The sequence below is a fragment of the Nansenia antarctica genome (genome assembly GCF_963989245.1).
Source record: "Nansenia antarctica genome assembly, chromosome: 1".
NCBI lineage: Eukaryota > Metazoa > Chordata > Actinopteri > Argentiniformes > Microstomatidae > Nansenia > Nansenia antarctica.
In genome coordinates this window covers 69,263,475-69,335,563 of record NC_137674.1, presented here as the reverse complement: position 1 = coordinate 69,335,563, position 72,089 = coordinate 69,263,475, and the positions used below count along the sequence as shown (strand labels likewise).

Sequence of the window (72,089 nt, the reverse complement as noted above, 5' to 3'; positions counted from 1 at the left end):
TGTCATGGGCCAATATTTAAATCAATGATGAAAAAATGTGTGATCCGCCAAGCGAGTTATAATTATCAGGTATGTTGGTTTACGTAAGCTCCCGCCCCCCTCACAATGGTCATGTAACCCCCCCCACCCTTCAGTACAGCACAGTGTCCATAATGAGCCCCCCAGCCCTGTCGATACCCAGCGTTGAGCCACTCGGGCTGGGAGTTAGGCTACGCTATGCTATGCTATGCTAAGCTAGGCTATGCTATGAATGAATGAATGAATGAATGAATGGACTTTATTGTCATTGCTACAGTACAGGTACCAAACAACGACATTTAGGAGGGGTGGCTCCCCTGGTGTTAGGAAAAAAAAAAAAAAAAAAAACAACACAAGAAGGGAAGGAGCTGGTTTACATAAATAAAGGCTATGTACACAGTCCACTGCACTATACTGTACAGATAGACGACTAGGGTTGTCATATTGCACAATAGTATTGTTTCACGTTATTTAAAGTGTCACAGTTTGCAGGCTTGAAATGTACATGTTTGTGCCTCAGCACTACACCTGATTTTTTCAGTCCAGCAGCTGCCATACAATCCGTCCAGACTGTCCGGGGCCCAGAACTTAGGTCTTTGCTGTGTTCAGGGCCTGGACGGCCCTGTGGTAGAAGCTGTTCTTCAGTCTGTTAGTCTTAGCGGCCAGGGTCCTGAACCGCCTTTTCGAGGGCAGCCTGGTAAAGTGTACGTACCCAGGGTGGGTCGGGTCCCTGGAGATCTTGGAGGCCTTCCTGAGACAGCGTTTGTTGTACAGCTCTTCCAGAGAGGGGAGGGGGGCGCCGGTGATCTTCTGTGCTGTTCTCACGACTCTCTGTAGCGCATTTCTCTCTGCTGTTGTGCAGCTGGAGAACCAGTTGCAGATGCCGTAGGTGAGGATGCTCTCCACTGCGCCGCGGTAAAAGGTCACCAGTATCTCCTGCTTGCTGTGTTCCTTCCTGAGGCATCTCAGGGTGTATAGCCGCTGTTGTGCCCTCTTGATGGTGCCTTTTGTGTTGTCCTTCCAGGTCAGGTCATCCCGCATGTGCGTCCCCAGGAATCGGATGGTTGAGACTCTCTCCACGCTCTCTCCGTCGATGAGCAGGGGCTGGATCTCGGACTTTTTCCTCCTGAAGTCTACGATGATTTCCTGGGTCTTTGACTTGTTCAGCAGCAGGTTGTTAACCTTGCACAGCTTGCTCAGTTGCTCTACCTCATCCCTGTACGCCGCCTCGTCCCCCCCCGAGATACATCCCACCACGGTGGTGTCGTCTGCAAACTTTACGATGGAGTTGCTGGGGTGGACGGGGGTGAAGTCGTAGGTGTAGAGGTTGTAGAGGATGGGGCTTAGCACGCAGCCCTGGGGGGACCCAGTGCTGAGTCTGAGGGCTGTGGAGGTGTGGGGGCCCACCCGCACCCTCTGGGGGCGGTCGGTCAGGAAGTCCTTGATCCACGCACATATAGAGTGTGATAGACCCAGGTCTAGTAGTTTGGTCACTAGCCTGTCTGGAAGGATGGTGTTGAAGGCGGAGCTGAAGTCCACGAAGAGCAGTCTCGCGTAGCTGTTTCCCCTCTCCAGGTGGGATAGAGTGGCGTGGAGAGTCGTCGCGATGGCGTCCTCTGTGGACCTGTGGGCTCTGTAGGCGAACTGGTATGGATCCAGGTTGGGCGGGAGGCGTGTGAGTATGTGGGCCCGGACTAGTTTCTCGAAGCACTTCATGATGATTGGTGTGAGTGCCACCGGGCGGTAGTCGTTTAGGCAGCTCACCGTGCTTTTCTTCGGGACTGGGATGATAGTTGAGGTTTTCAGGCAGGGTGGGACGGTGGCCTGGGACAGGGACTGGTTAAAGATGTTGGTGAAAACCCCGGCCAGCTGGTCGGCGCAGTCTCTCAGCACCCGTCCCAGGACGCCATCCGGCCCCGAGGCTTTCCTGGGGTCCACCGCCTTCAGTACGCGTCTCACTTCATGCTCTGTGAGGGTGAGGCTGCTGAGAGCTGGAGAGAGTGGTGTTTGTGTTGCGGTTACCTCCGTTCGCCCCTCGTCGAACCCGGCGTAGAAGGTGTTCAGCTTTCCCGCCAGCAGGGGGTCGTCCTCTGCGGCTGTGAGCCTGTTGGCTCTGAAGTTTGTCATCTGCTGAACCCCCTGCCACATCCGCCTGGAGTCGTTGCTCAGGAGGCATTCCTCAATCTTCTCTCTGTGGTCTGCCTTGGCCGCTTTGATTCCGCGCTTTAGGTTGGCCCTGGTGGAGCTGTACAGCGGTGTGCTCTTCCCTGCGAAGAAGGCGTTGTCCCTCTCGTTGATCAGTTTTTGGACCTTCCCAGTCATCCATGGCTTCGTGTTGGGGTAGACCCGGACCCGTTTGTCTACGGTGACTGAGTTGGTGCAGTTCACTATGTGGTTCAGAACCGACGACGTGTACTGTTCCAGGTCCTCATGCTCATATTCCTGCCATAGGGTGTCATTTAGGCAGATCTGCAGTGGAGCGGACCCTTCTGGCCAGGTTCTGACAGTCTTAGTGGTGATGGGAGCACTTTTCCCCATGGTAGTGTATGCAGGGATCAGGAGGATTGACACATGGTCAGACATGCCTAGATGAGCTAGCGGACTAGCCTTGTAAGCACGTTTGATGTTGGTGTATACCTTGTCCAGTGTTTTCTCTCCTCTTGTTGCACATTTCACATGCTGATAGAACTTGGGTAGTACTGCCTTCAGGTCGACATGATTGAAATCTCCTGCTATGATGTGAATAGCCTGTGGATCAGTGCTTTGTTGGCCACTGATGACGTCATATAGCCGCGCCAATGCTAGGCTGCCGTCCGCGCTAGGCGCTATGTACACACATGTTATGAACACCGCGTTAAACTCCCTCGGGAGGTATGTGGGTCGGCATTTAACAGTCAAGTATTCCAGGTCTGGGGAGCAGTGGCTACTTACAGTTTTCGTGTTTAAGCACCAGCTATCCTTCGTCGATATTATGATCCCACCCCCTCTTGACTTGCCGCTGCGCTGCGTTCGGTCAGCGCGATGTAGGGTCCGTCCCTCCAAGCTAACAGCTGAGTCCACAATAGTGTCATTTAGCCAGGTTTCGGTCAGAATAATCACACAGCTATCCCCCACAATGTTATTTTTAGCAACCTGTAGTCTCAGTTCATCCATCTTGTTCGTCAGGGACCTGACGTTGGAAAGGAAAATACTCGGCAAAGCAGGTTTGTCAGGGCTACGTCTTAGCCTTGCTAGCAGGTCTCCTCGGCGGCCCCGTCGTTGCCTACGGTCTCGCCGCCGGCGTTTCCGCCTCAGGGAGGGGACTGAGTACCAAGGTTCTCCCGGTACACGGGCGATCTCGTTGTATATCCTGTTTTGCTTCAGAAACTCTGCTGTAACTGTCTTGTCGTTTTGCGTGCCGACTTCTAATAAGTCGAGCCTGCTGTAGGTACTATTTACACAACTGTTCCCTATAAGTACTAAAATAAAAGTGTACATACAAATGTACTTAAAAACACAAAGAAACACCAGCGTAGAAGCCACTCCGAGCCTCGCGACTGAGTAGCGCGCCGCCATCTATGCTATGCTAGGCTACAAGCTCTGAGAGACAGGCTTTATGAATGAATGAATGGTCTTTATTGTCATTGATATAGTACAGGTACCAAACAACGAAATTTGGGAGGGGGGGCTCCCCTGGTGCTAGGAAAGGGAAAAAAAAAAAAAAAAAAAAAAAAAAGGGAAAGGAGCTGATTTACATAAATAGTCCTCTCGTCTGGTCCTTGTTGGGAGCAAGAGACCCAATGTTACCACAGAATATCATCCGTATCTAGCGTTGCAAAAAATTCCTTTAAGTTTGGGAAAATTTCGAGACAATTTAAACTAATGGTAAACTTATACCCCATATCAATCAATCACCAACGACAAGCCTCTTAGGTAACTCCTCCTATGATTCCTCCCTCCCTCTCGACTCGACTTGATCGGGTTTCGTTTCAATATTTAGAAGAGGCCTTGTATGTCTGTGGGGTCCTGTGACCAGCCCCCCCCCCCCCCACACACACACACACGGTCGTCTTGCGGTATTTCAGGATGAGGTCAGCCCCTGGTGTCTGGGCCGGGCGGAGGGCCAGCGAGGGGGGGGCAGGTGGGGGGGGGGAGGCAACTGGTCTCGGGGTGATGGCTCTGTGGCGGCCGCCCTCGTGAATCACTGGTCATGTGAGGGGGAGGGGGGGTCCCCGGGACAGGCACCAAGTTAGAAACAGCCCCCCCCCCCGCTGTAACCCTAGTAGGACAGCTGAGGAAGAGGAGGAAGGAGAGGGGAGGGGGGAGGGGAGAGGGAGGGGGGGTGAGAGGGTTACAGGGACCAGGGTTTCCGTTAGAAAAAATTGCCGCCGGACATCGTGTCCGGGAAGATTTCGATTTACCGGACAAACGTGATATATTCCGGTCATCATATTAAAATATAAAAAAAAAAAAAAAATCTAATATAGCTGTTTGTCGCGGTGATTACTGTTGTGTAGCGGCCTATATATGCCATTTAATGTCTATTTCTCATCCGATACGATTAGATGCGAGCTATATAATATATAATAATATAACATGATTCGCATGCGCGCTATGCCATTATGTCCAGCGCTGAACGGGCGCCTCACTGGGAACTGAACAGACAGCATCGATCAATGAACAGACTCCACATTACGTTAACTGAAGTTTGTTAAATTGTTTGGGATTAATGTGAGTTTTCTATTTTCTCTTTCCAGTTTTACCCTTTTTTTAATCAATAAAACAACGTCATTTCTATAACCAGGTCTCGCTGGTTGGGAAGGCATTTCGTTTAGCTGCCTGTCAAATCATACTTAATCGGACTCGGGAGTATGTCAATGAGGAGAACATAACTGTTTATTGAGAAACAATAGGCAGGCTGGGATACGTATATAAAGAAATACCACAATGTCTAGATGTATAACATTTTATTGAACAGTGCAAGCATGTAGGCTTCTGGCGTGACATCGTACCCCTAACGTTCTTAGGGCTTGTTTGAAAAGCTTAGACTGAAAGTTAGTGCCCTGGTCAGATTGTATAACAAGAGGAAGACCGAATGTGGAAAAAAACGTTGTTAAAGCTTTCACCACTGAGCTGGCTGATATGTTACGCAACGGAACAGCTTCGGGAAAACGAGTAGCAGCGCACATAATAGTGAGCAAATACTGACTTCCACTTTTAGTCCTAGGCAAAGGTCCAACACAATCAATTATTACACGTTCAAATGGCTCCCCTATAGCAGGAATGGGATGCAATGGTGCGGGTGGAATGGATTGATTAGGCTTACCCGCCATCTGACAAGTATGGCAACAGCGGCAGTGCTTGGCAACATCCGCCTTCAGTCCGGGCCAAAAGAAATGTTTCAATATCAGCTGATAAGTTTTAGTTATACCTAAATGTCCTGACCACTGGCTCTCATGTGCTACAGATAACACCTGTTGTCTATAACCCACAGGCACAACCACTTGTTTTACAGTATTCCACTCACAACCATTTGCATTAGGAGGAGACCATTTACGCATTAATATCCCATCGTTAAGGAAATAAACTACGTTGCCCCCTATTTCAGATTCCTCACTAGCTGCATGTAAAAAACATTTTTTTAATGACTGATCAGCTACTTGAGCGACACGCAATCGCTCGCCGGTTACAGGCAGAGATAGGCTGTCAGCGGATGGTATGGTAGGACTCGGGGAGGATGGTAACTCTACCACTTTCTCCCTGGGAGAAGCTGAAACAATCGGGTTCTCATCCCTTTCAGAAAAGGCTTGCATAATCACACTATCACAGAGAGAAACATCGCTATCCTCCTCTCTGCCTCGACTCGATTGTGCACGAGTTATAGCGCACACCGGAAACAACCGCTGTTTCGCATAGGCAGCCTACACATTAGGAGTCATCATCATGCCGGTGTCAAATCATATCATAATAAAATAAATACATAGCCTATATATTCGTCTTTTTTAAAATAGAAGGAATCAGAATGTGAACTTTAGCGAATTGTATTCAAATTGTGCTTAGAGGGAATTATTTTCACCGGACATTTATGTCCGACGAGTTTTCAATTTGTCGGACTTCAACAACTTTTACCGGACAAAGTCCGGGAATTACCGGTTAACGGAAACCCTGACAGGGACACTGTGTGCATGCGGGCGGGTGTGTGTTTGTGCGTGTGTATGTGTTTGTGCGTGTGTGTGTGTATTGGCGCTTTTCCACTACAGGGCTGACCCGGGTTTATTATCATTTCTCCATTGCCAACCGAGCTGGGCCGAAGCGAGCCGAACCGGGCCGTTTTAGCTACCCTTTGCGACCAGGAACTACAGGAGCGAAAGGTACTTTTTTGCCAGGCTGCATGTGATGTGTGACGCTGCACACCGTTGATTGGTCAATGGAAATCGTCATCCCATGTTCATAGATTTCATCGCTAACCGCCATTTTTAAATACCACAACAGATTTCGCTCTCGGAAAATGTCACTTACTGTTTCTGTAATAACTTATTAATAAAGATTTGAAAAAATATGATAACCATCGTATTATCTTAGTTTAATGTCATTTCAATGCATCATAGAACTTTTATTTACAACAAGCATAACAAAAAAATCGCTATTATGGCGATGTGCTGTGCCTGTGCTGTTCCTCAGTCCAGCGCGCTTCATCATCCCCCTTCTAAAACTGCCATCTCCCCTTTCCATCCCTTATGTAATTTTATCAATGAACATTGTATTACTGTTATTTCAACATTTAAGCCTCTTTCACACATAGTTCCCTGTAACTTCAATGGAATCCCAAGCTGTGCCGTCCAGCCATTTTCGCCGTTCACTCATGAGTCAAATGCCGGTAGATTCGCGTCTTGCTCCCTTTAACACATGTCGGCGTTTCCCTGGTTGCAAGATCGAAACTACTAGAACTGAAAGCGGCAGGTAACAGGCACGTAACATCCATATCCTGTACATATAAATAAATATATTTGACTACCAGCAAGACACCGGAGCACTCGTATCTATCACAAACGCAGAGATTGTATGAGCCCCGCGTCAGTCAGCCTTTCCGTAGAAATACATCGCTCTGTTATATATCTAACGTTACATGTTTTAAGGCTGATCTGTGCATGATAGTGCTGCATTATGTTGATCTATTTATATCGATCTATTCTTGCCAATTCCTTATTACCAGTGGAAAGGGGGAAGGCTAAAACACTTTGAATGGAATAGATAGGACTTTCCGTTCAATGGAGGAAGCATGATACTTCGCTTTTCCCCCGTTGATGTATTAAACAATGTAAGCAATCTAATCAGAGCAGTTGTTATTATGTAATATTATTGATGGATGTGCCCTTTTTGATGGAGAGCAGTGAGCGGATGACTGGATGTGAGCATGTATTTGACTAATGCCGATAGATTCGCGTCTTGCTCCGAAACCGGATTTTACAGCGTTCCTTCAAACTATCGTAATTCATGAACTATATGCCCAATCTAAAAAATTCAAACAGTTTCTGAAAGCAGAGAAGTTGCACTTTTTGGACAATTGAACTTTTTTAGGCTTATTACGGTAGTTCACCAACAAAAAAAAGCACAGTGCTCAACGTGTCAGGAGAAATAAAAATAGAATCGGGGCTTTAACACGTCGGCATTTCCCTGGTTGCGAGATCTAAACTAGTCTACTAGAACTGAAAGCGGCAAGTAACAGGCACTTAACGTTACATGTTTTAAGGCTGATCTGTGCACGATAGTGCTGCATTTTGACATAATTGTGACATTTTCACATTTCCCCCCCGCTGAGCTGTATAGCGGGGGGAATCTTATGACACATAACTCCTCCTACAGTCCCAGGTCGTTCCTGGTCTCTTGTGTTTAGTGGAGAACGTATCCTATATGGAACTTTTCAAAAGCGTGCCGAGGCGAGCCGTGCCGAGCCAAACCGGTCTGGTCAATGGAAAAGCGCCATATGTGTGTGTATGTGTCTGTATGTGTGTATGCATGTGTGTATGTATGCATGTATGTGTGTATGTATGTGTATATCAGTATATGCATGTGTGTGTGTATGCATGTGTGTGTATGTGTGTGTGTTTGTGCATGTGTGTGTATATACAGTATGTATGTGTGTGTGTGTGTGTGTGTGTGTGTGTTTAGGTGCACAGTTATTTGAGGTGGAGGTTAATGGAAGTTTTCAAGGAGGCCAGGGGGCCGTTTAGAAAACAGGGATGAGAGGGCCTTCAACTTGGAGAGAAACAAGAGTCCAGTCCCTTTCAAAACAAACCTTGTGCAGAGCATTGAACGGTTTACCAGGTCGTTCCTCTCCCTGGACGTGTAATTACAACCTGAAAAGACGGACAATCGAGAATTACATCCAACAAAGAAGCAACAACCTAACGTACCAAGGCCCGAAAAGACCTTCGAACGGACCTTACGAAACAAATCGTCGCAAATGTTTGATAACCAAATAATGAGAAGGAACAACCTTAACAACCTCCTAATCACGTCTCTTTTCTCTCTTCTACAACATTTCTAATCATCGACTTCTTTCTTTCACAGTGAATCAACCTGGCCTTGATCAGCAGATTGGCCCGGCGAGATAAAGGGAGAGAGAGAGAGAGATGGGGGGATAGTTTCCCGTTGCCTTGGCAAGGTACAAGGCACTTGTTGAGGAATATATTACCACGGTGTCTAGGAGAGACGAGAGGCAAGCATTCTGCAGTTAGAAGTCATGGAGGCCATTCATTCAGCCGCCATAGAATCTTCCTCCGTTAATTAAGCATCTCGTCATATCTTGTACTAATTAGGAATCGTTTTAGCCTCTTTCAGCGTCCAGCTGGAGAGGGAAGGACGGTTTCCCTTCCCTTTTTTTTTTTTTACTTTGTCTCGTCGCATTTTTCACCACCTTCCAAGACTTTAATTGAATGCTCATATAATGGTCCTGCCTTTCTAGGTGGGGAGGGGGGTGAGGGGGTTTGAGGGAGGGTGAGGGCGGGGGGTGGGCTTAGTGATGAATAGACCCACACTGACAGGTCCTCAGGCAGACGGTTCATAAATTGGCTCGTTAAGATCAGAGGGATCATTATGTTACATATTCCTCTTTATTTAGAACAGGTGCAGATAGAAACACCACGAAGCAGGAAACACATCACATCCCGCTGATGTTTGTACACAGACAGACAGACAGACAGTCAGACAGACAGGCAGACAAGCAGGCAGACAGACAGAAAGACAGACAGACAGAGACAGACTAGCAGGCAGGCAGACAGACAGACAGAAAGACAGGCAGACAAGCAGGCAGACAGACAGACAGAAAGATAGACAGAAAGACAGGCAGGCAGACAGACAGACAGACAGATAGATAGGTCGAGGCAGACAGACATAGAGATAGACAGATAGATAGATATAGACAGACAGATAGATAGACAGATAGATAGAGATAGTTAGACAGACAGAGAGACAGACAGACTGATAGCTAGAGATAGAGATAGACAGACAGACAGATAGATAGTGTGTTCCAGCCTGTGAATAACAGTCAGATGGCTTGGTTATTCTCCTAGATGTGGTGAGCCACTGAACAATGTCAAGAGAGAAGGAGGAGGGGGAGGGAGGGAGGACAAAGGAGAGATGTTCCGAGTACAGGAAGGAAGAAGAGGATGACACAAAAGGTTGTTTGGTCAGGACAGGAGAGAGAGAGGAAGGAGAGAGAGGAAGTAGAGAGAGAGGATGGTGGGAGGTAGAGGAAGGAGAGAGAGAGGACGGAGAAAGGTAGAGGAAGGAGAGAGAGAGGAAGGAGAAAGAGAGGAAGGAGAGAGAGAGGACGGAGAAAGGTAGAGGAAGGAGAGAGAGAGGAAGGAGAGGTAGAGGAAGGAGAGAGGTAGAGGAAGGAGAGGTAGAGGAAGGAGAGAGGTAGAGGAAGGAGAGAGAGAGGAAGGAGAAAGAGAGGAAGGAGAGGTAGAGAAGGAGGGAGAGGTAGAGGAAGGAGAGAGAGAGGAAGGAGAGGTAGAGGAAGGAGAGGTAGGGGAGGAAGCAGAGGTAGAGGAAGGAGAGAGAGAGGAAGGAGAGGTAGAGGAAGGAGAGGTAGAGGAAGGAGAGAGAGGAAGGAGAGAGAGGAAGGAGAGGTAGAGGAAGGAGAGAGAGAGGAAGGAGGTAGAGGAAGGAGAGATAGAGGAAGGAGAGAGAGGAAGGAGAGAGAGAAGGAGAAGTCAATACACCAGTAATCCCCCTATGTCCACAAACCCCAAACAAACAGCCACTAGCCTTCAAAGCCTAAATTTCTATGAAAGATTTTTTATTTTTATTATTCGATTCAAATCCATTAATAATCTGTGTCTCAGGGTAAACATGTACTACTGCTGTAGTGACATCCCAAGCGGTTATTTCGTTCAGTGCCGAGGGTAAAGAAAGTCGCCCAAAAATGTCCACATTCTAGGGTGCCAAGGGTGACTTCATTCACCCAAAACATATAAGCATAAATGATGATGCTTCATCGTGCAGCCAATCAAAGTGTTGTTGCTAGGTAGACACCACATAACACTTGGAACACTCAAGGTGGGGAGTGTTCTGGAACTCTTTGGCAGTGGATTACATTCACTAGGCGTTGTGACATACTTCCGAATCAAATGAATACGGCTTCGAGACTTCCGGTCCCTTCGTCAGCCACTTAGCTAGTAGTCCGGGTAATATGTGAAAAAATAGTTCACTTATTCATAAAAGCACAACACTTGGTACACTTGTACAGTTTGGAGTCCTGAAAATGTTCAGACGTGGAGCCCTCGCAAAAACTCCTTCTGGTGGCCGTGGCGGCCATTTTCCTTTCCGCCATAGCTGAATTGTGTATTTTGCTTCATATCTCCTGAACCAAACATGATAACACCAAACAGATGATGTCTACCCCTATGTTTTGAAGGTCAGGGATTACAATGATACCATATACAACATCATTAAGTGTTCAGGTGGCCATGGCAGCCATTTTCCTTTCCGCCATAGCCGAATTATGTATTTCACTTCATATCTCCTTAACCAAACATGATAACACTGAACAGGTGATGTCTACCCCAATGTTTTGAAGGTCAAGGATTACAATGATACCATATACATCATTAAGTGTTCAGGTGAATAGTTAGTGGTGAAATCAGTGACGTTGTGAGAATAATTAAAATGAAATCACAGTACCAAGCACACGAGCAAAATAATGCAACAGGGAAGGGAGATGGAGGAGCAGTTGGACTGATGCAAAACCAGGATTCCCTTTGTCGCTCGTCACCCCTTCACAGAAGACAGCAACAACCTTCTGAAGCTGGACTCAAGGGAATTAGCAGACCAATCTGTTGTGGATGCTGTTCATGTTGCAGAGAGGATGGGCCAAGAGCAGTACAAACTCTTCATTGCTGAGAGGATGCAGGGTGCAAAACCCTTTACCGACCCTATAAAGAGGAACAAGCTTCCTCTTTTTAAAACGGCCCCAATAACGCAGTCCAGGACAAAACTCAAAGAAAAATCACTAAGAAATGACTGTTCACTGCTTTCCAGACTCTACATCGTCTGTCAGACCAGTGATGGGAATCTTGAAAATTTCTTCAGACATGAAAATCAGGCTTACCCTCCATCACTCTCCATTCATGGTGAACTACGCTTGGGAAACAAGGCTGATCTGTTAAGTTGCTTAGAAAGGACTATATGCTGCAGTACCCCAGACAGTGCCACACAAAACAGTGGCCCAGTCAGCAACAGTGCCCCGGAAAGTGTCCCAGGAAACCGTGCCCCAGACTGCACTTCCAGAAACAGTGCCCCAGACAGTGAGGTCCAAATACTAGATGGGTCAGCAGTCATCAACATGTTGAAACCAGGCATAGCTAAAACCTTCAATGAGTTTTCCAGCAAGATCTTTATGCCTTATATAAAAGGGAAACTTGAAAGTGTCAACAGAGTGGATGTGGTGTGGGACTGCTATGAAGCAAACAGCTTAAAGTCCCAGACAAGACAGAAGTGGGGAACGGGCACAAGAACAAGAGTGGATGGAAAAAACAAGATACCAACCAACTGGAAAGGCTTCCTGGGAGTGGTTGAAAATAAAACCAAAGTATTTCACTTCCTGGCCAGGAACCTTGTGGAAATGTCAACGACCAAACAAGTTGTTTCCATGTACGGACCCAATGTTCTGTCAACCGACCCACTGCTAGACACACATTATCTTTCCCCTTGCACACATGAGTAGGCAGATACAACAATGCTACTCCATGTGGCGGATGCTACAAGAAAGGGATATAGAAAGATCATCCTGCGCACTGTGGACACAGATGTTGTGGTCTTAGCCATTGCACATGTGTCAGAGCTTCAGGTACATACCCATCCATGAGATTTCCAGGTCCCTGGGTCCAGAGAAAGCAAAGGCTCTTCCTATGTTCCACGCTTTTACTGGCTGTGACACAGTGTCTGCATTTGCAACCAGGGGCAAGAAGGCAGCATGGGACACCTGGAATGCCTATGACATGGCAACAGAGGCCTTCATGGCTCTGTCACAGGCTCCAAACATCATACCGGAGGAAGTTATGTCGACTGTGGAGCGCTTCACAATTCTCCTCTACAGTCGCACCAGCAGCCAACTAAACATCAACACGTCTTGAGTTATTCACCAAGAAAGGAAGGGGAATGTAGCAAATCCCCCCAACAAAGGATGCATTGGTGCAGCACCTAAAAAGAGCAGTGTACCAAGGGGGACACTGTTGGGGACAAGCTCTTGTGGTTGCACCTAAGATGCCATCACCAACAGACTGGGGTTGGATGGATCCAAGTGGCTGGAAGTCTTTGTGGTCAACTCTTCCACAGGCAAGCCAGTCCATCCTGGAACTTTTGAGTTGTGGCTGCAAGAAAGGCTGCCGGGGGCATTGCAAGTGCAGAAAAGCCTCCTTAAAGTGCACTGCTCTGTGTCAGTGTGGAGGAGACTGTGGAGACAGTGAAGAATAGGTGTCAGTGTGTGGTGGCAACTTTATTTTTTATTAAACTTCCTTAAACTTGTTCCCTTGTCCCAGTGTGTCTGCTTCTGTGATCCCTGGCACATTATGAGGTCTGATGTCACCACTAACTATTCACCTGAACACGTTATGATGTTGTATATGGTATCATTGTAATCCTTGACCTTCACCTGTTCAGTGTTATCATGTTTGGTTAAGGAGATATGAAGTGAAATACATAATTCGGCTATGGTGGAAAGGAAAATGGCCGCCATGGCCACCTGAACACTTTATGATGTTGTATATGGTATCATTGTAATCCTTGGCCTTCAAAATATAGGGGTAGACATCATCTGTTTGGTGTTATCATGTTTGGTTCATGGCCATGTCTCCAAAAACTGTAGAAAAAGAGCTACTTGCAATATTTGCAAGCGGAGCCATCCCTCTCCGCTTCATGAAGAACATGTGCATGGAGAAAGACCAGAAGCACGTCCACCAAAGGAAAGTACTTCCACTGCCTTATGCAGCATGGGAGTGGACAACAGTGATCGCACTTCAATGATTGTTCCGGTGTGGCTCTCTTGTGCAGCAAAAAACAGCCCTGAAACCTTAGTGTATGCATTACTGGACACACAGAGCAGTAATAAATTTATTGACCAAGAGGTCTGTGAAAAGATACAAGCAGACACAGAACCAATCAAATTGAAGTTGTCAACAATGACTGACAGGGGTTCAATAGTGAACTGTCAAAGAGTGGTTCGGCTGAAAGTGAGAGGGTACATGTCACAAGAATGCATCAAGCTACCACCCGCGTACACTCAAGAATACATACCATTGGAGCAAAATAGTATACCCACTCGTGAAACTGCGAAAGAGTGGACGCACCTTCTCAGCATAGCAGAATATATGCCAGATCTGTTGAACTGTCCTGTAGGACTCCTAATTGGCTATGACTGTGCAAGGGCCCTGAAACCAAAACAAGTGATATCAGGGGAAGACTACGATCCATACGCAGTCCAGACGGATTTAGGCTGGAGCATAGTAGGATCAAAAACACCTCGCACAAGCTCAAGGGATGCGACAGGGTTCTGCCATCGTATTTCTGTAAAAGAACTTCCGCCCATCACACCTGCCTCTGTGATTAAGGCATTGGAAACAGATTTCCTGGACACGAACCCCAAAGAAAAGAGCATATCCCAAGAAGATATTCAGTTCCTACAGCTCCTGAATGGGAAAGTTCAACACAACAAGGAAGGACATTTGGAAATGCCCCTACCCTTCAGAGAGCGTCCTCAGCTTCCAAACAACAAGCAGGTCATTATAGCCAAAAATCAAAGCAAAAAGAAAGAAATCTTGAGCTCCTTCTATTCCGAGGAGGACAAAGACCAGGCAGAAGGCAAGAACAACGTGGGGAAGAAGAAGAGGGACCGGATGAAGAATGCAGAAAAGGAGGAGAAAGCCAGTGAGGCTGGACCCAGCCTGGCCGCCTCATTAATGAATGAATGAATGAATGAATGGACTTTATTTGTCATTGCTACAGTACAGGTACCAAACAACGACATTTAGGAGGGGTGGCTCCCCTGGTGTTTAGGAAAGGGATTTTTTTTTTTTTTTTAGAAAAAGCATAAAATCACAAGAAGGTAAGGAGCTGGTTTACATAAATAAAGGCTATGTACACAATCCACTGTACTATACTGCACAGATAGTCAACTAGGGTTGTCATATTGCACAAAAGTATTTTTTAACGTTATTTTAAAGTGTCACAGTTTGCAGGCTTGAAATGTACATGTTTGTGCCTCAGCACTAGCTGCCATACAATCCGTCCGGACTGTCCTGGGCCCAGAACTTAGGCCTTTGCTGTGTTCAGGGCCTTGACGGCCCTGTGGTAGAAGCAGTTCTTCAGTCTGTTTGTCTTAGCGGCCGGGGTCCTGTACCTCCTATTCGAGGGCAGCCTGATAAAGTGTTCGTGCCCAGGGTGGGTCGGGTCCCTGGAGATCTTGGAGGCCTTCCTGAGATAGCGTGTGTTGTACAGCTCTTCCAGAGAGGGGAGGGGGGCGCCGGTGATCTTCTGTGCTGTTCTCACGACTCTCTGTAGCGCGTTTCTCTCCGCTGTTGTGCAGCTGTGGAACCAGTTGCAGATGCCGTAGGTGAGGATGCTCTCCACTGCGCCGTGGTAGAAGGCCACCAGTATCTCCTGCTTGTTGTGTTCTTTCCTGAGGCATCTCAGGGTGTATAGCCGCTGTTGTGCCCTCTTGATGGTGCCTTTTGTGTTGTCCTTCCAGGCCAGGTCATCCCGCATGTGATGTCCCAGGAATCGGAGGGTTGAGACTCTCTCCACGCTCTCTCCGTCGATGAGCAGGGGCTGGATCTCTGACTTTTTCCTCCTGAAGTCTACGATGAATTCCTGGGTCTTTGACTTGTTTAGCAGCAGGTTGTTAACCTTGCACAGCTTGCTCAGTTGCTCTACCTCATCCCTGTACGCCGAGGTAGAGCAACTGTGAAGAGTTAGACTCTGCTGAAGGCCCTGTGGTCCAGGCCCTGAGACAGGCCGGAGAGGAGGGCGAGGATGACTTCCTGGTCCCCAAGAAGAAGATGAAACTGAAGGAGGAGAAGAAGACGGTGACCGTCGTCGAGGAGACAGCAGAAACCGTCGTCAAGGAGACAGCCGAGACCGTCAGAGAACTTCCTGCCAACTGAATATGTCCAAAATGTGACTGCACATAAGAAAAGAAATCACAGTGCTTCATGATTCTCTTATCACTGTGTCAACAATGTTCCCTGAAATGAGTGGAAGCTAGCCAGAATTGTTGAGACAAGTGAAGATGATGATGGTCTGGTGCGAAAGGTTAAAATCCAAATAGGCCAAAGTAACTTACGAAAGAAAGGTGAACGCTTGACGCAACCATCTTTTCTTGAGCGTCCAGTTAAAAAATTAGTGGTACTAGTGTAGAGTTCCTAAACTATCATTGAAATAGTAACAAAACGGAAGCCGTAAACATTTAGAAATAATGGGTTGGTTATTTGAAAGTTAATTTCCATCTTATAGGAAAATTACAGGATTTATTGATAAGGTGAAACATTTGGTTAAGAAAATCTTTGTAATTTTGGTGGCAGTGTAACTGTCATAGTAAATAATCAATTTTCTTATTTTCTTAAATGTAAAAAGATAACATATAGAAATGTATATGTTATTATATGTAAGGAAATAGTTATTGTTGTACAATTATTGTTTTATTTTGTTTATCTAAACTTTGTAATTGTGAGGTGTTGACGACACCTGCTGTTCATGTACTGAGGTCACGTGATTAAACTAGATGCGCATAGATTATCAGAAGCTGAACGTGAAAGGGTTTGCGTCACTGTCTGAAGATAAGTCTGATGTTTAAGTATTAGTGAAGTCTGTATTTAACTATTCTAGCTACTCCTGAGGTTCTGAATAGAAGGCGCACACGGTATGTGGTTGTTTTGTTTGTTACTGTTTGACTGTGCATTTTGATTTGCCGTTTTCTCAAGTGATTTCTCACGTGTATGTGATGTCGGAATGTATTGCTAGCTAGAGAGGTGGCTAGTATGTTGAGTGGGTAGCCGACTCGACGTAGCCTTATTTTGGTTTCATTGTGTAATTAATACTTTATTTCACATTGCAGTTTTTCACAGTGTTAGTGTGTACGGTGTCTGCTGTGGTGGGTTGACATAATTCACCCACGGAACTATGGGTTGGGAGTATTGTTCCGCACGGAGAGTTAAGTGTGTGGTACTCAAGTTTGTGACTTCTTGAAGCATGTGGTAGAGACTTGTTCATGTCTGTAAATAAACGTTTAGCTGTGACATTCGATACACCGCCTCCGACTCCCGTCTGACCCCGACGTCAGTCCTGTTGAAGTATCCGAGACTGAACCGAACATGGCAAATAACGCCGTTATTCTCAAATTGCCGGAGTTTTGGGAGACGTCCGCGGCAGCATGGTTCGCACAGACGGAGGCGCAGTTCGCCCTCCGTGGGATTGCAGATGACGCCGCGCGCTACTACCATGTCGTCTCGGCGCTGGGGAGCTCCACTGCAGCCAGAACGGTGGGCTTCATTACAGCTCCCCCTGCCCTGAATAAATATACAGCGTTTAAGGCTGTCCTCCTCAAGACCTTCGAACTGTCACGGTCAGAACGAGCCCGACGTCTGTTCGCAATTCAGGGGCTGGGAGACAGCAAGCCTTCCCAGCACATGGACATGATGCTGAACCTGCTAGGTACGGAAGAACCGAATTTTCTATTTATTGAGCTGTTTCTTCGGCACATGCCTGCACATGTACAGACAGCGCTCGCTAATACGACGATTACTGAACCCCGTGAGTTAGCAGAAGAGGCTGACCGCTTCTTCCTAGCTACCCAGCGTTTTACCCCTGAAGTGCTAGCCCCGACACACAATTACACTCCCCCTGGCAGAGACAGGCTAGCTAACAAGGGCCCACCTACCACCGATAGCCGTACTAGCCCAGGCATGTGCTATTTTCACTCACGCTTTGGCGCGAAAGCGAAGGGGTGCCGCTCCTCTTGCAACTACAGCTCGGCGGGAAACGGCAAAGCCTGCGCTCTGTAGTGGCTATGAGTGTGGGCACAACAAACCAGCTACTATTCATCAGAGACACTCTCTCCGGGTGCAAATTCCTCTGTGACACCGGTGCTCAGAGGAGCGTCCTGCCTGCGACAGTGGATGACACCGCCAGGGGAGGTCATGGCCCACATTTAAAGTCCGCTAACGACACCCCCATCCGCACTTATGGCACGAAAGCTGTAGACCTATGTTTCGGGGGTCAGCGGTTTACATGGGACTTCGTCACGGCCGACATCTCTTTCCCCCTCCTCGGTGCAGATTTCCTATGCGCTCACGGACTGCTCGTGGACGTCAAGAACAACCGCCTGGTGGACGCACTGACATTCTCCTCACTTGCATGTGTCCGCGGTGAGGCGACATACGGCGGGCTCTCCAGCTCACTCTCAGAGGGTGACAACTATCAGCACCTGCTCAGCGAGTTCCCCAGCTTGACACAGCCCACATTTTCCGCCACCACTACCAAACATGGGGTGGAGCACCACATAGAGACCAAGGGCGCCCCCATCTACGCTAGGGCCCGGCGGCTCAACCCCGACAGGCTAGCAGTCGCTAAGTCTGAGTTCGCCAACATGGAGCGCCTTGGTATCATCCGCCGCTCAGACAGCCCATGGGCCTCACCGCTACACATCGTGCCGAAACCAGACGGAGGATGGCGACCGTGTGGCGACTACCGCCGCCTCAACGACGCTACGACACCCGACCGCTACCCAGTCCCCCACATTCAGGACTTCTCTGCGCATCTGGCGGGTAAGCTGGTTTTCTCAAAGGTGGACCTAGTGCGTGGCTACCACCAAGTCCCCGTGCACCCTTCAGACATTCCCAAAACGGCGCTGATCACGCCGTTCGGGCTATTCGAATTCCTACGCATGCCGTTTGGACTTAAGAATGCAGACAGTCCTTTCAGCGGCTAATGGATTCGACGCTCAGAGACATGCCATTCCTATTCGTCTATTTGGACGACATCCTCGTTGCCAGCTCCTCGGAGGAAGAGCACCTGGCACATCTCCGAGACCTCTTCACGAGGCTCAGCCAACATGGCCTGATCATTAACCCGGGGAAGTGTCTGTTCGGGTTACCCTCCATCTAATTCCTTGGGCATCTCATCAACAAAGATGGGGCCGCCCCCCTCCCATCGAAGGTGGAGGCCGTTTCCGCCTTCCCCCGCCCACACACAGCTCGAGCACTCCGAGAGTTTCTCGGAATGGTGACTTTTTATCACCGGTTCATCCACCGTGCAGCCCACACCATGCACCCGCTGTACGAGGCTATGAAGGACAAATCCCCCAACCAGGCCATCGACTGGATGGCCGAGAGGGAAGCCGCCTTCATTGCCACCAAGACCGCCCTAAGCCAGGCCGCCAGGTTGGCCCACCCGTCACCCAAGGCCCCTATTGCCATCACCACCGATGCGTCGGACTACGCCGTCGGCGCGGTGCACGAACAATGGGTCGCAGGCGCCTGGCAGCCGCTCGCCTTTTTCAGCCGTCAGTTGACGCCCAGAGAGCGCAAATACAGCGCGTTCGACAGGGAGCTCCTTGGCCTCTTTTTGGCAGTCCGCCACTTCCGGTTCCTGCTGGAAGGCCGTGAGTTCACGGCGTTCGTGGATCACAAACCCCTCACGTTCTCCATGTCCAAGGTGGCCGAGCCTTGGTCTGCCCGCCAGCAACGCCAGCTCTCGTACATATCTGAGTACACCACAGACATCCAACACATCCAAGTCCAACGTGGTCGCGGACTGTCTCTCCAGAGCGGTCGTCGGGGCCGTTCAACTGGGTCTCGACTATCTCCGCATGAGTGCGGACCAGGCCTCCGATCACGGGGTCCAGACCCTCAAGAACGCGGACACAGGACTACGCTTGGAGGATGTCGCAGTCGGTGACTCAGGCGCAAAACTGCTGTGCGACTTCTCTACGGGCCAGCCGTGGCCGCTAGTCCCTGTGAACTGGCGCCGGCCCGTTTTTGAGGCTGTACACAACCTCTCCCACCCCGGCAGGAAACCATCCGTGAAATTAGTTTCTGAGAAGTTCGTATGGCAGGGACTCAAGAAGGAGGTAAGGGGCTGGGTCGACACGTGCGTGGCATGTCAACGCGCCAAAGTACACCGCCATACCAGAGCCCCTTTTGAGCCCTTCACTGTTCCTGAGAGGAGGTTCGACCACGTCAACGTCGACCTTGTGGGACCACTGCCCGCCTCTCACGGCTTCACCTACCTTTTCACCATGGTGGACAGGACGACCCGCTGGCCCGAAGCCGTTCCCCTCTCCTCGACGGCGTCTTCCGACGTGGCCCGTGCGTTCATCGGCACGTGGGTCGCGCGCTTTGGGACCCCGTCTGACCTGTCCTCTGACCGTGGCTCGCAGTTTACCTCGGAACTGTGGAACGCTGTAGCTAGTGGTTTGGGGGTAAAGCTGCACCGCACTACTGCCTATCACCCCCAGGCTAACGGTTTGTGCGAGCGGTTCCACCGCTCAATGAAGGCGGCCCTACGCGCGAGTTTGACGGACGGCAACTGGGTGGACAAACTTCCTGGGTCATGCTTGGCCTCAGATGTGCCCCCAAAGAGGACCTGCAGTCCTCGTCTGCCGAACTCGTATACGGCCAAACCCTACGAGTCCCCGGGGATTTCATCCCGGATGCCACTGTCCCCTGGTCTGCAGCCAGGCAGCGCTCCTCCCTACTGGAAGCCGCTGAGGTGTTCGCACCCGTCCCCACTTCACAGCACGGTACCCCTGCTTTCCGGGTCCCCACGAGCTGCGCTCGTCAGACTTTGTCTTCATTCGCCACGACGCCCACCGCGGCCCCCTACGCCCCCCTTACGATGGCCCGTTCAAGGTCCTACAACACGGGGACAAGACCCTGGTGGTGGACGTTGGTGGTAGACACGAGACGGTCTCCATTGATAGGATCAAGTTCGCTCACGTGGACGTTTCCCGGCCATTGGAACTGGCTCAGCCCCCACGCCGTGGCCGACCCATGGCCCACCCCCCGCCCCCAGTCGCGGTGCCTTCAGCTGCGCCGGCTGCCCCTGCCCCTGCCCCGGCTGCCCCTGCGTCCCGCACCCGCCGGGGTCGGATCGTCGTCCCTCCCCGACACAGGGATTTTGACTATGGGTGAATTCTGGGGGGGCTTGTGTGGTGGGTTGACATAATTCACCCACGGAACTATGGGTTGGGAGTATTGTTCCGCACGAAGAGTTAAGTGTGTGGTACCCAAGTTTGTGACTTCTTGAAGCATGTGGTAGAGACTTGTTCATGTCTGTAAATAAACGTTTAGCTGTGACATTCGATACACCGCCTCCGACTCCCGTCTCTCGGCACTACACTGCACACAAAAAATAAAGAACATCAGTCGAATCGTGGGTTGCTTGTCTAACAGAAGAACACCTTCGGGAACAGTTATAGTGAAAAACGTAACGTCGCATGGCATGGAGTGAAAAACGTAACGTCGCATGGCATGGAGTGAAAACGTAACGTCGCATGGCATGGAGTGAAAACGTGGCCATCCATCGGAGTGAAAGAATCATCTCAACAGCCATGGACTGAGCACCGAGGCTCGCCAGCGTTCCTGCAAGGATAGAGCAAGACCTGCGTCCCTGAAAGACTCCATCGCCGCATTCCACGTGGAAGACCTGCCTACATATCCCAGCGTTCGTTGACGTGACTGTTTCAAGTGCTTCAATACCAGCGCGGAGGTGGAATGCGCCATTAGAAGAATAAAAGACTGCCATTGCCAAGGACAGCCACAAGGAGGCAATATTTCAACACCCTTGGACAATTGAGTAGCAATAAGTCATTACACCTTTGGGATACCAGGTCAGAATGTATCTTTTGAGTTTGGAAACAAAGTCTCTTCTATATTTGATGTTATACTAATAATACATGCAGAAAATGTAATTATTGCATATTGATAATTCTGTAAGTTGATCAGAGAAATGTGTAACTTGTTTGATAATTGATAGTGTGCATTTCCCTAATGGTTCTATAGTTTGCCTTGTCATTTGGGATTGAAATAATATAGTTTCAAAGTAGTTAAGCAAAAATGGAGCAGAGTATATGAGAAATGTGTGCACTAGAGCAAATAATTCTGTCTCTAGAAATTGAGAAGGCACAATTAGAGGTGAGACTAGATACCGAAATCGACGACTCAGAAATACAAACAATTGAAGATCGCATAAGGGAAATTTATGCAGATTTAGAAACAAATAAAGAAGGGCTCCAGGAGCTATATCATCTCAATCTGAATCAGAGCTGAGGCGATCAGAAAGGGAAAGACGCCCAACAGAGAAAATGCTTGAGTTCAAAAAGAATGAGATAGAAAACAAAGAAAGAAAGTTTATGCTCACATATGTAAACTTCAAAGCAGAGGTACAACTCATGAGATCTAAACTAAAGGAAGAACGCTCTAAAATTTAGTTAAGTGAAATGATCACAGCCGTAGACAAATATGAGTCAGAACTAAAACAAGTATATGAGATTTTACGTGCACTGGCCATTCCATCTCAAGATATGAAAAGGAAAATAGATAGCTGCACCTCAGTTACTACTGAAATAACTGCACTCCTTAAAAAGCGTTATACAGAAGCTGATATTAAGGAGTTTGATGCAGTGGATGCAAAAAAGGCTCTACAACAGTTTGGGTTGCTTGTCTAACAGAAGAACACCTTCGGGAACAGTTATACACACAGTTTCAGTGGTTTGATAACTGATGCTAACAAAGGTGCTGTCTACCTTACTAATTGCCCATTAATTGCCCACTGTCGATATCTCTGCCGGCTTCTGAAATTCTGTTGATAGCATTAGCGAGCGTCACCATCCATCTTGTAAACTTGTCAACAAAAAGTTCCACACGCACATGGCTACTTAAATACAGCTGGGGTGGGTGTGGCTACATACTGCCACACTAATACCCCACACCCGACTTTGCAACTAACTGTAGGTATTTAGTGAATGTAAAACTGTTGGTTATGAGTGGGTTCTTCATCGCTTCAATTATCGTCCTATGCCAAAAAACTGAAAACATTTTTTCACAACAATTGTTTGGCTCGATTGCAAGGTTTCACAATTCACATTTCATTTATAAGACAATAGTTAATGGAGTTACTTTTCATAACGACATAAAGACAATAGTTAATGGAAAAAAGACATTGATAGAAGTTTGTGTTTAATCATAATTGCTCCAAAACATAGATTTAATTTATTTTAAGGGTTTGGGCCTGTTTGATTTCTTCAGGGAGTATATATTCCAGGAGCATGCGGCAGTGTGACTGAAAGCTGCTGCACCGTGTTTTGTTTTTACTCTTGGAATGATTAGCTGATTAGTCTCAGCTGACCTTAAGGACCTTACGCGAATATAGGGTGGGAGGAGATCTGATATGTATTTTGGTCCAAGACCAAAAAAACAGGAGAAGAAATACTCTGTACCACTTTGTTCTGCGTCCGGCAAGTTGAACAGAATACTATGTTTCTTTGGCTTTCCGAGTGCGACCGATCCCGATCTGAGAATCATATCATCCCCGTATCACATGCCTACAACATCAACCAGCTGTTTTCAGTAGCATGTCATCTGTCAAATTATCAGAACAAGGCATTCAAAAACATTTTTGGGGGACTTTTATTCTGAAATATGTTTTCTTCAGACTTTTTTTCTGAAATATTTTTCCTTCAGACTTTCATTCTGAAATATTTTTTCTTCAGACTTTTATTCTGAAATATTTTTTCTTCAGACTTTTATTCTGAAATTATTTTTTTCAGACTTTTATTCTGAAATTATTTTTGTCAGACTTTTATTCAGATTTTTTTTTTCAGACTTTTATTCAGAAATACATTTTTTCAGACTTTTATTCTGAAATATTTTTGGGGCGGACTTTTATTCTGAAATATTTTTTTTCACTTTTATTCAGATTTTGTTTTCAGACTTTTATTCAGATTTTTTTTTTTAGACTGTTATTCAGATTTTTTTTTCCAGACATTTATTCTGAATTGTTTTTCGGACTTTTATTTTGAAATATTTTTCATCCTCCCAGATGAGTGTACAGTAAATAGTACAAAAATAGTTTGGGTCAATATCATGATCACAACTGCCAATGATGAGTGAACATGAGCAAAATCTGATTCTGTAATTAAAGAGTTGAATTGAAGTAAAATATGATAAACAAGGAGAAAATAGAGTACACTGCATACACAATACATTGCTATTTTCAGAAATATGTAAGTTTCTACATGAGTAATCCTGATTTGTCAAAGGGTCAGATTCACTTATATAAAGTATAATGAATGTACAGATTATACATATGTAAATAAAGAAACATTGTACAAAAAGATGGACCAGTAGTGTACTGAGCTCTCTCCTTCATAGTCAACTCGTTTATTTACACTGTAACAATTCATTCTTGTGCATTTCATTGTAGCCTACATGTGATGAAATATGAATTGGGATAGCCCTACCCCTAAACGTGAACGCGCAAAACGAAGCCGTAGGGGTGAATTGGGATTGGCCCGTAGTCTGTTGGTCAGTTAAACCCCAGGCAACACAGGGTGTGTTCATAAATTTGCTCTGAGAGCGCCGGAGCGCACACTGGGTTCAACGTCATAAAGGGACCATGTAATTTGATTGGACAAGAGGCATTCCATGAGTGCTGATCAGATTTCCAGAGCTAATTTATGAACGCAGCCACAGTGACACTGATGGTGAGGTGATCTCATATCAAAAGGCTAGCCCAGCTAGCCACCAGACTGCGCTAGCCAGCTGTGCTAAAGCCGCACCACCAGCTCGAGGGGCTAACGGGCTAAGCACCTCTGGTCTCAGCCACGCAACCACATTGTACTGCTCACAAACCGCTGCCCCCTTTCAAGTGCTTTTTAAAAAAAAAGTTAAGTCCTGGTTCTGAACCGTTTGGCCTCTCTTGTTGGCGGTTGTGGGCTAGGCTGCCTGCTAGGCTGTGAGAGCTGTGAGAGTGTCATTGGACTTACTTACTCTGAAGGCTGAACAAAAGGTAAAGGGTCGTTGCGAAGCAGGTGTCCTGCTACAGTTATTCACCAGAACTCTAAAGAGGCAGATTTTCCCTCTAATGGAACTCCCAGGGTCCCCTGTTCTATGACCATCTTGTATAGGCAGGTTAGCATTGTTCGAGACTCAAGGACAAATAACCCTTCCTTCTCTCCCTTCATTCTTCCGGTGAATGAGTTGCACAGAGAATGGATCTGGAGAAGTAGCGTTTTCACAGTTCAATATCCATTAGTTCGTCTGGTTGAAATGTGTTTCAGCAGTACAGTACAGTAAGTGGTCTGGAGGGAGGGGAGGGAGTGGGGCAATCTTGCAAAGTTTAATAACCACCTCAGAATCAGAATCAGAATTGCTTTTATTACATCAATGTATGGATACAAGGAGTAAAATTCTTGGGTACTGGTTCAATTAGGCATTGGCATTGGCAACTGCAATCTTGTCATTGCAGTAGAAATACAAAATCAATAATAGAATATGCAGGATATACACAATTATCAATAAAGAATAAGCAGGATATAGACAACAATCAATATTAGCTGTATATACAATCAGAGCGTCAATAACAGAATAGGTGATAGCAGCAGAATGCGAGTCAGCATATCAACATTCTTAATGTAAACAAAATACTGGATTTGAGAGCGAGGTTATTGGACTGGCTCTACTGGACCTTGGGGGGCACCTGTGCTAATGGTCAGGGGGGCGGAGGTCTTGGAGCCGATTCTCACCACCTGTTTTCTGTCCATCAGGAATTCTAGGATCCAGTTGCATAGGCTGGGGTTGAAGGTGTGTAGTTAGCTAGTTAGGTGTGTAGTTAGGTAGTTACATTTACATTTACATTTTTGGCATTTAGCAGATGCCTTATTCCAAAGCGACTTACAATCGATACATTTGACTAAGCAAGTGAATCATCAATTCACCAGTTGTAGCAGGAAGAGTAATCTAGCTCAGGCCAGAGGCCATTGGCAGTCATCATGATTTTTATTTAATTTTTTATATAGACACTGGAGAAACAGTACAAGGGGGGTAGTAGAAGTCTTTGGCTGAAGTTTGGGGGGTGACCATTGAGAACATTTGGGGAGGTTGAACACCAGACGGGCAGCAGCGTTCTGGATGAGCTGCAGAGGTCTGATGGTGAAGGTGGGAGCCCGGTAGGGCTGCACGATTTGGGGAAAAAAAATCTAATTGCGATTATTCTGACGGATATTGCGATTGCGATTAATTTAAAGAGGTTTTTGTAAAGTGCGGCCATATCTCCAGATAGGAAGGTCGTATCAACGTGCAGTTTGTTTGTACGTCTTCAGGGGACTTAGGAGCACAAATTGGCTCCCGTCTCTAGCACCCCCACAGCCCGAGTTACGAGTGAAAGAACTACATGAAACTTACGTTGGGTTGCTTTAAAGTCAAGCTTCAGTTTAAGATTCACTGTGTAATAGATTTAAATGTGATGGAGCATTACTAACCTGACTCAGATGGTTTGTTTCACCCAACCATCTAGGAGAGCTCCATTGGAAGCTGTTCGAAAAAGGGCAGGTACTCAAAAATACTTTGCATTGGATGAATCTGTCTATCACCTTCTATCATGGGCTAATTTCAGAGAGCATTACCACATGATACCATCAAACTGTTAACTGCTCTAATTCTAATGTAAGGATGAGAACTTAAAAGATATGAATTGGAACAACATATTTATTTTATGGGTTTTTTAAACAGCTGTGATTTTGTTTCTCTCAACAAGTGTCCAAATGTTTGAACAATTCCAATATGAAAATAAAATAGGACCTTTCTACAAACAAGGTTATTCAAGTATGGCTCAGGAGCAGCATCTAAATATTGCACATACTGCAATCAAGTTAAATAAAGTGATAATAAAAATGTCCAGTAAAGAATAATAGGTCCTTTCTGTAAACATTGAAATAGATAAAGCAGGAAAGTATACCGTTTGCAGGCAACTCTTCAACTCAAAGTCGTAATGTATGAAGCACGGTGAGACTGAGATACGGCTCGGTCGTCCTGCCCGACAGATCGGTTGTTGTTGTTGCATACTAGCCTACTCAAAAAATTTCAGCTCCGTCTCAAGTATCTTCCTACATTCCGCATACATTTCTGGGATGGCCACATGACTAAAGTACGTGCGGGATGGAATAACATTATATTTTATCCAGCGTTTGGATGAGTTTTTTTTAACCCTTCGTTGCTCCGTGTTAATAGACACCATGTCTTTGGCGAGGTAGTGCGTGATGGAATTGATTATTTTCCCTTTTCATACGGCGTAACAGCCGCAAACGACTCTAAAACACTAGGTTGCTTAACGTTAGACCGGGCTACGGGACTTTCACTTAACTCTCCGTTTCTGACCGTACACTCGTCATAGAGCTGCCTGTGATACTTTTTCAAGTGCTGATACAGGTTTGTGGTGTTGCCTCTGGATGGAGCGATTGTTCCACGACAGGTTGTGCGCAACACCTGCTGTTGTTGCACATCTGTCGTCCTAAACCCAAAATACAACAGAAGTGCTGTTTTTGAAGCGATTTATCCACACCATTAATGTTGCTAGCTATTGAAACGCAGTGGTGTGCCGTCAGGGCCAGCAAGGCCTTCTCTGCTGGCCTAAACATCATCAGAATATACATTTAATTTTTATATATTTTTTCTACAAATATGTATTAAATTATTCCCGTAGTCTATTCTCTTCATTTCATAGCTTTCCTCTTGGTTGCGCTGCTTCCAGACATTTGGAGGGCTGGCCTTTAGCTTTTATCCAATCAAATTCAGCCATAATGTGTTGCCAGGGTACCAAGAAATCTGCCCGCCTGCAGATTCAACAGTGGCGCGAGTACAGATTGTAATTTAAAGTGAGCGAGAAAAGAGCTGTGGCATACCGTGGTCAGATCTCGAGTTGGCGAGCAAATCCAAGCAAATCCGACGAAGGGGCCTTCTGGATGGCGGAGCACCTGATCAGCACCTGCACGTCTTTTGATTGGATACAAACTATTGGGAGGCGGAGCTAACACACTGAAACTTGATCTCGCTAATTTGTGTAGATCAGGGGTCTTCAACCTTTTCAGCCCAAGGACCCCTTGGACGAAAGACAACCAGAACAGGGACCCCCACATGTAATAAACATTTTTAAGTGTGTTCCTCTCCTGTAGCGGCGCATAAAGAAGCGAAGAGGCGAGTTTGTAGGGCACTCTTCTTAATAACATTTACAGCCTTTACAACAGTGTCCATAACATCGGCAAACTCAGCCATCAGTCCACTCTTTTGCCCAGTCATAGCGCGCGCGTCATCAATCACTTTGAAAATTTCAGCACTTGTTGTGCGTTCAGGAAGCTTCTTACAAAACAAGAACTCTTCACACATTTCGTCTTGGTCAACAAAGCGCACAAATGCCAAGAGCTGGGCGTCTTTGGACATGTCCACTGATTCATCCAACTGGAGTGCAAATGCCGCCGCCGTTTGTAATTTCTCAATTAACTGCACCCTCACATCCGATGCCATTTCACCAATTCGCCGAGCAATTGTTGTGTCTGACAACGGGATAGTCTTCAACTTTTCTGCATATCCATCATTCCCAAACATGGTCTTGCACATATCAGTGGCCGCAGGCAATATCAAATCTTCTGCAATTGTGTATGGTTTTTTACACTGGGCAACGCGAAGAGCAACTTGATATGAGGCTTTCAAAGCAAGCTCACCGACTTTCGCAGATTTTCTTATCATTGTCTGTTGGCCTTGGAGAGAGTGCAGACGAGCCTGAAAGTAGTCCAGTGCTCTATCTTGTAAGTGGCCATGGTTCGTCTCCAAGTGTCGTTGCAGCTTTGATGGCTTCATGCTTTCGTTTGAGAGCGTCGCCGCACAAACAACACACACCGGCAATTCCACTCCTTCGGTTTCTTTGAAAGTAAATCCAAACTTTAGGTACACTTCTGAATATTTTCGGGACTTTTCTCTTTTGCGTTTATCTGCCCCTGGGGCAGGCGCTGCTGGGGCCGAGGTGGAAGGAGTAGCCGTTGGATCTCGAGCTCGAGGTCTCGTTACTGTTACAAATGTATCCATCCTGCTTCACTAATTAATAGTAGTAACTAATAATATATTGTTTTTACTTTTATTATTGTTATGCTAAATATTGATTGCTAACGATATGCTAATTATTGACTATTACTTCAATGTAGTTCTGTTGTTCTGTTCCGCTGTTCATGTTCTGTTGTTCGCAACACCTAGCTTGCTATAACGGCTAACATTCGATTCTGCTCCATGGGAATAATTTATTTTGTAAATAGTTTTTCGTCAAAAGTAGCTTATTATTGCCTATTGATGCTTGTAGTTTACTCAATATAACTTTTGTTATATTTTTTAATTGTGACAAATTATTTTGGTGAAAATTGTAAATTATTCAGAAAAAAATTGGCGGACCCCCTGCAGTACCTCTGCGGACCCCCTAGGGGTCGCGGACCCCCGGTTGAAGACCACTGGTGTAGATGGAAGCTATTGTTCTACAAGCCGAACCCCGACGTTAGCGACGCTATCCATGTAAAAGGACTTATTGGTGGAACTGATCAACTGTACAACAGAGTCATTGAAGTCTTCTTGAGGAAAGAAAGGAGGATGGATTTTGTGTTCAAATAATCAGTTGTTTTGGTGAGTACAAAGCATTTAATGTTTTCTGCAAGAGATGTAGACATACGGAGCGACCCTGGGGTTCGTAGATAGAGTGTGTGGTGTGGTGCGGTGCACTGGCTCAGCTGTGTGAGTAAAAGTGGGGCTTCAATGCGATCTTTTAACCACTTCCTGGGCTGCTACCATGGAAAACGACACACCCCCGTGACCGTATGAACACGAGGAAGATAACCAGCCTTAAATGGAACCTCGATACGGTTCTCCTATCGAGATCGACAGACCGTAAAGTTCGGGAAATAACTGACGCTTTCGTTTTCATGCAATGAATTGAATACACCCAGACTAGGTGCCGCTATAATAACAATGGCAACGCCCGGTTATACTGCGTTTCTGTCTAAATGTATAGTTTCTAGAGCCATGGCGTGTCATAATGATGGTATTAAGAGGTGGAATAATTCAGGTAGGACATCACTGAAGGCCTAGGTGTGAAATGCACCGCCCGCCACTGTTGAAACGTCTTCACAGATTCACACGTGGGCGTTTCACGTGCAGTGTTGTTGTTGGGCGTGTGCGTTCATTGACGTTGAATCCGACGTGCTGTATAACGTATCCCAAATCGCAGGCTTTGCGATTTGCTAATCGCATCATCTCAAATCGCGATTTCGATTTAAAATCGATTAATCGTGCAGCCCTAGAGCCCGGCCAGGAGTACGTTGCAGTAATCAAGGCGGGAGATGACCGTTGACTGGGTCGAGAGTTGCGTTGCTTCTCTGGTGAGGAATGGTCGTATCCTTCTGATGTTGTAAAGGAAGAATCTGCAGGAGCGTGCTGTTGCAGCAATGTTCTCCGCACAGGATAAGTGGTTGTCCAGGATCACTCCAAGTTTCTTGGCTGTCATGGAGGTGGTTACAGTAGAGTTCTCCACTGTGATGGAGATGTCTTGGAGAGGGCAGGCTTTCCCAGGGATGAAGAGTAGCTCAGTCTTTTTTTTTTTTTTTTTTTAATTTGTTTTTCAGATTTTATCCCTTTTTCACCCAATTTGGTAGCCAATTCAACCCAACTTAGCATCCAATTATCCCCTGCCTATTGCATTGGATCCGCCGCCCGACCCCGTGGCCGGCAGTCCCAGAGGAGGGCGCCAGGCAGACTAGGCTGACTGGCTCCTCGAGCCCAGTACCGTTATTCCGGCACCCCAGGGGGCGGTGTTGCGCGACGGATCCTAGTCCAGAAATACTCCTATACCCCCCCTCGGAAGCGGCCGGCCAATATACCGCTTCCCGTGTGCCTCGGCCATTATCTGGATCTGGCGAGCCGGGATACGAACCCCGGCCCCGGTGGGCAGCATGCACTAGCGGCCAGTGTGCTCAGTCTTGTTAAGGTTGAGCTTGAGATGGTGGGCTGACATCCATGTGGAGATGTCCACGAGACATGCAGAGACACGTGTTGCCACGTGTAGGTCAGAGGGGGGAAGGACAGGAAGAGTTGAGTGTCATCTGCATAGCTGTGGTAGGAGAACCCATGTGAGGAGATTAGTGAGCCAAGAGACTTGGTATAGAGGGAGAACAGTAGGGGCCATAGGACAGAGCCCTGGGGTACCCCAGTGGTGAGGGTTCGTGGAGAAGACAGCGATTCTCTCCAGGTCACCTGGTAGGAGCGACCTGCCAGGTAGGAAGCAAACCAGGAGTGTGCGGTGCCAGAGATGGCCAGTTCTGAGAGGATGGAGAGAAGGATCTTGTGGTTGACTGTGTCGAAGACAGCAGACAGGTCCAGGAGAATGAGAACAGTGAGAGGGAGGATGCTTAAGCAGAGTAGAGGGCCTCCGTGACAGCAAGGAGAGCAGTCTCAGTGGAGTGCCCAGCCTTGAAGCCGGATTGGTGGGGGTCAAGGGTTGGTTTCTTGAGGAGAGGCTTGACTCTGGCTATTTTGAAGGCAGCCGGGACAGATCCTGTGGATAGGGAGGAATTGATTACGGTGGTAAGGTAAGGAAGGATGTCGGAGGAAATGGATTGGAGAAGAGGGGAGGGGAGGGGATGGGATGGGATCGAGAGGGCATGTGGTTGCCCGCTTGGATGTGATCAGTGTGAGATTCTCATCAGGGGAGAGAGGGGAAAAAGATGATAAGCCAGAGACCGGGTGTCGAGCAGAGAGTTTGGAAGGGGTGTTAGCAGTGTTGGTAGGAGGAGGGTAAAAGATGCTGCTGATGTCATCAACTTTTTTTTTGAAGTAGGTGACAAAGTCATCGGCAGACAGCGAGGAAGGAGGAAGGCGAGGAAGTGGGTTGAGGAGTGTGGAGAACAGTTTTCTAGGGTTAGAGGGTTTTATTTAGACTGTAAACACCGGGGATGCAACCCTAACCCTAACCCTGAAAATGCGGCTCTATCTCCCGCTGCGCACATCACCTTGTCCGGGTGTATTCAATTCATTGGATGAAAAGCGAAACTTGTGCGTTGTTTCCCGACCTTTGCTTCTGGGTCGGTCGGTCTCAATAGGAGAACCGTATTGAGTCCATTCAAGGCTGGTTATCTCTCCCATTTTCATACGTGTCAACGATAGCACCTCGGGAAGTGATCGTAAGTTTGCATCGAAGCACACACCACCCCCCCCCCCCACCGCAGGTAGCAGGTGTCTCTGCCCACAACAGGTGCATGGTCTCAGGGGCACTCTCCGTGCCTCTCAGCCTGCTTTCCATAAATTGTATTTTGACTGTAAACACTGGGAAAGCAGAGTTATTAAGCCTCAAAGAGCACCTCCCCACCCACTGCTTTTTAGTCGGTAACTGTCGAACGGAATACCGTATCGTGTCCATTTTAATTTGATTAGACCCCAAACTGCCTCCCGGTCACGAGAGTGTGTGCTTTCCACCCTAGCCCCCAGGGAAGTTATACTTTGATCTACCTATCTACCTATCTATCTCTACTGTTTCTATCATTTTTAATATTGTATCTATCTAACATCTGTATCTGTCATAGGTGGTACTACATTAGCCCAAAAACATATACAAAATCTCCATTATCCTCATCATTATCCTTAACCTTATCAAATAACTAAAATACTTAAGTGCTAATATGCTGGTTAGTGTCTGCTGTGTTGGGGAAGGAGCCATTGTGTGAACAGTGAATACATTATCCCTGGTGTATAGCTAGCCAGCCCGCCAGCCAGCCAACCAGATAACCAGCCAGCCAGCCAACCAACCAGTCAGACCCAGCCAGTTAACAACCAGCCAGCTAATCAACCAGCTAAGCAGCCAACTAACCAAACAACCAACCAACCAGCCAGCAAGCCAGTCAGCAACCAGCCAGCCAATCAACCAGCCAACCAGCCAAATAACCAACCAACCAACCAGCCAGCCAATCAACCAACCAGCCAGCCAGCCAGCCAGTCAACAACCAGCCAGCCAGCCAGCCAACCAACAGCCAGCCAGTCAACAACCAGCCAGCCAGCCAACCAAACAGCCAGTCAACAACCAGCCAGTCAACAACCAGCCAGTCAACAACCAGCCAGCCAACCAACCAGCCAGTCAACAACCAGCAAGTCAACAACCAGCAAGTCAACAACCAACCAGTCAACAACCAACCAGTCAACAACCAGCCAGCTAACCAACCAGCTAGTCAACAACCAGCCAGTGAACAACCAACCAGCCTGCAAGCCAACTATACAGCCAGCCAGCCACAGGTCCCCTCTTCAGCCACAGAGACAGGGGGGGGGGGGGATGGAGGAGGGGAGGGACACAGGTAGGGAGGGAAATAGGGAGGGAGGTGGGAGGGAAGATGGAGGGAGGGAGGTAAAGAAAAAACAGAGAGTCTGGGGCCTAACAAAGGCTTCAGCTCTGACACTGATCTGCTCTGCCCCAGCCCCTAGCCTCCAGCCCCATGGACAGGTGATCACAGATTCTAATCACTATTTCATGTCAAGAAGATCTGATCAATGACTGGGCAATATTTGAATTGTACTGTATTGTATTATTATGACTTTGTACTGTATTGTATTATTATTACTTTGTACTGTATTGTATTATTATTACTTTGTACTGTATTGTATTATTATGACTTTGCACTGCACATTGATATTGATATTGTTTGATTGGTGTGTTGTCAAGGAGTTGCTTACTCTAAAGCAGGGGTTTTCAAAGTCCAAGACAGTGAGCCTCCCCTAAGAGAATTGTGACATACACATGCCCCCCACCTCCCAGCGGTATAATAACACTTTTCTCTGACAGTAAATTCAACAGTGTTGTGCCAGCTATGAAAAACATTGTACTGAACTAAAAAAGACAACCATCGTGGAGTCCATCGTTTCAAATAAAATGTTTCAGAAGGTGTCAATTATACGCAAGCCACGGTACTGTCTGATAGTGTCTAGTTTAGGGTCTGCTGCTGTCTCTCCCGTCATTATGGCACACATTTCCTTGGCAACTGGCAGGACTATGTTTTCCCCAACAGGCTTACCTGCTTTGGCAATGCGTAATGCCACCCGATATAATGCCTCAGTAGCCTTGACATTAATTTGACTGAATTGTTGAATGACCCACTTTTCTCGTAGTAACGCTTTGAGTTTCCGTTGGAAAAACTCTGGTGGTTTGGATGCTAGCTCATTGTGCTTAGTTTCTAGATGGCGGCAACGTTTTGCGGGTCTCATGCTGTCATTAGCCAGCACCTCTTTGCAAATGAGACATTGCGGTCGTGGAATGTCGTTTGAACCTATCCAGGTAAACCCTAAATTAACAAGCTTCATCGTATTTCCTACGTTTTGGTTTGCTGCCAGAAGGCTCAGGCTGTGGCACTGCTGGTGTCAGAAACCTCTTCATTTTTAAATTTTTACTCGCTCATGCTCTTTCACACTCTCTCTCACATCCGTTGCTAACAGATGTTTTGGCACGTGACTAACTATAAAGCAGGGTGCAAGGCTACATTTATTTAATTTATATTTATTTAATTTATAGAACCCAATACAGCCTGCAATGTCCTCAAATTACATCTCTCCCATTATTTCTTTACAATTTCTTTGTTTAAAAAAAAAAAAACACATTTCCTTCAAAAACATTAAACCAAATGTTATTTTACACAGGCTCCGCACCTCCCTTGAAGCTCTCTGGCACCCCCCTGGGGAGGTGCACCTCACGCTTTGAAAACCCCTGCCCTAAAGCATTTCATTGCATGATATCCTGTAGATTGTGGAAATGACCATTAACATTTGATTTGAGATCAATGATGTACTTCATTGTTTTAAACTGATAAATTGCCTGCTGCTGACAAGAAATTAGGCGACATCATATCAGTTTTAATTTGTAACTCTCTTAATTTGTAAATCTCTGAAGGCAGACATTTGAAGATAAACTGTCCCTCATCCCAGCTCCCTGCCCCCTCCCTCTGAATAGCTTTTATGTTAAGTGCTCCTCAGTGGATGTGTTGCCTGAGCTTCTAATTAAATGTACGACCTAATAGGGCTTCTTCACTTTTGTGTGCACACACACCCACTCAAACACACAAGCACGCACACACTCACACACATACCCACACAGACACACACACGCACGCACACACACACTCACACACATGCACACACCCACACACGCAGACACACACACACACACACACACCTACGCAGACACACACACACACACACATACACACACCTACACAGACACACACATGCATGCACCCGCACAGAAATGATATTTCTTCTTATTATATTGGCCCCTGTAATGCCTTGAACTCAAACTCAACTAGATGTTGCCATCTTGGTGAAGACAGACACGGTAAAACTGTTTAAGGCCAAACTGACATATACTGTAACTCTTATTGTCCGGAAGCTTCTATGTGTCTTTGTTGCTGGCAGAGACTTCAGAAAGTCAAGAAAATTCTGTAAATCTCTGGCAGACACTGTGAGAGGGAACAAGACATTTAATTAAAAGACCTCTTATAACATACAAGGTTGGGACGTCTTAGATGCGAGTTCATTCACTGAAGGAGACAGAGAGAGAGAGAGAAATACTTAAATCTACAAATCTCAATCTACAATCATCCTTGTCATAGTGTGTGAGTCTTGGGGAATAATGGAGATAGAGAGAAAAGGAGAGAGAGAGAGAGGTAGGGATCAACATATCAAGGTTGTGATGTTACGTTATGAACCATTTAGACATTCACTAGATCGCCGACTTCTTTTCAGCACAGAGTGTGAATAGAACAACTTTTAAAACCTTGACGGCATGAATATAACAAAATAACAAAAGTCTGATATTTATTCGACAATTATATATATGAAAACATTTACAAATGTTCCTTGTGTTCAAATAGTTTGACCCTCTGTGGTATTTGTGTTAATGTTTGCATTATTGTTAGCCGTTAATTATTGTTAGTTAAACCACAGTGCTGAATAGTACTGAATAATACCACTCTGGCAGCATAGTCATACACACTGCGGTGAAGTGGCAGCAATGTAAGTCCAGGTATGTAGCAATGATGTGTCACACTCCGCTCTCCAAAATAAACAGTGTGTGTGTGTGTGTGTGTGTGTGTGTGTGTCCTTCCCTCCAATGTGAGAGATTGTGTTACAGTACAGTTGATACCTCACTTATATCTAAACAAGCTAGTGATAACCGACTGGCAGTCAGACTCAATCTTACGCACGTACACGCACACATGCGCGGACACACACACACACACACACACAAACACACATACACACACGCACACCAAATCCGACAGGTACATGCAATGCAATGCTGAACATAAAATGGTACTTCAGACCAAACTATTGCTCAATCATCAATAATTAATATTATAATGATGACATTCAGTACTTTACACAATTTACAGTAAAGAGAAAGAGATATTGAGAGACAGAGACAGAGAGGGACAGAGGCAGAGAGAGAAACAGAGAAAGAGATAGAGAGACAGAGAGAGAGAAAGAGAGAGAGAAAGAGTGAGAGAGGGAGAGAGACAGAGAGAGACAAAGAGAGATAGAGAGAGACAGACAGACAGAGACAAAGAGAGAGAGCGAGAGAGACACAGACAGAGAGAGACAGAGATAAAGAGAGAGATAGAGAGACAGAGAAAGAGACACAGAGAGAGAGATAGAGACAAAGAGAGAGAGAGAGACAGATAGGGCTTTCACATCGCCAAGGAACCGTGCCGGTTCGGGAACGTGAACCTAGTCTGCAACCGGCCGGCGCGTTCAGACCAAAAATAAATTGGTTCGGAGCCTGAAAAGTTGGTTCGCAGCTGGAACTAGAAAATAGTAGTTCTCAGGGCGAACCTAAAACTAGAACCGTGAGTCAGTGGGTGTGTCATATTCTAGGCTGTGAAGACTAGCAAGAGGGAGACAAAATGTAATCTAATCAAAGTCTAATCATTAGTGATAAAAAAATAAGAAAAGGATAAAAAGTTTCATAATTCTCTCTATCTTTCTCATGCTCAGCAAACACACACGTGTGAACTTCGTAAGCCATTTCTATTTCAGTAACGGAGCAGCTGGATAGTAAAAGAACGTGTTTAGAAAGTGTCTTTTGTTATTTTTCATAGAAAATAGTGTTTATTTCAGATGATGAGGGGAGGAGAGACGATGAGGGGAGAGGATGAGATGAGGGGATGAGGATGAGGGGAGAGGATAAGGGGAGGGGATGAGGAGAGGGGAGAGGATGAGGTGGGGATGAGGGGAGAAGATGAGGATGAGGGGAGGGGATGAGGGGAAGGGATGAGGAGAGAAGATGAGGAGAGGGGATGAGGGGAAGGGAGGGGATGAAGAGAGAGGATGAGAGGAGGGGATGAGAAGAGAGGAAATCACTCCTGAAATCTTTGAAATCCCCAAATAATTGTTATCAGTTCAGTTAACGTATTGTTTCCTTAATGCCCCAAAACAAGAAATTAAACATTAACATTACATTTTTTCTTTTCTTTTTTACAAAATCACTAAACATTCCAAACATCGAAATATATCCTTGATATTATTCTGTTTAATAACGTATCATATGATCGTTTAGTTATTTACACAACACTGATTAACAAGGTACATTTTGTCGAGGTGAAGCTACATCATCGTGTTATAAAAATAAATACTAGAAATAAGAATAATACCAAACATGTTTAAATAACTCTACACAGGACATTGTTATTCTGTTATTTCTGATCCTCTTCAATGTGCTGTCGACTCCCATGTGTACTCTGTGATATTTAATAGCATCTTAATTGGCTGTCTTAGTGTGGTTCGTGGATGTGTATCAGCCGTGGCGAGGTAAGCATAACAAGCTATTGTGAGTCAGAGGCGGAGTGGAGCTAACAATAGCCTAGCCTCTCCACAGGCCTTTATGTGACCTTTCTATGAGGAGGAGGCCTTCCTTTCATGCCACAGCCTGAATAGGTATAGATAGGCTGTGTGTGTGTGTGTGTGTGTGTGTGTGCTTACCTCACCACCTAACATACACCACGTCTTCTCATGCTTTCATGTTTGGAGTGAGATTATGTAGGAGTGTGAGTCCCCCCCCACCCCTGTGAGTGTGTGTGTGTGTGTGTGTGTGTGAGTGATGAGTGAGTGAGTGAGTGAGTGAGTGTGTGTGTGTGAGTGATGAGTGAGTGAGTGAGTGAGTGAGTGAGTGAGTGAGTGAGTGAGTGAGTGAGTGTGTGTGTGAGTGATGAGTGAGTGAGTGAGTGAGTGAGTGAGTGAGTGAGTGAGTGAGTGAGTGAGTGTGTGTGCGTGCGCGTTTGCGTGCGAGTGTGTGCATTTGTGTGTGTGTGTGTGTGTGTGTGTGTGTCCAGCCTGTTACTCTGTGGGAGCTTGTCCATCAGTTTATGGGTTTTGACTAACATCAGGTACAGGAATTCCACAACTCTGTGCGTCTTAACCCCAGGAGCGAGCAGCAGGGTGGTGTGTGTGTGTGTGTGTGTGTGTGTGTGTGTGTGTGGGGAGAGCAGTGACAGACGTTAGTGGCATTTCTCTCATTGGTGGTAAATATCTGAGGGAATCTCGCCAGGCCAGCCGCCCCGTGGCACATCCTAGCAGAGGTACACACACACATACACACACACCAGTGGAGGCTGGTGACTTCCAGAATTGAGGAGGCCAATTTTTTTTCCGCTTGCTCGCTTCACTCGCGATGGAATATTCCCTGTTCTTCTTATCTGTCTTTGTTAAAAATTATTAATTTGTGTTTGGCGGTACTGAAGGGATTGGGACACTCTCGGGATGGTGGATGAAGCAGCTTTTATTGCCTGCACAATGGGTCATCAAATAAACAAAACAATTGGCATGAATCTCTGGTCCGCCTGCAGCAGCTATTGTCCCTTCTGCTCAGGCTCACAACATTCACCACAACATACTACATACAATCAATGACATGTCAAAAGCACTCAAACACTATGTCAATCAGACACACAACATACAATTCAGAACAATACTTCATCCATTTCTAATATTTATCCTGCAGAACAGCACTCATACACGCGTGTGGCGGAAAAAGGTACTACACGGAGGCCAGGCCTCCTCTGCCCACCCATTTTCAGTGATTTGGCCAATCACATATTGCCATGAAAAAAATTGCATTACATTGACTTCTATGAGAAACCACTTTCCTAGGGGAGGCCTGGCCTCCGTGTAGTACCTTTTTCCGCCACGCGCGTGTATGAGTAATAGAAACGGATAGGGATTCTGGCCTGTAGGTGCTTTACAATTGCAATATTGGGTTTTAGCCATGGAAAAGATTTATGAACAAAACGGAAATAATATTAATAAATAAAATTATTAATATAAAAAAAAAATAACATGTTTTTTGTTAAATAAATAAAAAATAAAAAATATAATTATTGCTTTTTTAAATCTCTCTCTCTTCTCTCAAATTATTGGGGAGGCCAGGCCTCCTCCACCTCTATGGAGGAGCCTCCACTGACACACACACACATCTATCTATCTACGGTATCTGCTGTATCTATCTATCTATCTCTATATATCTGCTGTATCTATCTATCTATCCACCTATCTATCTATCTGCCGTATCTATCTATATATATCTGTCTGTCTGTCTACCTACCTATATCTGTCTATCTATCTATCTTCCTTCCTTCCTTCCTACCTACCTACCTACCTACCTGCCTGCCTGCCTGCCTACCTATATCTGTCTATCTATCTGTCTACCTATCTATCTACCTACCTATCTACAGGGAGAGGAGAGACAGGGAGAGGAGAGACAGAGAGAGGAGAGACAGGGAGAGGAGGGACAGGGAGAGGAGGGACAGGGAGAAGAGGAACAGGGAGAAGAGAGACAGGGAGAGGAGGGACAGGGAGAAGAGAGACAGGGAGAGGAGAGACAGGGAGAGGAGGGACAGGGAGTGGAGGGACAGAGAGAGGAGGGACAGGGAGAAGAGGAACAGGGAGAAGAGGGACAGGGAGAAGAGGGACAGGGAGAGGAGGGAGGCTCTGGGCTCTAAGCAGGCCCTGACAGGAGGGTTAGGGATCAAATCCCTGGATTAGCTCCAAAGTGGACAGAAGGTTTTAAAAGTGACTTTGAAGTTTGAAGTTGACTTCCTGCTCCTAAGGGAGATCACCACCCGTGGCTTTTAGTAATCAGCCAAGTCAGACCGTCACCCACGGTTACAGAAGAGATAATAAAGAAACTGAAATAGAATAAAGTAACAATGTTGGGTAATTTCAACCTGCATTACTTTATACATTGTCCTGTCTTATTTATTGTCACTTTTTTAAATGTATCCTGAATTATGCCTATTACCTTATTGTCTTGTGCTGCAATGTCAGGAACCGAAGCCAAATAATTTTACTCTCTTACACTTGTGTAATGTGACGTAACTATAAAATTGAAACATTAGCATCTTTCACACATTTTCTGTTAAGATTGTTCCTTTGTGTTTACAGTAATTGTGGAGCAAGGCGATTTGTTTTGAGAGAAAATTATAATTATAATGTTCTAAAATGGCTGAAAGTGTTGAGAATATTGTACCATGTGTTGTTAGAGGAGAGGTGATACACACAACTATTGGTTAGCATCTATCTAACTATCTATCTATTTCTCTCTCTCTCTCTCTCTACGTATCTATCTACATATCTATCCATCCATCTATCCATCTATCTAGATATATCTCTCACGCAATGACTGATTTATAAACTGGAGTCAATGGATAGAGATTGACATGGTAGGGGTATCTATGACACTCTACTGCCCCCCAGTGGACACCTCGGGAACTACATCTTCATCATTGAGGACGTACAGCACAAGGGAAAACACAGAATGGTTACATTGTTGTTGAGTGATAGGTGATAGAATTATGCTGTATGTAGGAGGGCAGAACGGCATCAATAATCAAATTAGTAGCAACCTTTGTATTTCACTGTTATTGCTAATTTAGTAATGATCCTATTTCCAAAAGCTTAATCATTGACAGACTCTGAGTCTAATCTACACACACTCCGGCAGACAACCACACTCATTAACCACACACACACACATGCACACAAACACACACACACACACACACACACACATGCACACTCACACACACACACACACACACACGCACACAAGCCTACACACACAGACATACACACACGCACAGACACACACACATACAGTCCCTGACAAAAGTCTTGTCGCTTGGGTACCTTAAGTTGACCTCAAATATATTTCTAATCCAAACATTTTTACAAGAAATGGCTAAATTCAATCCCAACAGCTTTTGAAATAATATTTGGGTGCAAAACGAAACTGCTGAAAAGCATTCTAACGTTCACAGCTTGGTAAAGCCCACTGAGTCAGTTTTTGCAAAGACAAAAGTCTTGTCGCCTTGTCATATGATGCACCCAATCCTAGATTACAGCCTCACTTGTGATCAATAATTGATCAATCAATTAGTGGGTGTGTATAAAAAGAACCCCAGCACACCAGACCTTCACATCAACTGTAACTTGACCTCTGACAACATGCCTAAGATTCACCCTGAGACCAAAGCGTTGATTATCAAGAGGCTGAAGACCAGATCCACTGCTGAGGTGGCTGACACCTTCAATGTGTCTCAGCGTCAAGTACAAAGAATAAGAAAAAGATTTGAAGAGACTGGAGATGTTTTTGACAAGCCCAGGTCCGGCAGACCCCGTAAGACAACTGCTCGGGAGGACCGTTTGTTGGCTCGAAAATCCAAGGCCAGCCCCTTTTCCACTGCAGCAGAGCTCCACCAGGCCTGGTCACCTCAAGTCCCCGTGTCAACCAGAACAGTTTGTAGAATTCTGTCTCGAAATGGCCTCCATGGTCGAATCAGTGTGGCATTTGCCAAGACCCACAGCCTGCTAAAAGGATGGACGCTGGAAAAGTGGCAGAAGGTGGATTTCTCAGATGAATCTTCGGTTGAATTACATCACAGACGCCGCAAATATTGCAGGAGACCTACTGGAGCCTGCATGGATCCGAGATTTACCCAGAAAACAGTTAAGTTTGGTGGCGGAAAAATCATGGTCTGGGGTTACATCCAGTATGGGGGTGTGCGAGAGATTTGCAGGGTGGAAGGCAATATCAATAGCCTAAAATATCAAGAAGTATTAGCTACCTCTTACATTCCCAACCATAAAAGGGGTCAAATTTTGCAGCAGGATGGTGCTCCATCGCATACTTCCATCTCTACATCAAAGTTCCTCAAGGCGAAGAAGATCAAGGTGCTCCAGGACTGGCCAGCCCAGTCACCAGACATGAACATCATTGAGCATGTCTGGGGTAGAATGAAAGAGGAAGCATGGAAGACGAAACCAAAGAATCTTGATGAACTCTGGGAGGCATGTAAGACTGCTTTCTTTGCTATTCCTGATGACTTCATCAATAAATTGTATGAATCATTGCCGAACCGCATGGATGCAGTCCTTCAAGCTCATGGAAGTCATACAAGATATTAGATATGGATCTCACAGCACCACTACTTAATTCACTGATGTTATGCAACATATTTTTGTATTTTAAGTAAATTATTTGTTAAATGTTCACATTACTCTCTGTAGGCTACAACACTTTTGTCTTGCCAAAATCTGACCTTTCTGTGTTCATTAAATGATCAATCTTTCTTCAGTGAAGCAAATTTATTTTGGTATATTAAACATAATTTGGGAGGGTTTTTGCTTTCATATGAGCCATTTCTAAAACCAATGGATTAATTAAAAGTCAGGTTATAAACTGTTGTTTCTACAAAATGGATAAGTGACAAGACTTTTGTCAGGGACTGTACACACACACACGCACACGTACACGCACACACACACGCATGCACATACACGCACACATGCTGGCAAACGCACACACACACACGAACACACACACACACACACACCACACACACACACACACACACACACACACACACACACACACACTCCCAGCCCTCCCAGATGACGGTGTTGCTAGAGGTGTGAGCCGGGTGCCTGCCTACCCTGCCATGTGGAGTGTCCAGGGCACATTAAGGCCTCCAGGACACTGATACTGTGATAAGCAGCAGCTCCCAGGCTGTACAGAACTGAGTATGAGGTTGTTAATGGGTCCTTTACAGCTGATAGCTTTGTCTCCAACACGGAGACTCGCTGCTACGTCTGGGCAGCGTGCTTGTTTGTTTGGAAAGCTGTCGAACAGGTAAGAGTTCAGCACAGTCGTTTATCTCTGGGGGGGTGGGGGGGTGATTGAAGAATAGAGTGGTGTTGTGTGTGGGGGATGGGGAGGCTGCTGTGGGAGTTGATTGATGGGAGGTTAAGCCAATAGCTGTGTGTCATCCATTTCCCGCAGCCTTTCTATTGGCTTAATGAAGGCCAAGTCTGACGTTGGTCCAGCTGACCTTTCTGGCATTTGGGTGAGAACGACACTGACCCTGACGTATTCTGCTGTTTGTGAAGAGAGGGTGTTGTTCTTCTTGTGACCACCGGGTGGCATAGCACGGCATAGTCTCTTCATTTATCACAACGTCTCCTTTCCTCCAAGACACCAGAGGAGGAGGTCAGAGGTCATGGGTGACACCATGGGGGCCTACCAGGAGAGGCTGTGGGAGGTAGAACACCGGGGGAGGCAGAACACCGGGGGAGGTAGAACAACAGGAGAGGCTGGGGGAGGTAGAATACCAGGGGAGGCTGGGGGAGGTAGAACACCAGGGGAGGCTGGTGGAGGTAGAACACCAGGGGAGGCTGGTGGAGGTAGAACACCAGGGGAGGCGTGTGTGTGTGTGTGTACATACTGTATGTGTATATTCAGTGCCATAATGACATAATATGCCACACCTACAGCACAGTGAGTGCATACTGTAAAGTGTTTGTATATGGTTCCAGTGGGGTCGAACCCACACTTAGCATTGCTACAATAGCAACATGAGCTACCAACTGAGACACCAAGGACTTTCATTCATCCTGAGTGAAAAAACAATCAGCATAATAATAATAATAATAATACATAAATAGTGTTCTTTTGGTTTGGGCTACATAACACAAAATGGTTGAGTCCTAAAATGAAAACAATACACAACATTGAAATGATAAGTATAATTATTGCTAAAATATCAATAGTTCCAGATTGTTGAAAACACTACAAATCACTACATTCAGCAAATCAACATTCACAATCAACATTCACTACATACCACATCTTCAATCCAGACGTTTCTATTGCAGCTCATAGATATATTATAAGACATTATACAGTTAGGTCCATATATATTTGGACACAGACAGAATTTGTGTTATTTTAGCTGTTTACCAAAACATCTTCAAGTTACAGTTATATAATGAATATGGGCTTAAAGTGCAGACTCTCAGCTTTAGGTTAAGGGTATTCACATCCAAATTGAAGGAAGGGTTTAGGAATTACAGCTCTTTAATATGTAGCTCCCTCTTTTTCAAGTGACCAAAGGTAATTGGACAATTGACTTAAAAGCTGTTTCATGTACCTGTGTGGGCTATTCGTTCATTATTTCTTTATCAATTAAGCAGGTAAAGGGTCTGAGTTGATTCCAAGTGTGGCATTTGCATTTGGAAGCTGGTGCTGTATACGCACAACATGCAGTCAATGGAGCTCTCAATGCAAGTGAAACAGGGCATCCTTAGGCTGCAAAAAAATAATCCAGCAGAGAGATAGCAGGAACATTAGTAGTGGCCAAATTAACTGTTTGGTACATTCTGAGAAAAAAAAATGCACTGGTGATCACAGGACTCTACATGGTAAAGAAAAACCCCTTCACAACATCCAGCCAAGTGAAGAACAGTCTCCAGGAGGTAGGCATAACATTATCCAAGTGTACCATAAAGGGAAGACTTCACACAAACAAATACAGAGGGTTCACCACAAGGTGCAAGCCATTCATAAGCCTCAAGAATAGAAAGGCCAGATTAGACTTTGCCAAAAAACATCTAAAAAAGCCAGCCCTGTTCTGGAACAGCATTCTTTGGACAGATGAAACTAAGATCAACCTGTACCAGAATGATGGGAAGAAAAAAGTATGGAGAAGGCTTGGAACGGCTCATGATCCGACGCATACCACAGCATCTGTAAAAAAAACGTGGAGGCAGTGTGATGACATGGACATGCATGGCTTCCAATGGCACTGGGTCACTAGTGTTTATTGATGATGTGACAGAAGACAGAAGCAGACAGATTAATTCTGAAGTGTTTAGGGATATTCTGTCTGCTCAGATTCAGACAAATTCAGCAAAGTTGATTGGATGGCGCTTCACAATACAGATGGACAATGACCCAAAAACATACTGCGTAAGCAACCCAGGAGTTTTTTTAAAGCAAAGAAGTGGAATATTCTGCAATGGCCAGAGTCAATCACCTGATCTCAACCCGATCAAGCATGCATTTCACTTGCTGAAGACAAAACTAAAGGGAGAAAGAGCCATGAACAAACAACAACTGAAGACAGCTGCAGTAAAGGCCTGGCAAAGCATCACAAAGGAGGAAACCCATCATTTGGTGATGTCCATGTGTTCCAGACTTCAGGCAGTCATTGCCTGCAAAGGATTCTCGACAAAGTATTAAAAATGAACATTGTATTTATGGTTATGTTCATTTGTCCAATTACTTTTGAGCTCCTGAAAATAGGGGACTGTGTATAAAAATGGTTACAATTCCTAAACGTTTCATACAATATTTTTGTTCAACCCCTTGAATTAAAGCTGAAAGTCTGCACTTCAATTACATCTCGATTGTTTCATTTCAAATCCATTGTGGTGGCGTACAGAGCCAAAGTTATGGAAATTGGAAGTGTCACTGTCCAAATATTTCTGGACCTAACTGTATTTGATGCGTGTGGATGTCAGGTAGAACATTATAAGCAGGATGACAAGAGAAGATGAATTATATTAATATATTCTCTTAGAAAGATCTGAGAATACAAACATCATAATCATTTTGCAGTATATATGTTTGAATCTGTAATCATGAATTAAGTTAATTCGTATTCTACAGATAAAACAAATATATACAGGACTGTGGCCAGAGTAATAGTAGTGATAACAGACTAATGTTATGGCTTGATCTACTGATGTATGTACACCACTGATGTATGTGCACCAGTAAATCATCATCAATCATCAATCATGTGACCACTGACCACATAGAGCCAAAAATGTTTTCTTTCTTTTATTGTTTATGATGTAATATTTGATGTAATGTGTGATGTTTTTATTTCCTGTAGTTCTGTTTTATGTGATATTTTTATGTCCTGTAGTTCTGTTTTAAATTGTTTTAACATCTGAGGCCGTATTTCCCCTGTGGATTTACCTGCCCATGGGACTGCTGATGCAATTTAGCTACTCAGCTAATTCAGGGAGAGTCAATGTTGGCCATTGTCCCTTTTAAATAAACTAATAAAAGAAAAATAAAGCCAGTCAATGCCTTCAGTCTGTATGTTCACCACTAAATGTACCCAGAGTCTGTATGTTCACCAGTAAAGCCACTAAATGTCCTCAGTCTGTACATTCACCAGTAAAGCCACTAAATGTCGTCAGAGTGGCGTCTGCTGAAGCCCCATACATCAACAGGCCTCTTGATCTTCGCTCCGGCTCGCTAAGAGCTGCATATGGACAGAGGGGGCCGCACCGCCGCGCTAATGTAAAGTTCTAGTTAAACATTGGCCTAAAGTTTGCGTTCCACCTTCTGTTGTTTTTACACCGAAGGCCCCCGCAATTGTTGGGAGTCATTATTGACTTTGTAATTAAACTATTTTAACGTGGGCCATTTTTTGTAATCATTACATTTCCCACCATCTGTTCTCGGCAAGCGGGCCCCCTCATAGATTTTCCCGTTGAGTTGATAATGAATAACGCTGATCTCTGACAGCTGATAGCTGATATACCAGGAGCTCTCTGACCAATAATACCATTCATTTAGCCTCCTGTTGACTCTGCGCTGTAGACAAATGCAGCATTCACCCTTCAGTCCGTAAGCCAGTATGTACCCACGTCAGGGGCATTTAAATAAAGTTATATTACGCTTTGAAAGGATATCATTTGTGACCACACAAACACAAACGCCTCGATCTAATGTTACTGATTATGGGTTTATAGACTCCCATCTGCTCCCCCACGGCTAGCAAAGCTAACAAAGCTCAATTTAGACAATCTGGGGGAAGGATAAAACAATCTTTGTTTCTGGTGGGGTCCGGGTGTGTGTATACAAACAGCCCGGCCCGGGCGAAGGCAGGCTGGCTGTGGGTTTAATGTGGCTGTTGTTGGTTCTGGTTTCTGGTCAACACCTTTCATATCTTATCAGTTCCATATCTCGTTCCATTGTGCCGCGGAGAAATCAAATAATCGCCAGATAAAGCCTCCAACTTTGATCCGACTGGCTTCTTCAGTTGGGCTTCCGGCTTGTAATCTGTGGCCTGCTCTGCCTTGTCTGCTGGAGGTCCAGTTGGACCATTAAACTGTCGTGTGTTCAGGAGGTCTGTCAGCCGGCTTTCAATGTGGAAAGATAAGGGGGGGGGGGGGTGTTAACCACCGTCCTGGGGGAAGATAAGGGTGTTGTTTGGGCGGTGTTGACCACCGTCCTGAGGGAAGATATGGGGGTTGTTTGGGGGTTGTTGACCACCGTCCTGAGGGAAGATATGGGTTTTGTTTGGGGGTTGTTGACCGCAGGGCTGAGGGAAGATAAGGATGTTGTTTGGGGGGTGTTGACCAGCGGACTGAGGACGACCTAGGGGAGCTGCCTGCCACACACGGGTATCCTAACTCCCTCAGCTCTCTCTGGGACAATGGATGGATGGATGGATGGCTGGGTGGATGAATAGATGGATGAGTGGATAGATGAATGAATGAATGAATGAACTCTCAGGAGACAATTCAAAATATTATTCCTTCCTTTCTCACTGTGACTGCTGATGATCTTCTCAAAGGTTCTACTTACGATGACTGATGTACTATATATACTGTATATACATATATACTGTAGCTGATATACTATATATACTGTAGCTGTAACTGTAGTTGATTCACTTACTTAGATATACAGTACTTATTGTAAGTCGCTTTGGATAAAAGCGTTGGCTACTTTTACATTTACATGTTAGACATTTAGCAGACGTCTTTATCCAAAGCGACTTACAACAAATATATTTGTTTAACTAAGTGAATCATCTATCCATCAGTCATCACAAGAGAAGTAATACCTGCTCGGGCCAGGGCAGTCATAATGTTGGCAGTCATAATGCTAGAAGAAGGAAGATTTTATTTTGTTAATACAGTCGAGAAACTGAACAGGGGGTTGGGGAGGTTTCACAAGGGACAGTTGAGGTGTAGCCTGAAGAGATGGAGGTCTTCAGCCTACAGTGGAAGATAGGTAGTGACTCTGCAGTCCTGACAGCAGACAGGTAGTGACTCTGCAGTCCTGACAGCAGATAGGTAGTGACTCTGCAGTCCTGACAGCGGTGGGGAGCTCGTTCCACCAGCGGGGAGCCAGGACAATGCAAAGCCGTGACCGGGTAGTGCGACTGCTGCATCCCCATAGAGGCAGTGGTGTCAGTCGGCCAGCAGAGGTGGAGCAGTGAACGGGCAGGTGCATGGGGGCTGACCATTGCTTGCATATAGGAAGGGACAGTTCTCTTTGCCGCCCAGTAGGCGTGCACAACGGTCTTGAATCTAATGCGAGCTGCTACAGGGGGCCAGTGGAGGGTGCGGCTGAATTACTTAAATGTCAAGTGTAAATGTAAATAGACATTAGGCGATAAATAGACATTAGGCGATATTATGAACAATCAAAGTTCTCGTTTGGGCATTGAAGCACGACTAACTTTCATCTCCAAATGTACATTTATTAAATGGCAGACAAGGAACTGAAGACAAACAAGTCCTTCTTATTTGTTTAAAAATAGTGGTGGTGTTTCGATAATTTCTACACTAAGATATAGATGTCAAGTACTGTACATACATTTTCTAACATTGCTGTAATACACAGACAAATTAAATAAATAAAATGATACATATAAACCGGTCATAATGAATGCAATCTTTCTAACATGGAATATTTCAAATAACAGATACATCTTCAGTTGGGGTTATTCTAAAGGTATTTACATCCGTGACCATGTACTAAGAAGTCTGAATTAATTTCATTTCCTCACTCACTTCATTATAACAATGAGACATCCTCCCCCCACTCCCCCCACTCCCTCTTCCCCATCCAGGTCAGCCCCCCCCCCACCCCTCCTCCCTAGGCAGGTCACCCCCCACTCCCCTCCTCCCTAGGCAGGTCAACCCCCACTCCCCTCCTCCCTAGGCAGGTCAGCCACCCCAGCCCTACCCCCCATCAGCCCCTCCCCATCCAGGTCAGACCCCTCCCTCCCCCCAATTAGCCCCTCCCCATCCAGGTCGGTCACCCCCACCCCTCCCTCCCCATCCAGGTCAGCCCCCTCCCCCCCATTAGTCCCTCCCCATGCAGGTCAGCCTCCACACCCCTTCCACCCCACCCCCTTCCTCCCTAGGCAGGTCAGCACTCCCACCCCCAACCCTCATCCAGGTCAGGGCCCCCCCCCTCCAGAGCCCATGAACACAGTGTTGATGGGGGGCAGCGATGTCTGTCCCAACATGTCTCGTACCTCTGACGGCCCCCGGTGGGGCAGCAGTGCATCCTGGGAGTGGAACTGGGCGGGGCCTCCGTACATGCAGGGGGCGGAGATGGAGGACGAGATGGGAGGAGCTAGAGGAAGAAACAAAGACAGAATGTCTTCACAGAAAGAAACAAAAAACAACATTCTCTCTGACATTTACTGGAATAAAACACACCAGCATAGAACAGAAACCCAACTTCCAACTCATCGATGGCTGATCTGAAGTGGTTCACTAACAGAACCTCACACATATCTGACACAGTCTGGTAATTTGGTCCGCATGTCGGCAACCAATCAAAATGTTCAGACTTTTCTTTTGAAACACGGAACTACGTTTCAATGTTGTTGAGAATCACAACACAAACTCGCTAGTCAAGCCAAAATAGTGCAATGCAATGGATTCGGTGAGTAATCCCCACTGCTACCTAGTTAACTATAACACTACTTAACAGTACTTTACATTGTTAGCAAGCTCACAAAACAAGCTATGTTAGTTGACTAGCGATTTGTCATTGATTTTCAACAACACAGACATTTTTCGAAAAAGAAAAGTCCGATCACACATTAGAATGTGTCAAATATCTGACCTACAGGACAGTCAAAAGCAAAGTCTCTTGTATGAATGTTAGTGATGATGTTGACGATGTAAAATAACTAACTAGTTATCATTGTGTGATAACATTTTCCCAGAGCGTTCTGGTGCTTAGTGGCTGCTACACTCCTTAACTGCTCCTCCAGAGACATCTGCTTTACTCTATACTGTGTCTCCTGAGACACCTGCTTCCCCCTATAATGTGTCTCCTAAGATGTCTACATCCCCACTTGTACTGTTTCTCCAGTGTCTATTAAAAAACAAACAAACAAATTATAATCTTTCTTTCTTCCTCTACCACGACGACTGCCAATGGCCCCTGGCCTGAGCTAGATTACTCTTCCTGCTACGACTGGTGAATTGATGATTCAGTTGCTTAGTCAAATGTATTGATTGTAAGTTGATTTGGAATAAGGCGTCTGCTAAATGCCAAAAATGTAAATGTAATGTGAGCGTTTTTGGTGTCTAGAAGGGTGCAGTATAAACGCAATCAATCAATCAATCAATCAATTAATTGATGGATTCCTTCTCTCTCCCTCACCTCCAGTACTGTGGCCCCCCAGGGTGTCAGCTTCAGAGTAGTACCCCCCCACCCCGCCCCCACCGGACCCTGCCTTGCGCCCTGTGCCGCCCAGCAGGTTGAGGGGGTCGTGGACGTCTCCGTACGGGGCGGGAGGGCCGGAGGGGCGGAGGCTACCGATGCTGCTGATGACGGACACGTGCTGGTCCACCATGGAGCCCAGCCGCTGGCTGTCCAGGTAACTGTTGCCATAGTAACCTGGGACCAAACACACACAGAGAGTCACATGCACATTTCAGTCAACAGTCATGACCCAATACACTATGAAACTCTGTATGTCACAAACTGCAGAATGTCAACAAAACTTGAGACATATTTTGTAGACAGGCGTCAACGTGATGGTTATTAGCCAAAGAGAGTCAACGGGGTGGCAGGGGTCGATCATATATAACATGGTCATGAACAGTGAGGTAGATCATGATAGAGGTAGATCACGATAGAGGTAGATCATGATAGAGGTAGATCATGATACAGGTAGATCATGAACAGAGGTAGATCATGATAGAGGTAGATCATGAACAGAGAGGTAGATCATGATAGAGGTAGATCATCAACAGAGAGGTAGAAGGTAAGTTTAGCTAGCTATCATAACAGTGACGCCTGTCTACAAAAATGACGAATGTCTCCAGGTATGTTAACATTCTGCAGATTTGTGACGTACAGATTTTCATTTATGGATGACCAAACCAAAACATTTGATTAGGGCCACAAAAGTCTTAGGGCCAGACCTGCATTAACAACAACAACATTTTTGCATTTTTCCACCTCAGGAACATTGCCCGCATTTGACCCTCCCTGTCCTTTTCCGCTGCTGAAACACTCATCCACGCCCTCATAACTTCCCGACTTGAATACTGCAACAGCATCCTCTACGGTTTGCCTAATAACATCTTAAACAAATTCCAATATGTCCAGAACTCTGCTGCCCGTCTGCTCACCTCCACTCGCCGCCGTGACCACATCACCCCTGTCCTCCAAACCTGGCTCCCGGTCAAATACAGGATCCAATTCAAAATCCTACTCACCACTTACAAAGCCATCAACAATCTGGCCCCCTCCTACCTTGCCGACCTCGTCCCCCTCCACACCCCCTCCCGTTGCCTCAGGTCTGCCGACCAAACCACCTCTTCAAGCTTGCTTTCACCAGTTAACCCTCTCCAGCACTACCTTATTTAGGCCCCTATACTTTCTTTTATTTATTTTTGTTTCTTTTTATTATTACTACTCGATCTTTTCAGTTTGTAAAGCGTCTTTGAGTGTCTAGAAAAGTGCTATATAATGTATTATTATTATTATTATTATTATTATAACAACACAATCAAGTCTAAGTAGCATTCCCTGTTATCAAAGCCCTTCTCCTAGTTGTGTTCCTGTCAGACGCAGAGAGCGAGAGAGAGAGTAACCATCCTTACCGCTGTGTCCTGCGGCTGAGTAGACCGGTCCCTGGCACCCTCCAGCATTTAACCCTCCCCCGACAGCGAAGCTGTACCCCCCAGGCTCCAGCAGCTGCACCCCAGGGGCCTCCCCCATGCCTGGGTCCGGTCCAGCCTGTCCGTACCCCGGCGCGGGCCTGGACGACCCGTAGGACACGGCGCAGCTGCTGTTGAAGCCCCCCCCCCCCAGGGGCGGCTGCTCGCCGTAGGGCGGGTGGTAGCGGGGGTGGTGGTAGCCCTGGGTGGAGCCCAGGCCGGGGGCGGGGTTCTGGGCTTGGTGGTGTCTGAACACCCCCTGGTAGCCGGAGGTGGAGGTGGTGTTGGCGGTGGGGGGGTAGTAGCCGGGGCTGCCGGTGGAGCCGGGGGGGGGCAGGGCCTGGTAGAGGGTGTCTGGGTAGCCCTGGCTGCAGGGGAGGTGGGGGGGCTGGAGGGGGAGGGTGGAGGCGGCGGGGGGGCAGGAGGTCAGGGGTCGTACGGACATGGGGGCTTGGTTGATGACACTGCCTCTGTTCACCATGGCGGGGGAGATGGGCGGAGTCATGAGAGGGCCGCTGGGCTGGGAGTAGTCCATCTGACCTGGGGATTCAAATCAACATAACTTTCTTTTTTAATTTTTTTGATACCCTCTGGGGCCAGCAGGAAGGACACAGCCTTAGTTGCCCCTGAGGTGTGGAAGTGGCTTTTAGAACACACAATGTAAACTCCACTGTAGCTGTTAATGGAAATGGCAGCCTGAAGCAAACCTTAAAAATGCGAGCAACTTTCTCAAATCTATGTCTGAACAGTCAATCAATAAGTCAACCTTGTTTGTCCAAAAGTGGAATTGGTATAATGTTTAAAATAAAGCCCAATGCACACGGCGTGCGATGCGACGTCGCACGACAACAATCGCTTCTCAATGCACACGGAGTGCGACCGACGTCGCACGACAACATTCGATTCTCAATTCACACCACCGACCAGGCAGGCTGATCACTATAGGCTCTAACAATCCTACCCAATATTGCTTGCCTTGCTTCCACAATTTCTACAATATACAACTGGGCATATTGTGCTTACATGCTTGATTATTATTATTATGTAATATAGGTGTCTTGTAATCCCATATGAGATGGGCCGTGTAGCTATGTGGCATGACACGCCTTCCCACGTTTTATACATTAATGGTGACACAATGGTTAAATAAATTACTTGGTTAACTTGTGACACACATCGCTGTCTTAAGACATACATTTTTCATTGGTTAGTTATCTCAGGTAGCTCGCTACTTAGCTAACATAACTTACCAGAGAATCCGATTGCCAGAGAAATTGCTCTCCAAGCGTGGTCAGTTTTGATCGTATCTTTATAGCACTCATAACTGGGGTCGAAGAGCTCCCTGTGGCTTTGAATTAGTGTCATCAGCTTGTCAGCAGCTTGTCATCGTCCTCTTCGAACCTAGAGCCTATAGTAATCAGCCTGTCTGGTCAGTGGTGTGAATTGAGAATCGAATGTTGTTGTGCGACGTCGGTCGCACTCCGTGTGCATTGAGAAGCGATTGTTGTCGTAGATCGTTGTCGTGCGACGTCGCATCGCACGTCCCCGGGCTTAAGAAGACAGTAAACGTTACAATATGTGACAGCTGCTGGTGAAACCGGGAACAAGTCGCCAACCGACGTTAATATAGAGTAGTGGGGATTACTCACCGAATCCATTGCATTGCAATATTTTGGCTTGACTAGCGAGTATGTCATTGATTTTCAACAACGCTGAAATGTATTTACATTTCTCAGAATAAAAGTCTGAACATTTTGATTGGTTGGCAACTTGTTCCCGGTTTCACCAGCTGCTGTCACATATGCCAGAGTAAAGAGAGACTGTGAGTGAGTCTATACACAACATAGTAATGGATGCCATTTAGCTGACACTTTTATCCAAAGCGACTTAAGCCTGGTACACACATAAAGATTTTCAAAATCTTAGATTAGATAGATTAGACTTATTGTCCCCAGGGGGAAATTCATTTTCACACCACTGTACAGTATACAACACCGTATAACACAGACAACAACAGACAGCACTACACATGACAGATACATAAGTACACACACTCAGCGTGGTCGGTTATTTAAGGCAACAATGGCTGCGGGGATCAGGCTTTTGCCAAAGCGGGCCATTTTGCACCTTAGTGTTCTGTATCTACGCCCGGATGGCAGTGGGGCGAGGTACAGATTGAGTGGGTGGGTGATGTCCTGTTCTATTGTGGTTGCGATGTGTGAGATGGCCCTGTTGTTTAGTGCTGTGAGGTTGGGTGTGGGGAGTCCAATTATCCTGGCAGCAGTGTTGGTGATGCGTGTGAGTTTGGCCCGGTTGATGACTGTGAGCATGTTGAAGAAGCAGGAGGAACAGTACATGAGGATGGGCTGGATAATGCTCTGGTACAGTAGTAGAAGGGGGGGGGAACATACAGTCCTTTAAGTTTGCGGATGACAGATAATCTTTGTTGGCTCCTTTTAAAGATATCGGTGGTGTGTTGGTTGAAACTACGTTTATTGTCCAGTGTAATTCTGAGGTATTTAAAACTGTCGACCATTTCAACTGCTTGGGTGTTGATGATAATTGGGCACTGTGGTGTGGGGGGACCAATGATGATTTATTTAGTTTTACTCACATTGAGGTGGAGATGGTTGTCCTCACACCACCTAGTGAAGTGTGTGATGGAGCTGTGGTAGTCCAGGACGGAGTGGTTAACAGATTTTTTATCTGAGAGAGACCCCACACATGAAGATAAAAAATCATGGATTGAACAGTTTTGATCGTATTGTGTGTGGTGTGCTCCGATATTCCCAATACAGCACACCACATACAAAGATCTGTCCATCACTTGTATGAGGCAGCCATGCGACAGGTCAAATAAAGTTCTGAAGAACGAAAAGAAGAAGACGCGTCAGTCAACTTATTGATTGGCTACATTCCATTCCACGTCACAATCGGACCCGCGAGTTGAGGAGGATTTTTGATCGTAAATATTGAATACATTTAATATTTACGATCGTCGGCCCCGACCATTTTCCGAGCAGATTGTCGGGAGAAATTTACCACAGGATAATCTTGTAGGATAATTTTTAGAGCCATCCGATAATCGGGCGTTTGCTGCCCTTGGTCGGAAGAGGGGAAATTGGGCCAAAATTATCTTTATGTGTGTACCAGGCTTTACATTGCAGTGAGTGCATACATTTCAGTACATATGGTCCCAGCGGGAAATGAACCCACAACCTGTGGTTAGCCACAACGTGTTGTTAGCGCCATGCTCTACCAACTGAGCAGGCTCACAAAACAAGCTGTGTTAGTTGACTAGCGATGTGTCATTGACTTTCAACAACTCTGAAATGTAGTTACATTTTTCTAAAGAAAAGTCTGATCATTAGATCAGATCCCGAAGACCAAAGCATTAGAACGTGTCACAAATGTGTGAAAAGTCTGGCGGACCAACACGTCAAACTTGGCCTTCATTAAGCCAATAGAAAGAGCGTAGAAAACAGACGGCACACAGCCACTGGCTTTAATTCACACCATGACACTTGGCGGACATCTTAGCACCTGACATAGTGAACCTGACAGACATCTTAACACCTGACAGACATCTTAGCACCTGACATAATGAACCTGACAGATATATTAGCACCTGTCATAATGAACCTGACAGACATCTTAGCACCTGTCATAATGAACCTGACAGATATCTTAGCACCTGTCATAATGAACCTGACAGACATCTTAGCACCTGACATAGTGAACCTAGGGGACATCTTAACACCTGACAGACATCTTAGCACCTGACATAGTGAACCTAGGGGACATCTTAACACCTGTCAACCTGACAGACATCTTAGCACCTGTCATGGTGAACCCGTCTGCATCCGCCTGCTGGTAGACGGCCAAGTTGGCTCCGCCTAATCCCTGATGATTGGATGAGAGGCTCATGTAGGCGTGTTCCGTCATCGACTCGTTCTTCACAGACAGGTCATTGGCCATGGCGACGCTGGGCTTGTTTCGATTGGCCAGGAAACAGGAACTAGGAGAGGCCGTGAACGCTGCCTTGCTGGCATCTGGAGATGATGACATCACACCTTCATGAACCAATCATCCTTCTTTCTCTTGTCCTCCCCTCTAACTCTTTTATCTTTAGTTTGTTTTCATTAAATCTGTTCATTCTGAATCTCCCCATGATTGTCTATTTCCTTGTATTTGAAAATACAAAACTGTAATTAAAATTAGGTAAAAACAACAACAACGACAACAACTGTCCATGCTCCTTCAACCTTCAGTTACTAGTTGATTTATTTTCTTCTTCCATAATCAAAAACAGCATAGTAATAAAAGCATTACTAATAAACACATGAATTCAGTAATAGTTCAAAGTAAATTAAGAGTAATAAGTTATAATACTAATATTTGATATATCTTTAATAATAGTATGGGTTCGAATCCAGTCCATGCCCTGTTGACATGCCCTCTCGCCCTTACTCTCCTGTCTGTCTTCACTATACCTGTCCAATAAAATAAAATAAAAACATGTGTGTGGTACCTGCGTTCCTCATGTACTTGTCCAGCAGCATCTGCAGGTCTTGTTCCTTGTCGTTGTTGAACTGCGTTTCTATGGCCAACAGGATGTACTCATCCAACAGCATACGGATCAGGTGGAACGACCCTGCACACACACACACACACACACACACACACACACACACACACACACACACACACACACACACACACACACACATGCGCACACACACATGCAATACATGCACGCACACACACACAACTTGATAATAATAATAATAATAATAATAATAACTTTTATTTGTATAGTGCTTTTCCTGCAAATGTTGCAGCTCAAAGTGCTCCAATGCTCCTGATCTCAACATCATATTTTTTCCACAGCTGAAAAGAAAACATTTCATAGTTTATTTTTCCATAGGTCCAACATGTTAAAGTCATGTCACAATAGGCAGCCTCTACCAACCTGACACACACACAGCTGACAGCTGACACAGCTCCCAGAGTAGTGGCCACCTATCATAAGTGCTTATGATCTTTCATCCAAAAGTGATATACAATCAGTACATTTGTTTAAGTAAGTGAATCAACTATACAATAGTCATCGTCAGTAAAAACCTTCCGTAAGAACAAGTGCCATTGGCAGTCAAAGTGCAAGAGAAAATGAAGGCAACTGTATATATAAAAAAAAGACAATGTTTGGAAATGTTTGGAAAGTTCTAAAGACAATGTTTGTGAGTTTTATGTAAACTGTATATTTAAAAAAATAAAATGTTCTAAAGTTCTAAAGACAATGTTTGTGAGTTTTATGTGTCATTTGGTCTGTGTGGTCACATGAGAGGAGAGGAGAAGAGGGGTGGGAGAGGAGAGGAGAGAGGAGGGCTGGGAGAGGAGAGGAGGGGTGGGAGAGGAGAAGAGAGGAGGGGAGAGGAGAGAGGAGTGAAGAGAAGAGGAGATGAGATGACAGGAGAGAGGAGAGAAGAGGAGATGAGATGACAAGAGAGAGGAGAGGACAGGGGAGAGAAGAGAAGGGAGATGAGAGAGGAGAGGGAGAGAGGGAGGAGAGGAATGGTCTGTCTCTCCACACACACACACACACACACACACACACACACACACACACACACACACACACACACACAGCACGCGCCACACAGATAGTGTTGTGTTTACATGGGGGCCGGGGGCCATTAGCGTTTATGACTCAGTGTGGCGTTGTGGTCAGAGCTGGACAGAAGGACCTGAGTGGCTGATGTACAACCCCCCCCCCCCCCCCCCTCCACCCTCAGTGACGTTGGTCAGGGGCCATTGGCAGTCGTCGTGATAGAGATGTTCAATCTCTACTGTCTCTATTTATCTCTCTCTCTCTCTCTCTCTCTCTCTCTCTCTCTCAACCTTCCTGTCAATCTCTACTGTCTCTATCCCAATAAAGCAGAAAAAACTTGTAGGTGATGAGGTCTTTTCTTACCGAAGCTAGCAGCGTTGTTCAGCGTGAGGTTGTGCATGACCCTCGCTCCGAAGAAACTCCACTTCAACAGGAAGTCCTGGGCTCTCTTCTTTATAGAGCGTCCATTCTGCTTACCAGGCTGGAGAGAAGAGAGAGAGGGAGAGAGGAAAGGAGGGGGGGGAGAGGGAGAGAGGGAGAGATAAGAGAGGGAGAGATGAGAGAGAGAAGAGAGAAAGAGAGAGAAAGAGAGAGAGAGAAGAGAGAGGGATGAGAGAGAGAGAGAGAGAGAGAGAGAGAGAGGGGAGAGTGAGAGAGGGGGGTGGGGGTGGAGAGAGAGAGGTCATTCAACAACAACCACAGCAACCACACAACCACCAGAACAACAACAACAACAACCACCACCACAACAACAACATAAACAACAACAACCACCACCACGGCAGCACCACAGCAGCAGCAGCAGCACCACAGCACCACAGCACCACAGCAGCAGCAGCACCACAGCAGCAGCACCACCACAGCACCACAGCAGCAGCAGCACCACAGCAGCAGCAGCACCACAGCAGCAGCAGCACCACAGCAGCACCACAGCAGCACCACAGCAGCACAGCAGCACCACAGCAGCACAGCAGCACCACAGCACCACAGCAGCAGCAGCACCACAGCAGCACCACAGCAGCAGCAGCACCACAGCAGCAGCACCACAGCACCACAGCAGCAGCAGCACCACAGCAGCACCACAGCAGCACCACAGCACCACAGCAGCACCACAGCAGCAGCAGCACCACAGCAGCACCACAGCAGCAGCAGCACCACAGCACCACAGCAGCAGCAGCACCACAGCAGCAGCAGCACCACAGCACCACAGCAGCAGCAGCACCACAGCAGCAGCAGCACCACAGCAGCAACAGCAGCAGCAGCAGCAGCCTACCTTGATGACCTTCTGCTCCACCACAGTGTCCAGCCACTCGATGAAGGCCTCTACCGTAGCGTTCTTCTTCAGGAGGTCCTTCAGCTGCTGGAACACCGTGATGGAATCATCTGGAACACAGGAACATTGTTTGGTTGACTGAGAGGACTGTTTGGTTTTGGTTAATTGGGTTTGTTAACTGTTATCTTTACAACACTAAGTAAATTATAAAGACGATTTACAGTGATTACAGGAAATAACATCATTCAAAAGCCTATAACCAGGAATTCACATATACTGTAGCCATGTTTTTATTTTAATGTCGCAATAAAATGTTTAGTTCATTTTATTTCAATCCTTACGTCACTGTCGAGTAGTCGGAAGCTTTTCATTGTACAATGTACAACTGTATCCTGTGCATATGACCAAAACTCTTTGACTTGACTTGATATAAACCATATTTTGATAACTCATTCAGTGCCGAGGGTGAATGAAGTCATCCAAACTGTCAGCATTTCATTGTTTTTGTGTCAAGGGTGACTTAATTCACCAAAATACATACATTATGTTGCTTAATTTTGTAGCCAATCAAAGTGTTGTTGCTAGGTAGATACCACATAGACCACTTGGAACAATCTAGGTGGTGAGTGTTCTTGTATCTGTCTCACATTCGGAGTTGAGGTCTGGGACAAGAGGGGGTCCCCAACGTCACTAAAGGAAAATCCAGGCTTAAGTCTCATGAAATTTAACAAAATAAGCCTAGATTTTCCTTCAGCGATGTTGATGGAATAACTCCCCTGGTCACGTGTCATAAGGAATATGGTTATCAATGGTTATAATACTATTATATATGTATAAACTTTGACTTGACTCGATATAAACCATATTTTAATGAGGGTCTGTCTTACATTCAGAGTAGAGGTCAGAGTCCTGGTCCCCGGTGGAGAGTGTGAGCAGGGCCTGGGACCCGATGCTGTTCAGGTCCACCTTGTCGATGTCTACCACCATGGAGTTCACCACGCTCTGGTCGAACAGCGCCGGACGGGCGATCTGGTGGACCAAAACAACATCACCAAAACAGATTAAAATACAATTAAAAACAATTAAAAATAATATAATAATGAAAAATATGGTTATTTATGGTTAATCAGTGTTTTACCTGGGCCAGGTGTAGTCAGTGTTTTACCTGGGCTAGGTGTAGTCAGTGTTTTACCTGGGCCAGGTGTAGTCAGTGTTTTACCTGGGCTAGGTGTAGTCAGTGTTTTACCTGGGATAGGTGTAGTCAGTGTTTTACCTGGGCTAGGTGTAGTCAGTGTTTTACCTGGGCCAGGTGTAGGAAGGAGGTCTGACGTTTCAGGGAGGACACAAATCGCCGTGCAATGGGAAGTTTCTTCTCTGCAAGGCATTCTGGGAGATGTTCCAATGAGGACAGTATCCAGTGCTCCCAGTGCTTAGCGAAGTTACGGATATCTGCCAGGAGACTGGAGACATACAGGCGTCATACAGGGGTCAGATATCTGCCATGAGACTGGAGACATACAGGGGTCATACAGGGGTCAGATATCTGCCATGAGACTGGAGACACACAGGGGTCATACAGGGGTCAGATATCTGCCATGAGACTGGAGACACACACTGGAGACACACATAGACACACACTGGAGACACACATAGGCCCGATCCCAATTCACCCCTCCGCCTCCGTTTTGAGCCCTTCGGCTCCGTTTTGTGCGTTCACGTTTAGGGTAGTGGTGACCCAATTCATTTTTCATCGAGGGCTAGGGGTAAGGGGGAGGGCTATCCACGGCTTCGTTTAGAGATATTCGGGGTGCATGTTTGATTCAGAGCCATGACCCTACCCTCCGGCATGCATTGCGAATCATCTACAGAAATGTTATTTCGCTCTAGTTAATCCGGAACACAGACACAAATGTCATTTACTTTTTCTGTAATTACTTATTAATAAAGATCAGAAAAATTAGGATAACCATCTTATTACCTTAGTTTAATGTCATTTCAATGCATTATAGACCTTTTCTTTACAGTATAACAAGCATAACAAAAAGAAAATCGCTTTTATGCCGAGGTGCTGTGCCTAACGTTACAGGCATGACAGTCGCGCATATGACATATTTCCATGTCTGATGGCATATGACACCTACTAATGTCATTTCAATGCATTATAGACCTTTTCTTTACAACAAGCATAACAAAAAAATCGCTGTTATGCCGAGGTGCTGTGCCTATGCTTAACATAGAAAGTTCCACAGTCCAGCGCGCTCGGGTTTAGCAGTAAAGGACTGGTACCTGGGTACTTCCATTAGACTACCAAAGCAAGACACCGGAGCAGTCATATCTGCGCATTTGTCACAGGGTGACAGTCACCCTGTTCCTCTGCCCCGGCGTCAGTCCAATGGAAGCGTCAAGCACAGCCTTCCCCATAGAAATACATCGGTGCGCGATTCACATTTCAGAGATGTACAATCATCGTTTATTTAGAAATAAATGATTACCTGTGGCGTTTGACAACGCATGATGGTAGACATATTTAATGTAAAGTTATCTAACATTAGGCTGATATGTGCATGATAGGCGCGAATTTTCCCCCCTTGATGGTATATGACGCTATAGTTGTATAGCAGCACTTATTATACCAAAACAACCCGCAATCTAATCCAAGCAGTTTTTATTATGTAATTGATGGATGTGCCATTTTTGATGGAGAGCAGTGAGCGGGAGACTCATCAAGGACATGTAGTTAACTAATGCAGTGGACAGCGGCTGTTTCTCCAGCGTTCCTATCACATCGGATTCCGGAACGTCATAAAAATAAATCTGCGCTCCCTTTAAGTCATGCGTTTTTCCATGTTTCCCTTTGATGGCATATGACGCCGTAAATTTAACTAAAGTTCAGCCGCGAAGTTGTTGCACTGTTGTCCTATATCAGTGCAGACTGGCAGGATAGGAGCACAGGTTTCATGCAGGTCAGAGCGCCGTTATTCTGTCATGGTCTGATAATGAAGCATTGTTCTTTTTTATTTGATGACTTGTTTGATCGATTGATAGCGTAAGTTGTGAATGAATCTCAAGCGTCAATGCTTTTCTATGATACTACTGATGACGTATCAGGGTCTTGAAGGGTTGTCCCATTTCATTGGGGAAGATTTCAACCACTATGGCTTGTGGCTCTGATCAGAGGCCTTGGCTCCAAAGCGAGTGGGGTAGAAAAGGGAATCGGCCATATTGTTCAGATTGTCAGATGTTGTCAGCAGTGACAGCGCTTATGTCACACATAACAGAACAAATGGCTTCATAACAAATATTAAAACAGGTGATAGGCTGTGCTAAATATAAACAATTACAAGTAAAGAAAATATTATTATGAATACTTTACCTGTCAGGCATCTCCTGCATGGTGGCAGGAATTAAGACGTCTGTCAAAACCTGAACAGGACACAGAATGAATAGATTACTGTCTATCCACAACAACAACAACAACAACAACAACAACAACAACAACAACAACAACACATGAGGACTCTGCTCTGTCACACACACAGAAGATGTCTAGATGTAGACAAGCCCTACCGTGTACAGTATAGAATCACACACACAGAAGATGTTTTCTAGTGATAAGCCCAACCTTGTAGAGTATGGAGTCACAAACACAGAAGATGTTTTCTAGTGATAAGCCCAACCTTTTAGAGTATGGAGTCACACACACAGAAGATGTTTTCTAGTGATAAGCCCAACCTTGTAGAGTATGGAGTCACACACACAGAAGATGTTTTCTAGTGATAAGCCCAACCTTGTAGAGTATGGAGTCACACACACAGAAGATGTCCACTATGATGGGGTTCTCCAGCAGGGGCAGCAGGTGGTCTGGCATGCCCTGCCAGAAATGTAGCAGGAAGTTCTGGATCTAGAACACAGGAAACAGAGAACCGAGAGTCTGGTTCATGCCAAGGTTTTCCTAGAAATTGCTGCTGAATTCCCAGGTGTGTCTAGCAGTGTGACTGGGGTGAAAGGTACAGTAGTGTCAGTGTACAACCTAGTGGTACGTGCACTGCAAAAAGTAAATCTAAGTAACATTAAATATCTTAAATCAAGGCAATATATGCTTGTTTTTTTTACTTATTTTTTTTTTATACTTATTTTAAGAATAGCAAGTGAAATGTTCCTCTTCTTTTGGCAGTTCATTTTGCCCCATTTTATTGTTTTTGAAAGCTGACTTTGCAGTGTCAGGGTTCAGGGTAAGTATACCTCTTGGAAGTTGACATTGATGGCGTTGTCCAGGATGCACTGACAATGTGTTTTATACATCATGATGAGTGTGTCCACCTAGATTAAATAATGTCAAGATTATTCATAACAATGTACAGTTAGTACGATCATGTGTGTGTGTGTGTGTGTGTGTGTGTGTGTGTGTGTGTGTGTGTGTGTGTTAGTGTCTGTGTGTGTGTATGAGTGTGCGTCCGTGCGTGTGTGGGCCTTAATGTATAATAATGCTTATACTAATAATGTCTTTGTGTATAATACTTTTTATTTTTTATTTTTTAAAGTAATTCTTCCATTGTGATTACGACTGCATTGTGACTGCCAATGGCCCCAGGTCCTAGCATAGATTTGTTTTTTCTTATAATGACTGATGGATAGATGATTCACTTACTTGTACTTGTTGTAAAAAAGGGCATTTGCTAAATGTCTGAAATGTAATGTAAATGTAATATAAATGGAAATGTTGTGTAAATGTAAATGTACATATAAATGTAATGTAAATGTAAATATAAATGTAAATGTAATGTCAATGTAAATGTAAATGTAATTTAAATGTCATGTAAATGTAAAGTAAATGTGAATGTGAATGTGAATATGAATGTAAATGTAATATAAATGTAAATGTAAATGTTGTGTAAATGTAAATGTGAATGTAATGTAAATGTAAATGTAATGTAAAGTCAATGTAATGCAAATGTCATGTAATGTAATGTAATGTAAATGTAAATGTAAATGTAAATGGAATGGAATGCACCAGACCTTGTCCTTGGAGACAGAGCCTTGCAGCACCAGGTGCTGAGCACAGGGGAACTCTGGTAACAGCGTTCCCGTTTTGGAACTGAGGGAATATTTCCGTGTGAACCCTCCCTGTAACATACAGAATATGAACAAGCAGGAATATCTCACAGACATGTTATACAGATATGATGATTCATGTCTAGAAAAATATCTTAGAAAACGAAATAAATCAATATAATTGTCTTAGCTGGTAAAACTTACCTCATTCTTGAGTTTGCTCCCTGAAAATCTACAATCAAAGGAGAAATCTGAGATTAAATCCAATGACAATCATGGAAGATTGTAGGGTGAATTCAGGTAATGTGGGACATTAATCTACCTAATGTCCCAGATTACCCAATGTCCCACATTAACCAATGTCCCACAATACTCAATGTCCCACATTAACCAACGTCCCACATTAACCAACGTCCCACATTAACCAATGTCCCACAATACTCAATGTCCCACATTAACCAACGTCCCACATTACTCAATGTCCCAGATTACCCAATGTTCCACATTACTCAATGTCCCACATTGCTCAATGTCCCAGATTACTCAATGTCCCACATTAACCAATGTCCCACATTACTCAATGTCCCACATTAACCAAATTCACCCTATTCACAGTTCCATGCTGTGGGATCGATCACACACAGCTCTCAGTGAATACACATGGGCATCCATGAAACGAGGAATGGAATCAAACAGGTGAGTTTAATACAGCATCATATTCCTCATTCTATTCCATGCATTACAATGGGCCCGTCCTCGGATTTCTACCTCCACCAGCCTCACCTCGTCAGGCCCTTTCCTGAGTAGACAGAGTGGTAATAAGCGCTGCTCTCTTTGATGCCAATCCCATAGTAATGATACCTGTCGGAGGCCGGGAAATATAGGTAAATGGTATTGAGACAAATTGGCTGACATGTTAATGGCTAATGTTCTAATTCTAGAATGTTTACATTCAGGTATGATCAGGGATCGTGATGTCTTACTTTGAGTGGCCTCTGGTGCCAAGCCTCCTGGTGGTCAGAAGAGGGAATTTCTGCCGGATTGTCTGATGTGCAACGGGAATAAGACAGTGTGTTCAGTCCCCTCCATCAGACCCTGTCAGACTGCACCCCCCTCGCTTAAATGGTGACTGCAACCATAAACTGCATTTATGCATGTACATTACGCATGTGTGTGTGTTTCCGTTACCTCATGATAATGGGCAACAAAGTGATCGTAATCATAATCTTAATTCATATTTTTTTCTTAATCTTAATCCTGCGCGTACACACCTTCCCAAACGTGGCGGCGCAGGCGGGGTCCAGCTTCTCCTTCCTGCAGAAGTCCAAGTAGTGGGCGTACAGGATGCAGCGTGGCAGGCACACCCCCTCACACACAATGTAGTTCTCCTCCAGCCTACGGGACGCAAACAGACATCTGATGTTTTGTTGTTTTATTATTTTTTTATGTTTTTTAAGTTATTTTTTCCTGAGTGGGGCAGTCCCACTCATATTTTTCATTTTATTGGACAGATACAGTGAAGACAGACAGGAAAGTAAGGAGAAGAAGGGAGAGAGGGCATGGGCCGGATTCGAACCCATGCTGACATGGGTATAATATGTGTGCACTGTAGACCACTTGAGTCACAATTTTAAAATCTTGAGTTATGCCTATTGCCTTATTGTCTGCAAATGTTATCCTGCCATATTTGTCACTTATGTCCTTCACTATTGTCCCTTTTTTATCTTGAATTATGCCTATTGCTTTATTGTCTTGTGCTGCAATGTCAGGAAATTAAGCTTAAGAATTTGACTTTCTTACACTGGTGTAATGTGACGTAACAAGAAACAAGAAACAAAGCAAACAACATATACGACGGTAAAAAATTAAGTATAACGAGAGGGTTGTTGATAGATTTCTTTAGAGCATCATAATAAATAATGCCATGTTTTGTTTTTGGAGTGGCCAAGTGTGTGTGTGTGTGTGTGTGTGTGTGTGTGTGTGTGTGTGTGTGTGTGTGTGTGTGTGTGTCACTAAAGGTAGTGTGTACCATTGAAGGGTCAGCTGCGTCTGTTTCTTCTTGTCCTTGATGATCTGAGTGATGCTCTTCCTGGGAGACGTCTGTTTGAAGGTCAGATCTTTGGAATACTCTAGAAGGTCTGGGTCCTCCTCTGATGATGGCGTCTCATTGCTGTCCTCGGCTTCTGTAGGAGAGAGAGAGGAAGGGAGGGAGGGAGAGAGAGACAGAGACAGAGAGAGATATATACAGTGATGGTTAAAGAAGTATGGGAGAGAGAGAGAGAGAGAGAGAGAGAGAGAGAGAGAGAGTGAGAGTGAGAGTGAGAGTGAAAGTGAGTGAGTGAGTGAGTGAGTGAGTGACCTGTCTGTTTGAGCAGAGCAGCAGAGCCATGTTAGTTTCCAGATGGGTAGTTGGGTAAATGAACCATGACAGAATAAACCAACAGGGTTTTCTATACTCATCAAAACAGAGCAGACAAAAGGTTCTCAAAGCCATATTTATATAAACCTTTTCATGAGTAAAGATGTTTTACTAAAATGTGTGGTAGGAGAAAAGAAAGAATAAGAGAATCTAGATTAAGGATAGGCCTACAGCATTTTGTCTGGTCAAAATACACGGTCTTTTTGGTGGTTTTAATTTCAACCCTTAAATTTCAACCCTTCCTTTTTCTAGTGACACGTATTAAAACGTTTCTCTCAAACAACTGGTGGCGATCATTACACCATGACCGTTACAATGCAGGTAGGCTATTCCGAGGACGATAATTTACAATTCCAATCTCAGGTTATCCTTCACCTGATTTTATACCCGAATCATCTTCCTCGTCAAACTTTGAGAGAGAGTGTCCATGGAAGTCACGGTGCAGCTTCTGGTCGCACAAGACGGTGTGGACCAGGTCGTGCGAGGCGGTGCACAACTTCTTGGTTGACGGAGGATGGAGTTGAAGAAACGGTCCGTCCCTGATGGGGCTACCAGTACTCCGTTTCATTGGCATGTTAGATGCAAGATATTAATAACAAGCAAAAAATAAAAATATTAATAACATGTGCAAGAACTATTACACATTATTTGGTGTCCATTTGATGCTAGCATCCTCATCAATTAGAACCCCCAAATCTCACAAGAGCAGAGAACCATCCACACTGAAACGTCGTTGTTTTGCCATTTTCTCCTGGAATAAGATCAGGAAACCCGTATAGCTCATCAATAATAGGCCTAGTATAAAAAAGTAAGAGTTGCTTTCTTTCTCTCCTCGGACCTGACAATGAAACTCTCACGGCCTCCTCCTGCTCCTCATTAAACCTGTGATGTGGCTTGAGGCCGACGTCACGCCGTGATTGCCTAGGGATTCATTTATCATATTTACAGAGGAGGGGGAGTAGGTTCAGTTGATCAATCATTAACTAAGAAGCCATCATCTCGCCTTGCTGGGGCTGGTAAGCTCGGCCACTCTGCGTCTCTCTTCGGCGCTTACAGCAACCAGGAGCACGGCTGTGCAGCGCAATTTGTTAAAAGCAGAAGTTTATTGAATTAAATCACCGACTATGGCTGTGTTCGGAATGGCATACTAGCATACTCAATGAGTATATACTGCATACTGCCTACTAAATTCATAATAAGTATGCCAGTACCAGCCGACCGTTTACACTGCAGTAGGCTATGCATGCTGCATCCCAGAATACATATTGCACCGGCAGGTCCTGGAGCGGGGATGTTAAATCCTCAATTTTAAACCTCCATTGGCTAAAAGCTGTAATTTTGGCTCTACAGGTGTTAACACGTCATTGTATGAAGTTTGAGAAATGAAGGCGAGAAAGTAACCATATATATTCCAAAAATGTGTCCAGTTTATAAAAACAACCCCGTTATATCTGATCTGACGTTTTTACTTCTCTTCGCTATCTATGGAGTTACCATAGATACCCGTAGATTAGGGTGGCCATTCGTCCGGCTTTAGCCTTTATACAGCATGAGTTGTGTTTCAACTGTGTTTCAGTTTTGCTGTCCACCATGCTGAGGCCCCAACTGTGACTCATACCTGCCTCTTACCAGTCTCTAACCAGTCTGTGACCAGAAAAACACATTAAAATAAAAAACGGGATCATACCAAACAAATATCGGCTTGCGTGTCTCTGTGTATGTAAAGTGTCCTCCTTTTTGATGTGAAGGAAATGGCCACCCTACCTTAGATACTACTTCGACAGAAACGTCGGAACTTAATAGCTAAACAAGTTGTAAAATGATTTGGGGGCCCAATACCTTTAGATAGTAAAGTAACTATATTGTTGTCTTGGCAGTTGGTAAAAGAACAGGATCATCTTAATACTGGGACCATTCATGACCTGGCTACAGGCAGTCAATACCAGGCGAACCTGTGTGTGTAAGACACGAATGAACTTTGATTTTATGCATTTCAAGTGGCATCTTTGTAATCATGACGACGTAGACATGTCTAAGAATGCATTTCACCATGTAGATTCCCCAAATAACAGCTGTAGGTAAATGTGCTGCATGTGGTCTATTGACAGGTTTGTTATGTTCGATTCATAACCTGGCCAGCAGGCCCGGCGTCCCCACGCCCTTTCCTCTTACCTTACGGGAAATCCTGGGTACAGCTCAGCTCCTGCTTCACTCACCAACATCTTTTTATCAGTGATCATTTACTAATACAACTATTACGACCTCTTACAATCAGAGGCAATCAGCTCGTCGTATGCGGTACTTGATTCAGTCATTCATCTTCTTAAATTACAATCTTTTATAGCATCAGAACACTGACAGACTCATGAATAAATGAATCTTTAATCATTCATCAATATGTTGTCGAGCTCCTGTCGCTTTGCCGTCTGCCATTGCAGTTTCACGAGACTGAAGAGACGCTCAGACTGAACCTCATTTTTTTTTGGGGGGGGGGGGGGCAATATCTTTAGCTAGCTAAAGTAACTACCTTACTATATTGTTGTCTTAGCAGTTGGTAAAAGAACAGGATTCAAATAAATATATATGAGCAGGGGTGCACATAACTGGTGCGCCAGTGCGCATGCGTCGCCAAAAGGCAGTCAATTATTTGACCCAGGGTTGCCAGATGGGGCGTATTCCCGACGAATGGGTTACTTTTGATCACATTTTATTTTACAAATATCACTGGCAACAGACATACAGGCCTCCAACCCAATGGGCACCTACCCAATAGTAAATAGCGGTTTTCTGACAATCTAGGTTTTGGGCTGGTTTTTGGTGGATTTAGCTATTCTTAGACTGTAGTTAGGCTGGAATTGTTGATCCCATCTGGCAACCCAATTGAACTTGCAGGTTGAACCCAATTGAACCCGATTGAACTACTTGCAGGTCGCGGCTCCTGTTACACACACAGACGTTGGACAAACTATTCTTCTGTGTTCTGGAATAATACGGTATTTTTTTATAGATATACTCACACACTACATACCTATACAAACTAAGGATATGTAAACAAACACCTTATCTGTCACTGAATTAGCTATTTGTTTGATCATGACTTCCTTTATTTTTCGAACAGTGCAATTACCATACGAGCTGCTAGCTGGCTAGCTCAGCAGACACGTGAGCAGGTTATCTAGACCAGAGGCAGACACGTGGACTCTCCGGCGCTCTCAGAGCTCATTTACGAACGTGGCCTTTTGTTACCAGGTTTGTATTATATAATATATATTATATTCCTTAAGTAATTGAACAATAAGTAATTGATATATGTAATTGATTCCATAAGTATTTGAATAATATCGATTCGGTGACAGTCCATCTATCCATCATCACCTATGCTACCTGTCGAGTCAGTTGGCTAGCTGAAGGTGCAGATATTCGCTACAATTTACACGTATTTTACACTTGAGTGACATTCTTGGCATGGATTGTTTAATGTATCTAGCAAGCTACAGACTACAGGTATATAACAATATAATATAGAGGTTTGTCCCGTTTCCATGGGAATGTCTTCATCATATTTTCCATTTTTGCTGGGTCATGATGTCCTCATGCTATGAGCTGAACATTGAATGTGTGAAGAGGTGGAGATACTTCTATTCAAACCAAAGCGTTACTGTCTTGCTGTCATAGCCAGCTCCACCACGGCAGAATCACTTTATTGTTGTGTGTGTGGTGGGGGCTGTAGGTGTGTGTGTTTGTGTGTGTTTTTTCCCCACAGGAAGTAGTTCGTTTTCTTTGTAAATAGCCAGAAACATGTGGTCTATTGACAGGTTTGTTATGTTCGATTCATAACCTGGCCAGCAGGCCCGGCGTCCCCACGCCCTTTCCTCTTACCTTACGGGAAATCCTGGGTACAGCTCAGCTCCTGCTTCACTCACCAACATCTTTTTTATCAGTGATCATTTACTAATACAACTATTACGACCTCTTACAATCAGAGGCAATCAGCTCGTCGTATGCGGTACTTGATTCAGTCATTCATCTTCTTAAATTACAATCTGTTATAGCATCAGAACACTGACAGACTCATTAATAAATGAATCTTTAATCATTCATCAATATGTTGTCGAGCTCCTGTCGCTTTGCCGTCTGCCATTGCAGTTTTACGAGACTGAAGAGACGCTCAGACTGAACCTGATTTTGGTTGGGCAATATCTTTAGCTAGCTAAAGTAACTACCTTACTATATTGTTGTCTTCGCAGTTGGTAAAAGAACAGGATTCAAATAAATATATATAAGCAGGGGTGCACATAACTGGTGCGCCAGTGCGCATGCGTCGCCAAAAGGCAGTCAATTATTTGACCCAGGGTTGCCAGATGGGGCGTATTCCCGACGAATGGGTTACTTTTGATCACATTTTATTTTACAAATATCATTGGCAACAGACATACAGGCCTCCTACCCAATAGTAAATAGCGGTTTTCTGACAATCTAGGTTTTGGGCTGGTTTTTGGTGGATTTAGCTATTCTTAGACTGTAGTTAGGCTGGAATTGTTGATCCCATCTGGCAACCCAATTGTCTCCTGTTATACACAGACGTTGGACGAACTATTCTTCTGTGTTCTGGAATAATACGGTATTTTTTATAGATATACTCACACACTACATACCTATACAAACTAAGGATATGTAAACAAACACCTTATCTGTCACTGAATTAGCTATTTGTTTGATCATGACTTCCTTTATTTTTCGAACAGTGCAATTACCATACGAGCTGCTAGCTGGCTAGCTCAGCAGACACGTGAGCAGGTTATCTAGACCAGAGGCAGACACGTGGACTCTCCGGCGCTCTCAGAGCTCATTTACGAACGCGGCCTTTGTTACCAGGTTTGTATTATATAATATATATTATATTCCTTAAGTAATTGAACAATAAGTCATTGATATAAGTAATTGATTCCATAAGTATTTGAATAATATCGATTCGGTGACAGTCCATCTATCCATCATCACCTATGCTACCTGTCGAGTCAGTTGGCTAGCTGAAGGTGCAGATATTCGCTACAATTTACACGTATTTTACACTTGAGTGACATTCTTGGCATGGATTGTTTAATGTATCTAGCAAGCTACTGACTACAGTTATATAACAATATAATATAGAGGTTTGTCCCGTTTCCATGGGAATGTCTTCATCATATTTTCCATTTTTGCTGGGTCATTATGTCCTTATGCAGACTATGAGCTGAACATTGGATGTGTGAAGAGGTGGAGATACTTCTATTCAAACCAAAGCGTTACTGTCTTGCTGTCATAGCCAGCTCCACCACGGCAGAATCACTTTATTGTTGTGTGTGTGGTGGGGGCTGTAGGTGTGTGTGTTTGTGTGTGTTTTTTCCCCACAGGAAGTAGTTCGTTTTCTTTGTAAATAGCCAGAAACTTTCTCTCCTTATAGGTTAACTGCCCAGGTGATATGAGGGTCCCGGACCTCTACAAAGTGTGAGCCTACACAGTTAGGTAAGAAATAGGTTACCTTAATCTTAATCTGCATTAACATCTCATCAGCAGATGTTTTTGGCCAGTTGGCGTGATGGAAGCTCTTTGCTTTGCATGCTATACGGCTAGATACTATATTTTATTGGAAATTCAGAGTTGAGTGTATTAATATAGTATTATTATCATTGTGATGTTACCATATTTTAGGTATTATTAACTATGTTTTGTGAGAGGAAAGTTTGAGAGCAAAAATGTTATTGAACTGTCATACACTCCTCTGTGTATCCCACTCAGTACATTACATATAATGAGGGGAGGCTGGTGGAGGTAGAAATCGTCGGACGGGCTCATTGTAATGAATGG

At 45.2% G+C, this 72,089-nt stretch overlaps 2 protein-coding genes across 2 annotated transcripts in view; one reads left to right on the top strand and one right to left on the bottom strand.

The window, feature by feature from the left end:
- Window positions 1-49,156: 49,156 nt before the first annotated feature.
- rfx6 (regulatory factor X, 6) lies at window positions 49,157-66,816 on the bottom strand (the record flags this gene model as incomplete). The annotated part of the gene is made up of 19 exons (XM_080525547.1): window positions 49,157-49,335; window positions 50,380-50,616; window positions 51,831-52,427; window positions 55,727-55,939; window positions 56,419-56,541; window positions 57,862-57,979; window positions 58,772-58,881; window positions 59,659-59,800; window positions 60,072-60,231; window positions 62,145-62,194; window positions 62,559-62,672; window positions 63,014-63,091; window positions 63,788-63,895; window positions 64,028-64,055; window positions 64,607-64,684; window positions 64,807-64,868; window positions 65,095-65,218; window positions 65,853-66,006; window positions 66,618-66,816. 19 exons carry the CDS (start codon window positions 66,814-66,816, stop codon window positions 49,157-49,159), a joined length of 2,874 nt encoding a protein of 957 aa, XP_080381673.1.
- A 4,887-nt stretch (window positions 66,817-71,703) lies between these two features.
- tdrd15 (tudor domain containing 15) overlaps window positions 71,704-72,089 on the top strand; it is a gene marked incomplete at its 5' end in the record, with an annotated part of 21,666 nt that continues 21,280 nt past the window's right edge. Inside the window, one exon of the mRNA XM_080525536.1 lies at window positions 71,704-71,729. Coding sequence (XP_080381662.1) covers window positions 71,704-71,729 — 26 coding nt within the window. The remainder of the gene's footprint in view (window positions 71,730-72,089) is intronic.